The following is a 60,948-nucleotide window of genomic DNA, read 5'->3' as shown; positions in this document are numbered from 1 at the left end:
AGAGCCACCTCGGGCAGGACTCTTTCTCTATTGGCAATTAGATTTTATTAACTCCCTATATCTTATGGTTATAAATATATCCTTATCATTATTCACATGTCTCTCATTGGATCAAAGCCTTCCCATGTAAGAGGACCACCATTACTACTGTTGATGAATTTCTGTTAGAATGATTTTTCTCCACCTGGGAATTCCTCTTGCCCTGTCTGTTGAGTGTGCAAGTGGACTCTTAAATCTAAAATTGCATATTTTAAGGAAAAAAAAATTTTTAACTGGAAAAAAAGACATCTAAAACTGCAAAACTCTCAGAGGAACCTGGCTTCCATGGTCCAAGGTTTTACCTGGCTTCGATAACTCTCTATCTTCACCAACAAGGCCACATCAACTCTTCCTCTATGAGATAATTACTGGAAGACCCATGAGAATTCCATACATGTCATGGGCTGTAGAAGATTCCAATTTGGTCAGTTCAGACATTCTCTACTATTAAAATGAACTCATTAACTTATCAATTTACCCATATTTATCACTTACCAATTTATCCATACTCATCACCAGATTAATGTTGTTTTTCCTCCTGTCCTCCCATCGAAACTACTCCACATATAGAAATTGGAGATCTGGTTCTCTGGAAATGGCATTATCAAAGATTAACCTTGAACCTCATTGAAAGGGTTCATATCTGCAAGTCCAAACTCCCCCACCCGCAAACAACAGTACTGTAGATCAGATCCTCCACCCCTACACTTTTCTTGGAATATCCTCTGTCCACAGCACTCCTGTAAACTCCAAGAGAGCCCTGATTTATTTTTTATTAATAATAGACTTTATGTTTTTTAGAATTATTTTATTTTATTTTTAACGTTTATTTATTTATTTGGTTGTGCTGGGTCTTAGTTGCAGCAGGCAGGATCCTTAGTTATGGCTCCTTAGTTGTGGCATGTGAACTCTTAGTTGCAGCATGATGTGGGATCTAGTTCCCTGACCAGGGATCGAACCCAGGCCCCCTGCATTGGGAGCACGGAGTCTCAACCACTGTGCCACCAGGGACATCCCTAGAATAATTTTAGATTTACAGAAAAAAAAATGAGCAGATAGTACAGAAGTTTCCTCTATACTTCTTCCCTACACACATAACATCTTACATTATCTGGTACGTTTGTTACAATGAATGAGCCAATATTGATACATTATTGTTAACTGAAGCCTATAGTTTACTCAGATTTCCTGAGTTTTTAATCTAATGCACCTCTTATGTATCAGACTCCCATTCAGGATGCCATATTACATTTAGTTGTCATGTCTCCCTAAGCTCTTCTTAGCCATGACAGTGTCTCACTTTCCTTGTTTTTGATAACCTTGACAGTTTTGAGTAGTACTGGTCAGGTATATTGTAGGAGGTGCCTCTATGAGAATTTATCTCATGATTTTCTCATGATTAGACTGGGTTAATGGGATTTGGGGAAAAAGAGAATTGAGGTAAAATGTCATTTTCCCCACATCATATCGAATGTGCTATGGTATAACAAGAAATATATTTGGTCTTTGTCTCTGGTTCCTGAAAAAATCTCCCAAAGCCCTTGGTATTTCCTGAGTGATAGAAATGTCTTTGTTATTCATAGAGACCTTTTTTTTTTTTTTTTTTTTCCGGTACGCAGGCCTCTCACTGTTGTGGCCTCTCCCGTTGCGGAGCACAGGCTCCGGACGCGTAGCCTCAGCGGCCATGGCTCACGGGCCCAGCCGCTCTGCGGCATGTAGGATCTTCCTGGATGGGGACACGAACCCGTGTCCCCTGCATTGGCAGGCGGACTCTCAACCACTGCGCCACCAGGGAAGCCCCATAGAGACCCTTTTGAGCACACCTCAGTTTATGTTAATGAGGTGACTTAGGGTAAGGTCCCTAGATAGGCTTAGGATGGGACCATCACCAAAAAAGACCAAGTGATTTAAGGTTGGAACTTTCAGCTCCATCAGCCTCTGGGAAGGGAAAGTGGTAGTGGTTGGAGGGTACAGATTAAACTCTATAAAAACTCTTGAACAACAAGATATAATGAAATTCTAAGTTGAATTTGGTGACCTCATCCATGGGGACAGCATATCATGGGGACAGAAGCTCCTGCACTTGGGACCTTTCCAAACCTCACCCTATGTATCCCTTCAACTGGCTTTTCATCCGTATCCTAATAGCCTTTGTAATAAACTGGTACACATAAGTAAATGTCTCCTTGAGCTCTGTGAGCCAGTCTAACAGAGGATCAAATCCAAGTAGGGGGTTGTAGTAACTGCTTTTTTTTTTTTTTTTTTTTTTTTGTGGTACACGGGGCTCGCACTGTTGTGGCCTCTCCCGTTGTGGAGCACAGGCTCCAGACGTGCAGGCTCAGTGACCATGGCTCACGAGCCTAGGCGCTCTGCTGGATGTGGGATCCTCCCCGACCGGGGCACGAGCCCGTGTCCCCTGCATCGGCAGGCGGACTCTCAACCACTGCGCCACCAGGGAAGCCCGGTTGTAGTAACTTCTGATTTATAGTCAGTTGGTCAGAAGCACAGGGGACAATTTGGACACGCAAATTGGTGCCTGAAGTGGGGGCAGTCTTGTGGATCTGAACCCTTAACCTGTGGGATCTGATGCTATCTCCAGGTAGATAGTGTCAGAATTGAGTTAAATTTGTAGGACATCAAATCAGAGTCTGCTGAGAACTGGCGAATTGCTTGGTGGTGTTGGAAGACACACATCAGAATTAGAGGTACACACTATCAACTATCCTGGCTTTGCCCAACCTCAGCAACTTATAAGACTGATAATGAAATAAACCATGATAATCCTAAAAAAAAAACCATGAGTAGAGTACACATTCTTTTCAAGCTCACATACAACCAAGATAGACCACATCCTGGGCCATAAAGCAGAGCTTAAAAATTTAAAAGAATAGAAATCATACAACGTATGCCTTCAGACCACAATAGAATTAAACTAGAAGCCAATAACAGAAACATAGTTGGAAAATTCTCAAATATTTAGAGATTAAACAATGCAGTTTTAAATAACATGTAGATAGCAAGGGTATCTCAAGAGAAACTAAAATATATTTTGAACTAAATGAAAACAAAAATATAGCTTACCAAAATTTGTGGGATGCATTGAGAGCAGTGCTTAAAAGCAGTTGTTAACAATTTATAGCATTGAATTTATACATTAGACAAAAAGAAATATTTAAAAGTCAGTATAGCTTCCACCTTAGGGGGAAAAAAGAACAAATCAAATCAAAGTAAGCAGAAGAAAAAAAAATTAGAGCAGAAATCAGTAAAACTGAAAACAGAAAATTAGTAGACAAAATCAACAAAACTAAAAGCTGACGCTTTGAAAAGATTAATAAAATTGATAAAATTCTAGCCAGGCAAACTGTATTAGTCTGCTCATGTTGCCATACCAAAAGAACAGAGTAGGTGACCTAAACAACAGAAATTAATTTTCTCACAGCTCTGGAGGCTAGAAGTCCAAGATCAAAGTGCTATCAGAGTTGATTTCTGGTGAGACCTCTCTTCCTGGCTTGTAGATGGCTTCCTTCTTGCTGTTTTCTCACGTGGTATTTCTTCCCTGTGCATGTGGAAAGAAAGTTATCTCTGGTGTCTCTTTCTCTTCTAATATGAACACTGATCCTATCAGGTTAGGGCTCCACCCTTATGACCTCATTTAACCTTAATTACCTTCCTAAGGGCCCTATCTCTCAATACAGCCGCTTTGGGGTCTAGAGCGTCAACATATGAATTTTGTGTGCAAGGGAACACAATTCAGCCCATCAGAATTAACAGACTAAAAAAGAGAAAGACACAAATTACTAATATCAGAAATAAAGGAGAGACTATTCACTACTGATCCCATGGTCATTAAAAGAATAATAAAGGAATATGATGAACAACTCTATCACAGATTTGATAACCTAGATGAAATGGGCCAATTTCTTGAAAGACATAATCTTCCAAAACTCACACATGTAAATTAGATAACTCAATTAGACCTATATCCATTAAAGAAATTGAATCAATAATTAATAACTTTTCAAAACAGAAAAAACAACAATAATAAAAACCAGGTCCAGATGGGTTCACTGGTGAATTCTACCAAACATTTAAGGAAGAAATTATACCAATTCTCTAAAATTTATTCCATTAGACAGAGGTAGAGGGAATATCTCCTAAGCCATTCTAAGAGGCTAGCATTTCCTTAATGTCAAAACCAGACAAAGACATTACAAGACCAGTTGTAGACCAATACTTACTATGAACACAGATATAAAATTTCTCAAAACATTATTAAATGGAATGTAACAATATATAAAAAGAATTATACACCATGGTCAAGTGGGTCATACACTGCTGGTTCACCACTGGAAAATTAATGAAGGTAATCAATCTCATCAACAGATTAAAGAAGAAAAATCACATGATCATATCAATAGATGCAAAGAAAATGCATTTGATAAAAATCTAACATCCATTCATGATTTTAAAAATCTCAGCAATCTAGGAATAGAGGGGAACTTCCTCAATTTGATAAATAACATTTTAAAAACCTATAGCTAACATCTTACTAATAGTGAGAAACTAGATTCTTTCCCACTAAGACAGGAACAAGACAAGGATGTCCCCTCACATCATTCCTATTTAACATCGTACTGGATGTCCTAGATAATGCAGTAAGATGTGAAAAGGAAATAAAAGGTATACAGATTAAGAAGGAAGAAATAACACTTTGTTCACAGATTACATGTTTGCTTATGTAGAAATCCTAAAGAACTGACCCCAAAACCCTCTCAAAACAAACAAACAAAAAACCTCCTGGATCTAATAAGCAATATAGCAAGGCACGTGGTTAATACACAAAATATACAAAAATCAGTTGCTTTCCTATATACTAGAAATGAACAATTGGAATTTGAAATTAAAATACAATACCATTTACATTAGCACCAAGAAAATGAAATATATTAAAATATAAATCAAACAAAATATGTACAAAATCTATATGAGGAAAACTATGAAACTCTGATGAAAGAAATCAAAGAAGAAATAAACAAATGCAGAGATATTCCATGTTCATGGATGGGAAGACTCAATTTTGTCAAGATTTCAGTTCTTCCCAACTTGATATATAGATTTGAAACCACATAACTCAGATTGGGGCTTGAATCCACTGTGTTCTAATTGAGATCGCACCTGGTCTCAGGACTTAATGAAGCTCAGGTTCTTTATGTCTCATCACAGAAAGAATTCAGTGAGAGACAAGGTGATAGGTAAGAAGTGGATTTATTTAGAGAGATACATATTCCAGAGACAGAATATGGTCCATCTCAAAAGGCGAGAATGGCTTTGGGAGGAACATACTCCACAGACAGAGTGTGGGCCATCTTAGGTGAGAGGCCCTGAAATATGGGGGTGGTTAGTTTCTATGGGCTGGGTAATTTCATAGGCTAATGAGTGGGAGGATTATTCTAACTCTCTGGGAGAAGGGGCAGGGATTTCCAGGAATTGGGCCACCACCCACTTTTTGACCTCTTATGGTCAGCCTTGAAATTGTCAAGGTGCTGGTGGGTGTGTCATTTATCATGTTAATGTATTATGATGAGCATATAATTAGGCTCAATGCCCACTAGAAGTCGAATCTTCATCCATCTTGAACCTGGTGGGTTCTAACCAGTTTATGTCATACCCTCAAGGGCTATGTCATACTTTTAGAGTTTGTACCATGCCCCCTTCCCTCCTGTTTCAGATTCAAGGCAATTCCAATAAAAATTTTAAAAATCCCAGGAAGTTATTTTGTAAATATCAACAAACTGATTCTAACATTTATATGGAGAGGCAAAAGACCCAGAATAACCAACCTAATATTGAAGGAGAAAAATAAATTGGAAGACTAACACTATTTGATTTCAAGACTTACTATAAAGCTACAGTAATCAAGGCAGTGTGGCAAAAGAATAGACAAATAGGTCATGGAACAGAATAGAGAGCTCAGAAATGGACTCATACAAATTTAGTCAACTTGTCTTTGACAAATGAGCAAAGACAATTCAATAGAGCAAGGATAATCTTTTCAACAAATGGGTGCTGGAACAACTGGGCATCCACATACAAAAAAAAAGAAGTAAGGTCTTTACACCATCCACAAAAGTTCCTCAAAATGGATCCAGATATAAATTAAAAATGCAAAACTAAAAAATTCCTAGAAGATAGCACAGGAAATTTAAATGACCTTATGTTTGGCTATGACTTTTTATATACAATACCAAAGACACAATCAGTGAAAGAAAAAAACTGATAAATTGAACTTTATTAAAATTACAGAGTTATGTTACTGAGTACAAGCTTGCTAAGCTCGCCTCATGACAGGCCAATAAATCAGAGACGAGGTACTGAGGCAAGGAGTATGACTTTATTTGGAAAGCCGGCAGACTGAGAAGATGGCAGAGTAAAGTTTCAAAATAACCATCTTATCAGAGTTTGGATGCCAGGTTTTTTTTATAGCACAGAGAGGGGGAGGAGATGAGGAAGTAAAGTAAAAAGGCGGAACGTTTTGCAAATATCACCTGGAATGGCCAGCCTCCGGGAGGGGATGTGTTAATTTCTTCTTTCTTGTAGCCATCCACAGGTGGACAAGGTCCAGATGTTTCCCTGAACAGAGGCACTTTGGTTTAACATTCAGGCAGAGGGGCAGGGCTCCCTGAGGCAGGCCATTATGCACAGACAGTATCCTTTTAGTGAACAAAAGTAGTGGAAAGCAAAGGTTAAAGTAAAAGAAACAGATCTAACAGGTAGTCAGATTTGGTTCTTCCCTGTTACAGTTATAAATATTTTTACCTTCCTCCTGGACAATAAAAGGGACTTGGAATATTAATCACTTTGTCTCATTTCAATTTCTATGACTTTTCTGGTATGCATGTGTAGGGGAGCAGGATTTGCCACCCTAAATTATGTCTCTTTGGCACTTTTTTTTTTGAGCCGGGCCGGGCCAGCATGCTAGTTCGATTCTAGTTCGCTCAGGATTCTAGTTCCCTGCCAGGGATCAAACCTGTGGAAGCATGGAGTCTTAGCCACTGGACCGCCAGGGAAGTCCCAGCATATTGTTTTAAGCTGGTTATTTTCTGAGAAACAGACAGGAGAAGGGCTCTGAAGACAAAGTAGGAGTTGCCTTCGTGTAACAAACATTTCCATTTGTAAGGGAAATCTCCATTCATGTCTCCCTGGAAGAGAAGGATGAGCAAATCTCTAGAAACTCTTATCCGGTGGAGATTTAAATGTGCATCACAATCACCCTTGTTTACTTTGCTATTCCTGGTAACCTCCCATAACTGACTCTTCCTACTCTCAACATCTGCTTTGATCTTTTTTTTTTTTAATGGGATTTTTAAAAATTTATTTATTTTTGGCTGCATTTGGTATTCGTTGCTGTGCACAGGCTTCCTCTAGCTGCAGAAAGCGGGGGCTACTCTTCGTTGTGGTGGGCGGACTTCTCATTGCCATGGCTTCTCTTGTTGCGGAGCTCAGGCTTTAGGCACGTGGGCTTCAGTAGTTGTGGCACGTGGGCTCAGTAGTTGTGGCTCGTGGGCTCTAGAGCGCAGGCTCAGTAGTTGTGGCACACAGGCTTAGTTGCTCCGTGGCATGTGGGATCTTCCTAGACCAGGGCTCAAACCCATGTCCCCTGCATTGGCAGGCGGATTCTTAACCACTGCACCACCAGGGAAGCCCTCCTCTTTTGTCGTTAGCTGAAGATGTTATTTAAGGTGAGGGTTTCAGCCATTTTGGTGAGTTACTCAATTTTTTTGGGTCTCTCCCATGTATACATGATACTAAGCCTTGTTTGATTTTCTCCTGTTAATCTGTCTCATGTCAATTTAATTCTTAGATGAGTCAGAAGAACCTAAAAGAGTAGAGATAAATTTCTTCCTCTCTGACACATGGTAATCCCATCATTCTATCTCCACAAGGAAATATTATTCATGTTTCATACAGATAATGAATAGCTGTATTAATCAGATACACTCCTCTCTCAGATCCTCATTCCTAGAAATACAGAGCTTTCACCTGGAATCACTTTTCATTGTTCTTAAATACAATCTTTAGAATTGCATTTTCTGCAGATTAATTTTCCTTTTTTTTTTGGCTTGAAATAATCTTATTTCATAAAAATGGAAAATTCTTGAAAGATGCTTTGACTCTGTATAGAAATCTAGGTTGGTAGTTGTTGTGGTCTGAACACGGGTTGGAAAAGAATTTCCAGACATAAGGCAGAATGTAAAGAAGACAGAATTTATTAGAGGGAAGGGTCGCTGCCAGAACAGGCTGACTTCCTAATAGTCTGGGAGAGTCGAGCCCAAACATGTGCTATTGATCAGTTTTTATAGCCAGAAAACAAAGGAATGGTCTGAGGTGAAAATTTCGTTTACTGATTGGTCGAGGCACATATACCTTCCTTCTATAGGGTGGGAGTGGGACAGGGCAGATGCCTTTCCTTATTTGGGACAGGTCCTGCTGCCCAGGTGGGCGTCACCCAGGTGGGCTCAGGAATTTCGTAACCATCACAACATGGTGGGGAGGGCGAGTAAGAGTCCGGTAGGGGGTGTAACGCTGACACTTTTTCAGGCAGGGTCGTCCTTTTTCCTTGGAGCACCAGAGTAGTAATTCCTTCAGTGGTTTGAATAGGTCCTTTCACTGTGTCCCGGAACCACAGCTATGTATTGGGAATGAGAGATGACAGATAACTTATTTTGTTTATAATCTCCTGGCCTTAGGTTAGGTTGGGAGCGTAAATACTAAGACTGAGATTGAACCAGTGACTAGATGGGGTTTGGGTTGTCATATAAGAGAGAGGCTGAGAGTATTGACTGGGTAGGAGTAGGAAATGGGTTAACAAATTGTTCTTGAAACTGGTTATATTCTCACCAATCCTTTTTTCTCTTTCTGTTCACCAAGCTTCCCTTACATTTAATTTGTACCATGTAAATGAGCTTGGAGTGTCGACTGAAAAAAATGCACCACTTAAAATTGAAGAATTATGTTATATTTGGGGCATTACCGAGGACTATAGCCCGGGAAGGCGGCCTCTCAGAGAGCTCTGAGGAACTGTTCAGAAGAGGTAATGTTGGAGCCAAGATAGAGACAAATTTTTACAGAAAAAAAAAAAAAAAAATATATATATATATATATAGTAGTCAAACATCAAAAGATTACTGCTAATCACAAAAAAAAGACATCTTTTTTTAAAAAAAAAATTTTATTTATTTCTTTGGCTGCACCAGGCCTTAGTTGCAGCATGCAGGCTCTTTTAGAGGCGGCATGTGGGATCTAGTTCTCTGACCAGGGGTGGAACCCGGGCCCCCTGCATTGGGAGCACAGAGCCTTAGCCACTGGACCACCAGTGAAGTCCCCAGACATCTTAAGTTAATGATTTCAGTGTCTTTCTATGCATGGGAAGATGCAAGTCTGGGCTCACTGAAATTATTCCTTAGCTATGCAGAAACTGTGTGCTAGGCCCTGTTACCTACCTTGAGATATATAGTGTTATTTCTCCCTTTTTTTTTTGCGGTATGCGGGCCTCTCACTGTTGTGGCCTCTCCCGTTGCGGAGCACAGGCTCCGGACGCGCAGGCTCATCGGCCATGACTCACGGACCCAGCCGCTCCGTGGCATGTGGGATCTTCCCGGACCGGGGCACGAACCCGTGTCCCCTGAATCGGCAGGCGGACTCTCAACCACTGCGCCACCAGGGAAGCCCTTATTTCCCCCATTTTATTTACTGAATGTTAATGAGAGTCCCTTTTCCTTAAACTGGAATCCCCCGGAAGGCTTGTTGACACACAGAAGGCTGGGTCCCACCCCCAGGATGATTTCTAAGTGTCTAGGTTTAGGCTATTGCCTGAGAACTTGCATTTTAAACAAATTCCCAGGTGATGCTGACGTTACGGGTTTGAGATGCACTGAATTAGAGCAACATTTAATGTTAGTACACAAAGAACCCGTAAATTAGATATTAGCTTCATTTTTCCATGTGAATTAGGGTCCTCGGGAGCCTGAGAGGTAAAGGGGCCAGCTACGCCCACACAGGTACCAGGGGGTCTCATATTACAGACCTCTGAGGGCGGGCGGGACTTGGCCCCAGAGGCCTGGGGACAGCCCCTTAAGGAGGTGCAGCTCGCGGTGCAGCTCGGCCAATGTCAACCAGCAAGGTCCGCTCTCCTGCCCCGCCTGCCTCCCTCCCGCCTCTCCCCCGCCGCCCCCGACCAGCCTGGCCGGATGCAGGACAGAAAACACGGTCTATTAGGCTGTGCCGGTGCGTCACCGGCTGGCGCTGGGCCAATGACAGCCCCGGGGAGTGTCGTTTCTTAGGGCCGAGGAGGTGGGGGCCGGAACTTCCTGCGTTTCAGCGCAGCAAGTCATTTCCCCGGGCCGGTGCGCCCCGAGCCGTGGGCCCGGGGCTGGGCCAGTACCGCTCTTCCCAGCTGGTTTTCCGAAGCGGGCGGGGAAGGACAGGGAGGCCAGGACCCTCCTCCGCGCCTTTGAACTAGTCGTGAGCCCCTGGGACGCGGTGTCCGCCAGGGTCCCGCCGGGTCTCCGCGGCCCCAGCGGTGGCATCGGGCTCTGGGTGCCCTTGACCCCGGGGAGACTGAAGTGCCACCTCGCCCCGGGCAAGGCGAGGCGGTGCTAGGCTGAGCCCGCGATACCCGCCTCGGTCGCCCGCCTCTTAGGGCCCCTGCGTCCACGGGCTGCGATGGCGGCGGCAGCGCTGATGGACCCGGCGAAGGTGAGTGGATGGGCTTCAGGCCCTCAGCCGCTCAGCCCCCCACCCTCACGTGCCCGGCGCCGGGGTATCAAAGATGGGCGATGCCCTACGACTTCACTTCTTTTTCATCTTTCTGCTTTTGAGTCCCGGGTCTCCGAGGGTTTGAGAGGGCGAGCAGTCCCTCCCAGCCTAGGGTCCTGAATCCAGGCCACGGATTACAGAGAGCAGTTCCCATTTCTAAACTCTAGTGGGATGAGGTGGGAAAGGGTTTCCTAGGCACGGGAACCAGCACTTGCAAATGCCTGATTGACCTGGGAGTGTTCAGAGAGCAGGTGGGCTGAGGTCAGCCCTGGAATGGCGGGGTGGGGAGCTGGGGCTCTCTACTGAGAGTGTTGGGAGCCACAGAAGGTTCAGAGCAGAGGAGGAAGATGATCTGACTTCGGTCTTAGCAGGGCCCTATGGATGCTGAGTGGAAAATTGACTGCGGGCTGAGGGTGAAGGCAGGGAGAGCAAGGAGTAGGCTGTTGCGGTACTGCAGCCCACGTGACTAGGGCAGGTGGCTGGAGGCCGAAGGAGCGACTGGATTCTAGGTGTGTCTTTTACGCTAGTCTGACCAGATTTTCTGATGTGGAGGCTGACAAAGAAAATAGGTGACGTGATGGTTTTGGGTTTTAGCAGCTGGAAGGATGGATGAACCGTCAACTGAGAAGGGGAAGTTGGCTGTAGGAGGAATTTTCAGTGGAAACAGAAGAAGTTAGGTTTTGGCCACGTTGAACTCTGATGTTCCAGGGACCCCTGCGTGAAGTTGAAGGTTGAGGAGCCAGACACACAGTTATGGTGTTCTGGGGAGACTTAGTTTAGGTTATGAGACAGCAAATATACAAAGGGACAATTGAAAGACTATATATAAAATAGAACTCTGACCCACAACCTGCAGCAATCTGTCCAGGCAACCAACCCTCTCATCTACAATAAACAACCCAGGAAGCCATCCTGCTGAAAGTTAGCCTCGCAGGAAGCCAGATTGCCATCTCTAGTGACAATCCAGAAAGTTAAACAGTAACTTCTGTAACAATTGGCCCCCAAAGACCAGGGCTTAATAGCTGACAACTCCTCTGGTTTTTGTTCCTACTTCCAACAGAGGACCAACCAGGGAAAGCCAAATATGCACCCCTAACCAACCACATAGGATGCCCTGCGCCTAGTTAGCCTGCCCACAGCTTCCCCATGCCAACAGGGCGTACCTGAAGCCTTCTCTTTTTTTCCACTTCTAAAGCTTTCCCGCTCCTCTGCCTGCCTCTGAGTCTGTGCCAGCGCATAAGCGGTTGACTCTCTTTCTATAGCAAACTCAGAGTAATTAGCCTTTGCTGTTCTCATTTGGTAGGTCTTTATTTTCACAGTTAGAAACATCAAAGGACTTCCCTGGAAGTCCAGTAGTTAAGACGCCACGCTTCCACTGCAGGGGGGTGGGGGGCGGGTTTGATCCCTGGTCGGGGAACTAAGATCCCACAAGCCGTGCGGCGTGGCCAGAAAAAAAAAAGAAAGAAAACAAAAAAAGAAACAACCAAGATGTGGCATCTGGTGTGTGGGCAAGGGTGTGTCGGATTTAGGAGGGTGAAACTTCGGGTCATGGTGGCAGTGATGTTAGGGGGAAGGGGGAGGGTGGGGCCTGAGAACGGGGTATCTTGCTGGCTTGTTTGGCATCATAAAGACAGATGAGGGAGAGTTAGTGTTCATGGTGGTGGTTGGGCAGGGGGCTGTGTGTAGGGAAAGGTGGGTCTGGCAGGTGGCCAAATTTTCCTGGGGGCGTAGGTATGAGAAGGGGGGCTGAGACTTCATAGTACTGGAGGTCATTTTTCAGTGAGGCCTGGGCTGGTGCTCATTCGGCCATCTTCGTTCTCACCAGGGCTTTGTGGACCCTTGAGGGGGCCTGGGGATTTTCAGTCGGCCTGGGGAATCAACTCAGGGGCAAATGGGGCAAGATGAGAGAGCCGTTAGACCCTGGTGGGTGGTGGGTAGGAGGACCGGAGCGGTTGGCTTTTGAATGAGTGACTGATGAAGGGACAGAAGAAAAGGGCCAAGGGCATCTGATGTAGTCCTGGGTGGCTTGGATTGAAGCCAAGAACGGGGCCGAGTGGGGAGGCCTTCACATCAAGGGTGGATGTTGCCCTTGGCAGTGGGGGCCACAGAAGGTCTGGGGGCAGGATGGGATCATGGCTGTATTTGCCAAGAATTCTCCGGACTGCCAGGGAGGGGGCAGCTTCCTCCTCTACCCTTCCTTTGAGTTCTTGTGGCTGGACTAATAATAAAAGTAATATTAACAGGAGAAAAACGAATTTTAATGCACATGAAGGTCTCACAGAAATGGGACCTAAAAAGTGGCCACAGCAGGCAGCTTTTATACTTATTAGACAAGGAAACAATACATTTGTGCGGAACTGACTGGACAAAGAAACTTAGGTTTTGGGTGCCCAATTAATGAAGAAGCTAAGCAAAGTTCGGGTTTCAGGTAGTAAATTAAAGAAGTAACAGGTTTTATTTACGTAGGTTTCTTGGCCCAAATTCCCTATCTTTGGCAATAAGGGTGTTCTTTTTTTTTTTTTTAATGTTCATTTATTTATTTATTTGGCTGCGCCGGGTCTTAGTTGCTGCATGCGGGCTCTTAGTTGCTGCATGCATGCAGGATCTAGTTCCCTGACCAGGGATGGAACCCGGGCCCCCTGCATGGGGAGCGCGGAGTCCTAACCACTGGACCACCAGGGAAGTCCAAATAAGGATGTTTTTTATGTCCAGATGCAGGGAGTGCACTTTTTGCGTGAGAAATTTATTTCCTGTTTTCAGGGAGACAGAAAGGAGGGTCGGAGTGTCCCTTGCGTTGTCTGTTTCTTTGGTAACTTTAATTCAAAACAATCAATATGCCATTGAGAAACATTTAGGGGAGGCCTACCTCGGGTCTGACAGTTCCCTCCTCTGAATCGTCCTCTGTGGAGAGAGAGAATGGGTTAGTGGAGTCCTACGGTTCATTGAACCATTTTCTTAGTTCTGAGAACAGATTAGTTCAGTTCAACAGTTATACCTTATTTTAGGAGGCAGTGATGCAGGGGGAGCTCCCAAAGCTAGGCCTATGGTGCAAGCAGTCAAGTATTTAATAGGAGACATTTCTAGGGAATCAAAAGAAAAACAAAGGTTAATGATCAGAGCAGATTATCAACCAGTTTATAGACCAGGATGCAGTCAGTCAAGAAGATTTCTAGATGTCAGGGTTGAAGCAGCTTTTGCAGTTTGAAATGTCTCTGATGTCACCAGGTGTTCAGGAAAACTTTCTGAGTGGCTCATATAGTAAAAGGCACGAGGATAGTTTAAATGTGAGCCGTGGTGGCAATTTCTCTGAAGTTTATCAAGTCGTTTAGCTTCAATTTGCAGGGCTTCAGGAAAAGGGCAATTTTAGTTCTCAATGATTCCAACTCAATGATTCCACACTCAGTTTTAGTTCTCAGTGATTCCAGCTCAGAAGGGTGAGAAAAAATTGGAAACATTAAAGAATTGTAGCCAGATATTGGAGGAAACTAGAATAATTCAGGATCCAGACCAGTTTTCAGGTAGATGACAAAGCCTCAATGAAAACTAATAGCACTAGAATCATATATACAAGTGTGCATTACAGTTTCTATTGAAACATAATTTTGTTCTCTAAAATCACTCTCATTTCTACCAAAGATAGCCAAATTAAGACGAATTTGTTTGCAGAGTAAGTCTAGATTCCATGAACTCGGCCTGATTATTTATACAGGTCCAGCAAGAATAGGGCTTAGCCATATAGGCTCTTCTGAATCTGCTTTGCTGGAACTTTTCATAAGGAATTTCCAGATTGAACTCTTAATAGCCTCTCGAGGCCAGGAAGCCACGTCAGACTTATCATCAGACTTGCCTGTGATACCTGTAGAATTGGGTGAATTCCTCTCTTGAGATCCCCCAAATATCCTGAGGTTCCTGTGCCTGTCAGAAGTGACCGTCCTTACTCACGTGGTAAGGCGCTGGGAACCCTGTTAGCAAGGTACCAGGATGCTTTTCCAAAGGCTTTGATTGGCCCATAAAGTCAATTTTGGGAATTCCCCGGTGGTCCAGTGGTTAGGACTCCTCGCTTTCATTGCCTAGGGCGCGGGTTCAGTCCCTGGTCAGGGAACTAAGATCCCGCAAGCCGCACAGCCAAAAAGAAAAAAAAATAATAATAATTTTAAAGTAAAGGCAATCTTAGTTCCTTCAAGCTGTCTGGTCATATCTGAGTCTACATGTGTCTCTCTCAAATATGACTTTCCAGTCAAAGCCGTGGCAAGATAACCAGTGTTTCTAATTGTGTCCTATTATGAAGAGAACAGATTCTTATTGAACTTATGCAAGTAACTGTATTGCTAAGAAAATAATACTCACAGAGAGTTTCTGAATTCTGGAGAGATCAGGTAGGGGGAAAAAGATAAATGTTTCATTTTTGCTTACAAAGGTATAATTTACCAAATTGCTGTAAATCTTTTAAAAAAAACTTCCTTGTATTTGGAAAACAAAAGGTTAAAAAATCAGTAATATTTTAAACAAAAAGTCACAAAAATTATAATCATATTCATCAGTTCATTCAATCCCATGTAATTAATTCTTGTTCTGCTCTGAGTCCAGTTCTTCCGTTAGTTCTGTCAACTTTGCCTGATGATTGAGGATGAGAGCAACAGTGATACTTCCATGAAGTTTGTGAGGTTTTTTCTTAAGGCTCATGTGATTTGCCCCATAAGGTGGATGCCTTGATCACTGGAGATTGTGGAAGGTATACCCAAATGGAAAACACATTTTTAAAAACCGATTCTTTGCCCTTGTGAGGGCATCAGCTTTGTAGCAAGGGAGGGCTTCAATCCATCCGGAAAACATACATGTAATAATAAAAACATTCTGATAACCCATACGTAGTGGCAGTTGAATGAAGTACAGCTACAGGTGCTCAAAGAGTCCAGAGAGAAAATGTCTGAGGCTTCTGGGGACAAAAATTGTTTTTCCCCAGGGTTATGGACTTGACAGGTCAGACATTGCTGGTAGACTGCTTTTGCAATTTTATAGAAATCTTCCTGCCAATGTCTATTTAAATGCATCTTAAAGACACTATGGTGGGTGAAGGGATGCAAGAAAAAAAAAAAAATGAGGTTTGCCAGGGAGCTGGGAAGAACCAAGTAGCCATCTTGGGTTTCCCATAGCCCCGACTGTTCATTTAATTTACAGCTATTGTTTACCCATTTTAATTTCTCTTATTCAGAAGTAGACTGTTGCCATGGTACAAGGACATCAGAATGGCAAAATCTGGCAATAAGGGGTCAGGTTTTTTGCAGAAGCGGAATGGATTTTATCTTCATGTGCCACAGTCTTTACAGATTCTGTTGCTGCTGCCTTTGCATGACAGTCAGTGCATTTCCCTGATACCTGGGTTCAATCCCTTTAGTATGAGTCTCCATTCTGATGACAGATAACATTTTATGCCAGGACATATATGACTTCAGAAATTTCACATAATTTCTGGAACACTTGGAATACATACCTATACAGACACAATATAAAGGAGACTTAACATGACTTCTTATGTGACAACAGTTTCCATATAATTTAACATATTAAATACACCTAATTAGTTTAATATCTTTTTATAAGGAGAGAGAATAAATCTTTGAGGGTATTTCAGAGGGCCCCTGAAATATCTCACGTCTCAATGTTAGTTCTAAGTCAAAAAGTTTTCATTTAGAATTTGATTTGGGAGAAGTTTGTCAAAAATATCAAAAAATATTTGACTTAAATAGGTCGCTGTGAAGCAATGCTTCGTTATCCACTTAACCAAAGTAATAATTAAAGACTTCTTAGGCAAATATAGAAGGTTATATAGTTCTGAGCAAAATTCAGGTCTTTTAATAGCAATAGGACTGGGTTTACTTACTGAATCAAAGACCTGATAAAGACATAGAACATAAGTAATTACTTTGACAAGACAGAAGATCTTTGTTTTTTTCTAGGCACATTACTTAAAGGTAAAGAAAAACCTTTCATAATCTCTTATTATCAAGAGCAGACCAATAGAAAACAAAAACAAACAACCAAAAAAACTTTGTTCTTTTAACAGAGAGAAAAACAAATTCCAATTTTGTACCAGTTTACTTTGATATTAAAACTTATTTACATAATTAAATTCATTCTAATCTTGTTCCGTCATGACCACACATAAAATTCCTTTCCAAAGAATCCTTTATTCACAAACTTAAAATTGTCCATTTTAGTTTGTCCCTTGTTTTCTTTCCCATTTAGAACTAACCAGCTTTAGGACAAAATCACTTTCTTCTTCCTTAATAAAAATGTCTCCATACCTTTTCTTATCCCTTATTATATCTGCAGCTTTAATTAACATATATTAATTGGAATCCTATTGAAAACAAAGAAGTAAACAATTGTGAACTTTATTAACATTTTGTGGTGTGACAAACATAAATACGTTTTATAATTTCTAGAAACATGATATTTCATAGCACAATCTTCCAATAAAGCACAAGATATATTTACTAGAGCCGAACATACTTAGTTTCTCTGTATCAAGAGCCAACAAGTAGGTGTAAACTTAGACTTGTTTAGAAACTAATGTTTCAATACTTTATCGTATTTGGAAATGATTTAGACATCCAGTTAATTCCCATCGTTTAAGATAACGTAGCAAAACTCTAAGGGTATAAATTACCAAACAGATTTAGGAAACTATTTAAATGGACATATCATAAAACAATTATTGTCTAAAAGTTCACCTAAAAACTCATCACATTTATATCTGTTCAATTTATTTTTAACAATCAGATTACTCATGAAAATTTCATGAGACATTAAAGCAGTTACTCATTATCTTGTTTGTTTGTTTGCTGACAAACTGCAAAAGAGACAACATTATCCCGTTTGACTAGTACACCCAGGTAGAACAAAGGTTGTTTATCTACATTACATTTAATGCTAACTCTGAAGATATACCTGTATTAATTTAACCAACAAGTAGCTTTTATTTCCTTAAGATTATCTGAGGATATACCTTCAGGTAACTCTGAAGATATATCTGTATTAATTTAACCAACAAGCAGCTTTTATTTACTAAAGATTATGAGAAACGTTTGGGTTATTTTTTATTACATATTTGAGACTTTTTATATAAAAAAAGTCTTTATTTAAGCCAATTAAATAGAGCTCTTTTACAGATTAATTTTGGCAGTGCCATCCAGAGGTAACATACACATATGGACATAGAGATAAACTCAACCAGTGATCTCATAGTTCTTATTTTAAAACTTTAGTCATGAATCAGGCACAATAGAAAACTCACTAGTTTATCAGTAACAGTTGGAATGAATTAGGTTATTTGCTCAGCTAGCTAGTCTTTTATTATTTGTGTAGAAGACTTTTAAGATCTGTATTTGCCGTTGACAAGCAATTCTAGGGAGCCTGTGACTTAATAGAGATTGAGCAAGAAAGTCCTTTTAACAGTGGGTGTTTGAAAAAGCCTCTCTCTCTTTTTTCTTTTAATTTCAGGTTTTACTGATTGAATTAGTCCAGGCTCAGGGTCAGGCTCTGTGGGCTGTGTTTACATTCAAATACATGACATAACTTGAAGGGACAGAGAAAGAAAATATGTTTTGGAGTATACTTGTCTATTATCATAGGTCTTCGGGTAATTATTAGTAAATGTTTCTCTTAAGTACAGGACAAGTTTGCGCCAATATCCTGATCTACTATAATATCTGCAAGCATTTTGAGAGGACTAGGTGAGACCTTGGGACGAGTAAAGTTCGATGGGCTTTGACTTGTTTCTAGAGTTGTACTTCTGGTTTTGTAGAGCTTCATAAGACAAGCTTTGTAAGACAAAGACAGTTGTTTCTATAAACTCTTAAATATTGGCCTCCAGCCCATTTATTTTCTGATTATTTGTAGGAGAGCCTGGGAAATTGCTGAGAAGATGGGGTGATTTTTAAGAAGGAGAATTTATGTTGGATTTTTAAGTCTAATTTCTGTTTTTTTTAATCTTAATAAGGGATTCTCTAAGACTAGTCATTATACCTTTTTTTTCTTTTTATAGAGAATTTGGTCCTCCCATAAGTACCAGTATGACAGCTGTTTATTATGAGAGCTCTCAATTGTTTTTTTCCTTTTAAATATAGCCAATTTAAAGGATCTATCATCTGGCCATTGACAAGTAGGATCTTATATTTTCACATAGTGACTGAAGCCAATAAGTGTTTTATTATGGCTTAACCAAAGATGCAAGAGGCATCTCACAAGAAGAGTATATAGCCCTCACAAGATCCAAAAAGCCCACTCCCAGAATTAGTCTAAGAAGGTAGAACTCCTTTGTTGCTACAGGTGGTGAGAATGGTGTAGGGAAAATGGTGTCTCCAGTGTTCCACAGAAATCTGGGGCGCCTCCAGCCATAAAACCGATAATTTATGGTATCCGGCAGGCACTACTGGAATGGGACTTTTCCAGCACTAACAACTAATGAAGGTTGTGATGACAGAGGCCCGTTATGGACTGGGACGCCTAATGACAAAGTCCCCTGAGAGCTGGTATGGCCGGACAAAGAGCTTGGCCACCAGATGCACCCCAGTAAATGCACCTTCTGGATGGTAGAGACCAGAGACAGTATTCTCACTGGACACAAAGCCAAGCTCTGAGGACATAAAACAAGATGGAAGGAAAAAACCTCGTCTTTTTTTTTTTTTTTAATAAAGAGCCCAGAGCAGGACTTCCCTGGTGGCGCAGAGGTTAAGAATCCGCCTACCAATGTAGGGGACAAGGGTTTGATTCCTGGTCCAGGAAGATCCCACATGCCACGGAGCAACTAAGCCCGTGCACCACAACTACTGAAGCCTGTGCGCCTAGAGGCCATGCCAAGAGAAGCCACCACACACAGCAACAAAGACCCAACGCAGCAAAAAATAAGAACCCAGAGCAAAGTTTGTCTAAACAGATGCCGGTCTGGTGAGAACTGCTAATTCCCCAGTGTGTGAGGCTGGCTTGAACGGCAGGCTCATAGGGCCTATGCCTGTGTTCTGCCCTCTGGTTCTTCCTCGTGACAAACAACACGACAGACAGAGACAGAGAAAAACAGTGACCATCTCTGGGAGGTGAAGGATGAGGATTCCCAAGTCACTAATACAAGGAACTAACCAGCTCCACAAATATTTTCTCCTGCTAATCTAAATTTAGAGACAGAGAAAGGGGAGTCTCACCACTTTCCCTCCCACCAGAACTTGCAGGCAGAGACCCGGGAGGCCGACTGGGTAAGAAATCTTATTACCTTCTGCAGTCTTTGTCCGATGCCCCCGGCTCTACAGCATCCTCAGGGCGGGAAGCAGGCTCCAGCCAGCCACCTGCCTGGCTCACCAACTGTCAGGAAGAGAGAAATTTCCCCCTCTACCCCTCTTTTGAGATTTTGTGGCTGGACTAATAATCAGATTGACACAAGGCAGATTAATAGGTGAAAAGGAAACAAATTTTAATTCCTGCTCATGGAGGTCTCATAGAAATGGGACCTAAGAAGTGGCCAAAGCAGGCAGCTTTTATACTTTTTGGACAAAAAAACAATAAATTTGTGAGGAATTGACTAGACAAAGAAACTTGGGTTTTGGGTACCCAATCAGTGAAAAATCTAAACAGAGTTTGGGCTTCAGGTAGTAAATTAAAGAAGTAACAAAGTTTGTTTATATAGGCTTCTTGTCCCCAAAATCCCTATCTTTGGTGATAAGGGTGTCTTTCTACCTCCAGATTGAGGTAGAAAGACACCCTTTTACATGAGACATTCATTTACTTTTACATGAGAGATTCATTTCTTGCTTTCAGGGAGACAGAAAGGAGTGTCCCCCTTGTGCTGGCCGTTTCTTAAGTAAATTTAATTCAAAATAATCAATATGACATTGAGGCACATTTTGGGGTGGCCTACCCTGAGCCCCAGCAATACCATGTAAAGAGTGACAACGCATGGAGATGGCTATGATGTGGGCTGGGATGGGGAGGGGGTACAGCAACAATGGGGATGAAGTGGTGAGGTCCAGGGTTTGAGGAAATGTACAGTCCAAAGAGTGATATGCATGTGGGGAGGGCATGTGAGCTGTTGCCCCCAGGGCCCTGGTACTGGAGATTATGGGCCCATGTTTGTTTGTATCTGTAAGGCATGACATCGACGACACTAGGGGCCCTGCACTTCAGGCCCAGAGCATTGCTGGCATTGCTGTGGGCTGAAAAAGCAGTCATAGAAGGCATGGAACCAGGGCCTGGGATCTCCTCTGAGTTGGGAAGCTGGGGAGGAGGGTGAACAGGGGATAGACAGGGAGTCCTGAGGAGAGAAGCTGATCATGGAATGAACTGTCCCCATCATGGCAGGACTGTGTGACCTTTGAGGACGTGACCATTTACTTCTCCCAGGAGGAGTGGGGACTCCTTGATGAGGCTCAGAGACTCCTGTACTGCGATGTGATGCTGGAGAACTTTGCACTGATAGCCTCACTGGGTAAGGCTTTCACACCCACCCAGGTGTCCTCAGCTCATCTCTGCCCATCCTCTTTTCCCAAGAAGAGGCTCTTTCCGTCCCACAGCCGGACCGTGGGCACTGCTTCCTTCCCCCCCACCTTTTTTTTAAAAAAAAATTTATTTATTTTATTTATTTATTTTTGGCTGCGTTGGGTCTTCATTGCTGTGTGCGGGCTTTCTCTAGTTGCAGAGAGTGGAGGTTACTCTTCATAGAGGTGTGCAGGCTTCTCCTTGCAGTAGCTTCTCTTGTTGAGGAGCACGGGCTCTAGGCACACAGGCTTCCATAGTTGTGGCACGTGGGCTCAGTCGTTGTGGCTCACAGGCTCTAGAGCGCAGGCTCAGTTGTTGTGGCGCACTGGCTTAGTTGCTCCGTGGCATGTGGGATCTTCCTGGACCAGGGCTCAAACCCATGTCCCCTGCATTGGCAGGCGGATTCTTAACCACTGCACCACCAGGGAAGTCCCCCTTTCCCCCCTTTCTGGTATATGTGCGGTGGGTTCCAGAGCTCAGCTGTGTGCAGGGTCCCACGCTCTCCCCAAGCAGCCCCAATACGTGCTGCCCTGAAGCCTTGTGGGGAAGGGTCCCAGAAGGAAGACCAGTGGATCCCATCTGACTCAGCCACTGCCCGCCTGGGTGATCGTCCAGATCTATGACAGTTCTGTTCTGCTCTTTTCCTTTAAAACTAACATTTCCTAAGGCCTGACTGCCAGGAATTCTAGGTACTGGTGGTTACTATTTGCTATGACCACTGAGATGTTCCTGCTAGACCCCCCTTGTGTGTTCCTTTTGTAATATTTTGTTTTCTTTCCTGTGGTCTGTTGTGGGGTAGTTCACCAGGACAAGTGCTGGCCCCTTACCTGTCCTGTCTTTCCCTTAGGACTTACATCTTTCAGGTCTCATGTAGTTGCCCAGCTGGAGATGGGGGCAGAGCCCTGGGTGCCTGACCGAGTGGACATGACGTCAGCCATGGCAAGAGGGGCATATAGAGGGCCTGGCTCAGGTAAGTGAGAGATGGGGGACCATGTGACATCACTACTGTCTTCAGATCATACCTGCCACTTTTCTCGTGTTCATCGTTGTTTTGGTGCCAAAGCCTTATATCTCTTCTACCTTTCCTTTCCTGTTCTTGACACATTGCCTACTTGTCATTTCTGCTTTGACTTGGGGCCCCTGGCTGTGTCCCTCACTGTTTCCACAGCTCCCTCTGCAGCACTCTCCAATGTGGACCTGCACTTAATATGTCATGCGATGTACACATTTCCTCTTATAGTCCTTGAACACCAGCTAGCCAGTTGCAATCAGATTTTCCCGGGCCTGAACACATCCTTCTGCACAGTCCTCATGGGTTACCAGCAGCCAGGGCTCCCCTGAAAAGCCTTTGTAGAGAAGTGAGGAGGAGACTTGCCTTTCCACCTGATACTGTGCACATCTTTGTGTCCTTGCTTCTGGTAAGGCCTCCCCTATTTCGTGACCTTACCAGGCACAGCACATTAGAGAAGACCATTCCTTATCCTGACCTCAGGCCTTTCATCTTGCCAATAATCCCATGGACTCATTCCTGTATCAGACTTGCATTTGTGATTGGGTTGTCACCAGCATTTTTCTACTTTCAGATTTTTGCCATGGAACAGAGGGTGAGGAGTCACCTGCTGAGCTTAGTGTTTCTGTAGAAGTGTCACAGGACATGAATCCCAAGGTGGTTCCATCCACCCAGAAAGGCTACCCCTGTGACCTGTGTGGCCTACACCTGAAAGACATTGTGCACCCAGCTGAACACCAGGCAACACATCCCTGGCAGAAACCACATGTGTGTGAGGCATACAGGAGAGAGTTCAAGTTCAATGCCAACCTTCACCAACCACAGATGCAGCAGAACGTGGACAAGCCTATCGCAAGGAACGAAAGCAGCGCCTCGCTTGCGAAGAGCTGCAGAGATGACACATCAAAGAAACCTTTCACACTGAGGGAGAGTGGGAAGGCCTTTGTGTCCAGATGTGGTTTTCTCCAGCACCAGGTCACTCCCCGTGTAGTGGAGCCACACCACAGCTCCGAAGGCGTGGTGGATTTTCCCACTATGCAATGCCGTAAGAAGCGCAGTGAATTTCAGAACGCTCTCAGTGACAAATCCTCACTTGTTCAGCAGAGGCCCCACACTGGAGAAAGGCCTTATGAGTGCAGCAAATGTGGGATATTCTTCAGCTACGCCGCTGGCCTCTTTCAACACCAGAGAGATCACAATCGAGGAAAGCCTTATGAGTGTGGTGAATGTGGGACATTCTTTAGCCAGCAGTCCAGTCTCATCAAACATCAGAGAGTTCACAGTGGTGAAAGCCCTCATGTGTGCAGCGAATGCGGGAAATTCTTTAGCCGAAGCTCCAATCTTATTCAACATAAGAGGGTACACACTGGAGAAAAGCCTTATGAGTGCAGTGAATGTGGGAAATTCTTTAGCCAACGTTCCAATCTCATTCATCATAAGAGGGTTCATACAGGTAAAAGTGCTCATGAGTGCAGCGAGTGTGGGAAATCCTTCAACTGCAACTCCAGCCTTATTAAACATTGGAGAGTTCACACTGGAGAAAAACCTTATAAGTGCAATGAATGTGGGAAATTCTTTAGCCACTTTGATGGACTTGTTCAACATCAGGTAGTTCACACTGGTGAACGACCCTATGGGTGCAGCGTTTGTGGGAAAGCCTTCAGCCGAAGCTCCGACCTCATGAAACATCAGCGAGTTCACACTGGTGAACGGCCTTATGAGTGCAGTGAATGTGGGAAACTGTTTAGCCAAAGCTCCAGCCTCAATAGCCATCGGAGACTTCACACTGGTGAACGGCCTTATCAGTGCCCTGAATGCGGGAAATTCTTTAGCCAACGCTCCAGCTTCAATAACCATCGGAGACTTCACACTGGTGAGCGGCCTTATGCGTGCCTTGAATGTGGGAAAACCTTCAGACAAAGTTCTAATCTGAGGCAGCACCAGAAAGTTCACAAACCAGATAAGCCATATAAGTGCAATGAATGTGAAAAGGCTTTCAGCCAAAGGTCTACCCTCATCCGGCATCAGAAAATTCACACCAGAGAAAGGAGTTCAGAGAATGTGCACCCTCCTTCTTCTGCACGACAGCACCCACTAGAGATTAACTCTGAGAGTGGTCTTTATGAGGGAGCTGTCAGCCAGAAGTTGAACCTTGTTCATCCAAATATCTATGCTGGAGAGATTCCCAATGGATGCTAGATATATTGGAAGCTTTCTGGAGCAGGGTTGCATTTTCTGACCACAAACTTTGCCAGAGTTTTTCTCACTGCTAATGTCTGTGGTAGAAGTCATCTCAGTTCTACCCACTGGCAGGTCTCCAGAGTGTGCGTCAGCCACTTTCCTGTGCTCACAAAAGACAGGCCTCTGTTTCCTCTTTCCAGGAGGGAATCATGAGTAGCCTGAGGCCATGGGAAGATGTCATTCCCTCCCCCTGTGACTGGTTTAGCTGTGGACATGACCCATCTTTGGCCATGAAGACCTGAGCTGGGTCCTACTGGCAGCTTGCAGAGGTTTCCCTTTTTCAAGGACATTTGTTTATCTTGTATGATGCTCATGATGGATTCATCCAGCTTCCACCTTACCCATCTTAACAACTATTTACTTTACATTGCTCTGGTTTGGGTGATAAGAGCCTTATTGATAAAGCCACCTTTAATCTTCTGTGTTCTGATAACTGTGGATTGGGTTGAGAACAGAATTAAGGTCTACCAAACCAAAGGGGTCTCCAAATTTATTGCCTCAGGGAAGAGCAGGATGGCAGAGCGCAGTTTTCAGTCCAGACTTGGCCTCGTTTGTGTTGCTACCCAAGGCATCCTAGGGAAGCTTGTAGGGCTTTGTGGGCCTAATGTTGTGGTCTGAATGGCATGAATTTTTGTGAATCAGCGATTACTCTGAGGAAGGGGAGGTTGTGCAACCTCCAGTGCATCTGGAAGCAGCCTGAGTTGGGCCCCTTGTTTACTGGGGATGCCTCCTATTCCTTAGCACTGTTGAGTAGACACTGTTTACCTGGCCCCTGCCAAGGAGTTATATGCCCTTGATGTCTAATGTTCCAGTATGTGTCACCTACTGTAAGACTTACTGGGTCCAGTTGGCAAACAAGAGGGAATGTACCTGTTCTAAAAGTGCATCCACAAATGTTCCCTTAAATGTGACTGTGCAGGATTCAGGATTTGCAGAAGTTCTCAGGACCTCCAGACCTCTGTCCTTATGACTAAGGTCACCGGCAGAGCAAATTATCTAAAGGTTTTGTGGAATACTGCAGGCTCTCTGCATTATTCATGTCAAAGCCATTGCTGGGTTGGCAGGAAAATGGGGACTAAGAGAAGGTAGATCCTGTACGCCAGGGATGAGGCATTTGTGACATAGCCAGCCATCTCTGCTGCCAACACATGAGGAGAGAGGTAGTAGAATCAATATGGGGTTGCCAAATCTTCTAGTTTTCCAAAATGAGTAGGAGATCAGATTTTTATGTGCAACAATTTCTTTTAATGCTTTGTTGAGATATAATTTTCATGGAATAATTGGCTGTATGTATTTAATGCATACACTTTGGTAAGTTTTAAAATATGTATACACTCAGGGAACCAACACCACAATTATGCTAATGAACTTATCTATCACCCACAAAGCTACCTCATGCCCCTTTACTATCCCTCCTTGCCTTCCCCAGGGAACCATTACCTACATCCCAAGGAAACCATTGATTTACCTTTTTTTTCCACTATAGATTTGTTTGCCTTTCCTAGAATTTTATACAATTGGAATCATAAAGTATTTGTACTCTATTTTTGGTCTGTTTTCTTTCATATAGCATAATCATCTTGAGAATCATCCATTCTGTGTGTATGAGTAGTTCATTCCTTTTACTGCTGAGTAGTGCTCTGTTGAATGAATACCACAGTTTTTATGCTTTTTTTTTAATTAAAAAATATAAAATACACAACATAAAATTTACTGTCTTAACCATTGTTAGGTGCACGGTTCAGCGGTATTAAGTACAGTCATATTGTGCAACTATCACCATTATTCATCTCCAGAGTTCTTTACATTTTGCAAAACTGAAACTATACCCATTAAACAATAACTCCTTATTTCCCCCTTCCCCAAGCCCCTGAAAACCAATATTCTACTCTCTGTAATGGAATTTGACTACTCTAGTTATCGCATATAAATGGAGCTATATATTGTCTTTTTGTGACTGGCTTATTTCACTTAGCATAATGTCCTTAAGTTTCATCCATGTTATAACATGTTTCAGAATTACATTACTTTTTAAGCTGAATAATATGCCATTGTATGTATATGTCATATTTTGCTTATTCATTCATCCCTCAATGGATACTTGATTTATTTCCACCTTTTGGTTATTGTAACTAATGCTGCTGTGAACTTGGGTGTACGAATCTCTCTTTGAAACCCTGCTTTCTATTCTTTTGGGTATATACCCGAAAGTGGAATTACTGGATCATATAGTAATTATATTTTATTTTTTGAGGAAAAAAAATTGTGTTGTGTTTCCCACAGTGGCTATACCATTTTACATTTTCAGCAAGTGTTCTACTTTTTCCACATCATCACTAACACTTGTTTTTTCTGTTTTTTGTTTGTTTGTTTTGGATAGTATCTATCTTGATGACTATGAAGTGGTATCTTGTTTTGATTTGTATTTCTGTAATGATTCATGATGATAACTATTGTTTCATGTGCTTACTAGTCATTTGTATATCTTCTTTAGGAAAATGTCTATTCAGGTCCTTTCTCCATTTTTGAATTGAATTGTTTGTGTTTTGATGTTGCTGAGTTTTAGAAATTCTATATACTGGATATTAATCTCTTATTAGGTTTGTGATTTGCAGATAATTTCTCCCATTCTGTGGGTTGCCTTTTTACTATGTTGATAGTGTGTCCTTTGATACACAAAAGTTTGAAATTTTCATGAGGTCCAAGTTGTCTTTTTTCTTTTGTTGCCTGTGCCTTTGGTATCATATCCAGAAAATCATTGCCAAATCCAATGTTATGAAATTTTCCAATGTTTTCTTCTAAGAGTTTTATAGTTTTGGGTCTTACATTCAGGTCTTTGATCTATTTTGAGTTAATTTTTGTGAAAGGTAAGGGTCCAGCTTCGTTCTTTTGCAGGTGGATATTCAGTTTTCCCATTGATTGATTTTGTCAAAAATTATTTGACCGTATATGGGAGGGTTTATTTCTGGACTCTATTCTATTCCATTTATCTATACTTTTTTCTTTATGTCAATACCTCACTATTTACATTAATGTGGCTTTGTAGTAAGTTTTGAAATTGGAAAATGTGAGTCCTGCAATATTGATCTTCTTTATCAAGATTGTTTTAGCTATTCAGGGTCCCTTGAGAATCCATATGAATTTTAGCATAGATTTTTGTTTCTGCAGAAAAAAAATTACTTGGATTTTGGTAGGGATTGCATGAAATTTTTAGATTGCTTTGGGTAGAATCGACATCTTAACAACATTCAGTCATCTAATCCATGAATGTGGGATATGTTTCCATTTCTTTGTCTTCTTTAATTTTTTTCAGTAATGTTTTATGGTTTTAAAATAAAGTTTTTACCTCCTTGGTTAAGTTACTTCTTAAGTGTTTTACTCTTATTGATGCTGTTGTAAAAGGAATCGTTTTCGTAATTTTCTACTCAGATTGTTCATTGTTCGTGTATAGAAATGCAACTGATTTTTCTGTGTTGGTTTTGTATCCTACTTTGTTGAATTAATTTATTAGTTCTAATAGTAACTTTGTGGAGTCTTGAGGGTTTTTTAGATTTAAGATTATTTCATCTGTGAACAAAGGTAATTTTACTTATTCTTCTCCAATTTGGATGCCTTTTATTTCTTTTTCTTGCCTAATTGCTCTGGCTAGAACTTCCAGTACTATGTGGAATAGAAATGGTGAGAGTGGGCATTCTTTCCTTACTCCTGATTGAAAAGCTGTTAGTTCTTCACCATTGAATATGATATTAGCTGTGGGTTTTTTATACATGGCTTTTATTATGTTGAGGTAGTTTCCTTCTATTCCTAATTTGTTGAGTGTTTTTATTGTGAAAGAGTGTTGAATTTTGTCAAATGCTTTTTCTGCAGCAATTGAGACGATCAAGTTGTTGTCTCCCTTTATCCTGTTAATGTGGTGTTAGATGATTTTCATATGTTGAATGATCCTTGCATTCCAGGAATAAATCCCACTTGAACATGGTGTTTAGTCCTTTTAGTATGCTGCTGAATTCTGTCTGCTAGTATTTTGCTAAGGATATTTGCATCAGTATTCATAAGGGATATAGGTCTATACTTTCCTTGTAGTATCTTTTTCTGGCATTGATATCAAGGGAAATGAATTAATGTGTTATCCTTTAAGTTTTTGGAAAATTTTTGACAAGGATTAATGTTAATTCTTCCTTAAATGTTTGGTAAAATTCACCAATAAAGCTTTCAGGTCCATAGCTTTGTTGTTGGGAGGTTTTTGATCACTCATTCAAATGAATGAATTCATTGAATCCTCTCATTCATTTTGCTTAGTAGTTACAGTTTTATTCAGATATTCTCTTTCTTCATGGCTCTGTCCTGATAGATCTTGTGTTTCCAGGAATTTGTCTATTTCATCTAAGTTATCCACTTTTTTTCATACACTTGTTCATAGTACTTTTGTAATCCTTTTTATTTCTGTAGAATCAGTTGTAATGTTTGTACTTCTATTTTTGTTTTTAGTAATTTATGCCTTTAGTCATTCTAGCTAAAGGTTTGTCAATTTTGTTAATCTTTTTTGAAGAACCATCTTCTGGACTCGTTGACTTTTCTCTATTGTTTTTCTAGGTGTGCTGTGCGTTTTGTTTTCTTTCATCTCTGATTATTTTCTAACATTCTCTGTGATTTCTTCTTTGTTCCATTGATTGTTTAAGGGTATGTTGTTTAATTTCCACAAATTTGTGAATTTTTCAGTTTACCTCTTATTATCAATTTCTATCTTCATCTGGTTGAGGTTGGAGAAGATACTTTGTGTAATATCTATCTTTTAAAATCAATTAAGCCTTAATTTGTGGCATAACATGGTCTATTATGGAGATGTCCCATGCACACTTGAGAAGAATGTGTTTTCTTCTGTTGTCAAGTACAGTATTACATACATTTCTATTAGATCTAATTGATTTATTGTGTTGTCAAGTCTTCTGTTTCCTTATTGATTTTTTTTGTCTGGTTGTTCAATACATTATTGAGAGTAGAGTATTAAAGTCTCCAACTATTACTGTAGAACTGTCTATTTACTCTTTTAATTTAACTGTCAGTTTTTGCTTCATATAATTTCTTGGTCTGTTATTAGGTGCATAAATGTTTATAATTGTTATATCTTCTTGCTGCGTAGAACCTTTTATTGCTATATGAAATATCTTTTGGCTCTTGTAACTTTTCTTTTTTAAATAAATTCTATCTTGTCTGCTATTAGTATAGCCAACCTCACTTTCTTTAGTTATTTGCATGGAATATGTTTTTCCATCCTTTCACTCTCAACCTACTTGTGTCTTTGGATCTAAAGTTAGTCTCTGTAGTCAGCATATAGTTGGGTCATTTTTATTTTTTTAATTAATTTATTTATTTTTGGCTGTGTTGGGTCTTTGTTGCTCTGCACAGGGTTCCTCTAGTTGCGGTGAGTGGGGGCTACTCTTCGTTGTGTTGCACGGGCTTCTCATTGCAGTGGCTTCTCTTGTCACCAAGCATGGGCTCTAGGCGCGTGCACTTCAGTAGTTGTGGGTCACAGGCTCAGTAGTTTTGGCTCATGGGCTCTAGAGCTAAGGCTCTGTAGTTGTGGTGTACGGGCTCAGTTGCTCCGCCTCATGTGGGATCTTCCCGGACCAGGGCTTGAACCCGTGTCCCCTGCATTGGCAGGCAGATTCTTAACCACTGCACCACCAGTAAAGCCCTAGTTGGGTCATTTTTTAAAAATCCATTCTGTCAATCTCTGTCTTTGATTGGAGAGTTTAATCCATTTACATTTAAAGTAATTACTGATAAGAAAGGATTTACTTCTGTCATTTGCTATTTGTTTTCTATATGCCTTATAGCTTTTTTTGTCCCCTATTTCCTGTATTACTGTCTTCTTCTGTTTTTGATTTTTTAACGTGAATATTTTAATTCCCTTCCCATTTACTTTTGTGTATATTCTATAGCTATCTTCTTTGTAGTTATCATGTGGTTACCATCCTAAAATTATAACACTATAATTTGAATTTATACCAGCCTAACTTCAATAACATACAAAAACTCTGCTCCTATACAGTTCCATCTCCAACCCTTTCAGTTATTGATGTCACAAAATTACATCTTTATATACTGTATATCCAAAAACAAAGAATAATTGTTTTTTAATGCATTAGTTTCTCAAATAATGTAGAAATGAAAAAATGGAGTTATAAAGTTACAATAATAGTAGTTTTAAAAAATGCCCAACGTATGTACCTTTACCAGAGATCTTTATCCCTTCATACAGCTTTGAGTTAGTCTAATGTCCTTTTTTTTTTTTTTTTTTTTTTGTGGTACGCAGGCCTCTCACTGTTGTGGCCTCTCCCGTTGCGGAGCACAGGCTCCGGACGCACAGGCTCAGTGGCCATGGCTCACGGGCCTAGCCGCTCCGCGGCATGTGGGATCTTCCCGGACCGGGGCACGAACCCGTGTCCCCTGCATCGGCAGGCGGACTCTCAACCACTGCGCCACCAGGGAAGCCCAGTCTAATGTCCTTTTATTTCAACATGAAGGACTCCTTTCAGCATTTCTTGCTGGGCAGGTCTGGTGGTAACAAACTCCCTTAGATTTTGTTTATCTGGGAATTTCTTAATTCTTCCCTCCCATTTGAAAGACAATTTTGCCAGATATAGGATTCTTGTTTAACAGATTTTTTCCCTTCAGCACTTTGAACATAACATACCCATTGCCTTCTGGCTTCCAAGGCTTCTGGTGAAAAATCTGTGGGTAATTTTATCGAGTATCTTTTGAATGTGCCAAGTCACTGCTCCCTCATTTCTTTAAAGATTTTTTATCTCTGTTTTTTGACAGTTTGATTGTGATGTGCCTTGATTTGGGTCTCTGAGTTCATTCTTGGAGTTCATTGAGCCTCTGGGATGTTTATATTCATATCTTTCATCAAATTTGGGAAGTCTTGAGTCATCAATTCTTCAAGCTATCTCTCTTCCCCTTTCTTCTTCTTCTGGCACTCTTTGGTGATATTTCCATTTTTCATTTCCATTTCCATGTCTTTAGTTCTTTGATTATCTACAAGACAGTTGTTTTAAAGTCTTTGTCTAGTAGATCTGCCATCAGGTCTTTTTAAGAGACAGTTTCTGGTGATTTTTTTTCCCCCTTGAATGGGCTGTGCTTTCCTGTTTCTTTGTATGGCTTGTAATTTTTTGTTGAACACTAGACATTTGAATCTAATAATTTGGTAACTTTGGAAATCAGATTCTTCACCTTCCCCAAGGTTTGCCTTTTTTTTTAATTTATTTTTTTATACAGCAGGTTCTTATTAGTCATCAATTTTATACACATCAGTGTATACATGTCAATCCCAATAGCCCAATTCATCACACCACCACACCCACCCCATCCCCCCCAGCCGCTTTCCCCCCTTGGTGTCCATACGTTTGTTCTCTACATCTGTGTCTCAATTTCTGCCCTGCAAGGTTTGCCATTTTATTTAAAAATTTTTTTTAATTGTTGTAGGCTGTCTCTGCTGGTGATCAACCTGAGGTGTAAACTTAAGGTTTTCTCGGGTCTTTTCTGAGCTTGTGCCTTTACATGTGTCATGACTTTCTAAATTCCTCTGTATATGTGATTGCTTTGAAATGTCTTAGCCCTAAAAATCTGGCTTCCAAAAGGAGAAAAGAGAAAAATGAAGGGGGGAATATGTGCTGGTGCAAATCCCCTGGAAGTTGCTTCAACTGGAGAGGGAGGGGCTTTCAACAATGCAATGACGTTTACACAAATGGTTGCACACTTCTGTGTCTTCACCTCTGCAGTCAGAAGCAGCAATAGATCAGAGCACAAGTCCTCAATATTTCAAGAGCAAGGTTTCACCCAGGTTCCCATCAACTGCGTGCAAGCTGCTCCAGGGACACATGCAGAACTGCCAGCCATGGGGCAAGTGTGTGGGGGACGGGTAGCTGTTACAGTGCTACGGGCTGAAATTGACCAAACTGCAATTTACTGTCTTCAGCTTTCGTCTGGAAGTTGTAAGCCTTTGAACAGACCCCAGAGCTCCAAAATAGGTATGTGAGATACATTTTGTCAATACAGTTGTCTAGTTGGGGAGACAGGTTCCTGATGCTTCCTGCTCTACCATCCTCCCAGATTCCTTAATCAAATGCACCGCAATTTTTAAACACTTTCTTCTGTTAAATGACATACAGGTTTTTGGCTATTACAAATTAAGCTACTATGACCATGAATGTACAGGTCTTCATATGGGCCTATGCTTTTATTTCTCTTGTGTTAATATGTAGGAGTGCAATGCCTTTGTCACAGGGCAGGTGAATATTTAAAAATTTTGCAAACTGCCAAATTGTGTTCTAAAGCAGCTATACCATATGTGTTTCACCCAGCACTGAATAAAGAGTTCCAGTTCTTCCACATGTTCACCAGCAACTGCTATAATCAGTGTTTTTAATGTTTGCTATTCTAATAGGCATGTAGTAGTAGAATCTCATTGTGGTTTTACCTTGAATTTCTGTAATGACTCATAATTTTGAGCATTTTTTAATGTTTATTTGCCACCCATATATCTTCTTTGGTGAAATGTCCATTTATATCTTTTGCCTATTGTTAAAATGAACATTGGTTGATATTTCTATTTTCATTAACAGGAATACATTGAAACTGCAAAGAAATTTGTTGGAATGTCAGTCATTTATCAATGACGTCAGTAATTTATTTGCTTAATGGGGTAAAATTTTTTTTTTCTTTTTTTTTTTTTTTTGCGGTACGCGGGCCTCTCACTGTTGTGGCCCCCCCCGTTGCGGAGCACAGGCTCCGGACGCATAGGCTCAGCAGCCATGGCTCACGGGCCCAGCCGCTCCGCGGCATGTGGGATCCTCCCGGACCGGGGCACAAACCCGTGTCCCCTGCATCGGCAGGCGGACTCTCCACCACTGCGCCACCAGGGAAGCCCTGGGGTAAAATTTTTTGAGTACTGAAAGAATATTTCCTTGCAATTCTGTGCTGTACCCAATGGAAAATGACAGACACAATACACCTTTAAGTTTAATCTGAATTATTAACATACTCTCTACTTTCTTAAATCTTCACATGAAACAATAAATCAAGCTCTGAGTTGTAGTGTTTACCACACAGTCAATTTCAAGATACAACATGATGTCTGTGAATGTGAAATTAGGGCAAGGTGTGTAGTAGCACAGCATCATATTCTGTTTCTACCATATGGGGATACATTAAATATAAATAACCTTAAAGCATGGATAATAGTAAAACGTAGTAAAATAATGAATGATGAGTTTTAAGTATCTCTTAGCTTAAAAAATCCAGCCTTACTCAAGTCTAAACTACGCATATTTAACATGTAAAATTTGATACATGTTTCTACCTATGAAATTAAAGGTTTTTCTTGAGCCCTTTGTAATCTCCCTCTGTACTCATCCATCTGCTGGAAACCACTGATCTGCTGTCTGTCACTACATATTTGTTTACATTTTTTTCAGAAAAATTACATTAATCTGGGAGCAGTTTAGGTAGGCAGTTAGAGTTCAATATCCGCTATGAAATTGCAGGCAAGCTGTCTACTGGGGTTGTAGTCTCTGAAGACTTGCCTGAGGCTACAAGATTCAATTCCAAGGTTTTTTCTGTTGACAGGAGGCTTCAGTTCCTTGCCACATGGGTCTCCATAGGAATGATCATGATGGATACTCTCAAATAAAGCAAGTGATCCAGGAGCAAGAGAATGCACTAAGAAGGAAACCAGTGTCTTTTATAACCTAAAATGGAGGTGATTTGCCCTCACTTTTGCTATATTATGATTCATATAGGTCAACTCTAGTAAAATGTAAGAGGGCTACACAAGAGTGAGAATACTGGAAAGTAGGAATTTGGGGGACCATCTTAGATCCCCCAACTACAATTGTATGTTTTATCTTTTTTACATTAATTTTCATATACCAAACCCTGCATTTCTTGTATAAATTACTTTTTCTTGATATGTTACTTTTTTAATATTGTTGGATTTGATTTGCTAAAATTTTGTTCAGGTTCTGCATCTATGTTAATGAAGGATATTGGTCTATGGTCTACAGCATTGGTCTATGGTCTACAGCATTCCTGTAATGCTTTTGTCTGGTTTTGGTATGTTACCTTCACAGAGTAAGTTGGAAAGCATGTCTTTCCAATTTTTTGGAATAGTCTGTGTAGAATTGGTATGTTTTTTTCTCTAAATGTTTAGTAGAATTCATCACTGAAGCATTTATGCCTGAAGTTTGCTTTGTGTGAAGGTTTCTAATTCCAAATTTAATTTCATAAATAGGTGTAGGGCTATACGGGTTATCTTATATGATGACATCTGTATTGGTGTCTCTTCTCTCATTCCTGATATTGTAATTTGTGTATTTACTCTTTTTAATTTGATAAACTCTTGGCTAGAGGTTTGTCTATTTTATTATTATTATTTAAAGATTTGTTGTTGATAGCTTTTAAAAATAGATATTTATTTATTTATTTTGGCTGCACCAGGTCTTTGTTGCGGCATGTGGGATCTTCATTGTGGCATGTGGGATCTTTAGTTGCTGCATGCGAACTCTTAGTTGCAGCATGCATGCAGGATCTAGTTCCCTGACCAGGGATCGAACCCAGGACCCCTGCGTTGGGAGCATGGAGTCTTACCCACTGGACCACCAGGGAAGTCCCTATTTTATTATTCTTTAAGGCTTTGGGTTTCACTGACTTTCTCTGCAGTTTATTTTGTTTACTTCATTGATTTCCATTTAGATCTTTAGTATATTATTTCTTCTCCTTTCTTTGCTTTTCTCTTTTCCTAGTTTTTAAATATGGAAACCAAGATCCTTTTTCTGATACCTTTTCTTTTGTTTAATGTGTTTAAAAAAAACAAACCACCTTCACCTAGCCATCAGTTCTGACAATTTTATTCTGTTTCCTACTAAATTATTCATACATTTATATTTTATATTTCAGTCATGATCCACCTTGAGTTCATTTTTGTTTAAGGCATGAGGTTAGATTGATGTTAATTTCTTTTGCCTATGGATGTTCAATTGCTCCAGTATTATTTGTTGAAAAGACTTCCCTGCCTTCATTTACTTGATTTAGTTGGTTTGTCAAAAATCACTTGGTAAGTTTGGGTCTATTTCTGGATTCTCAGAATGGTTCAGAACAGAATAGTTCTATTGACCTATTTTTTTAAATTAATTAATTTATTTATTTATTTATGGCTGCGTTGGGTCTTCATTGCTGGGCACAGGCTTTCTCTAGTTGTGGCGAGTGGGGGCTACTCTTCGTTGCAGTGCGTGGGCTTCTCATTGTGGTGGCTTCTCTTGTGGAGCACAGGTTCTAGGTGCATGGGCTTCAGTAGCTGTGGCACACAGGCTCTAGAGTGTGAGTAGTGTGGTAAATGGGCTTAGTTGCTCCACGGCATGTGGGATCTTCCCAGACCAGGGCTCGAACCTGTGTCCCCTGCATTGGCAGGCAGATTCTTAACCACTGTGCCACCAGGGAAGTCCTTGACCTATGTTTTTAATCCCTGCATCAATATCATGTTATCCTATTTACTGTAGCTATATAACCCTTATCATCATGTAACCCTTAACACTAGGTAGGATGATTCCCCTCAAATGGGACCCCCTCCAACAAAGGCTCTAAAATATGTCAAATTTAAATCAACAGGCATATCTGTTAGTGCCCTCCAAGATTATTTCACTGTTGATGCCACGGCAACCTCTTCTCGTGTGTCCTGGAGTTTCTGGACCACCTATAATGGCCATAAGTTGGTCAAGAGCTTCTGAAGCAAGATGCCCCTCTTGGCCTCTGCTATACAGCATTGAAACAAAATGACTGACTACATACTGAGCTCTCCTGGAAACAGAGGTTCTCACAGACCTTGAGCCTGTGACCCTTCATACCCAGCTGCCAATTAGGCATTAGGTCATGGGAACAGTACCCCACAAGGTTGGCATGGCTACTGAGACCTCCTTAAGACAAGATGGAGCCAAACCTGGAATCTCTGGTATATTTTACCTCCAGGAGGGGGTGGTATCACCTTTCCTCAGTCCCTTGCCAGATGCCATAGTGCTGGAAGAGGTCACTCTTGCTCCAGACCCTTTGGCTACCTGGAGAGCCCCTTGGGATTAACTGAATGAACAGCAATGTGATTTCATAAACTGTACAAATGACACTATGAACCATCATAAAAATCGACGGTTTTAATTGTTTTTTTTAATCAGTGGAATGTTGCTACTTTCATTCCTTAGTCAGGATGACCCTGATAAAGGTTAGGACCTATGGATCAATACAATTGACTGAACTTCAGGCAGTCATTTTAGCACTAAATGTCCCAGCCAACAAATGGCCCAGTCATTTCATTTATTACAAACTGTTGGGCCATTGCCCCCATCAGGGTAAAAAAACTCTGGGAATCTCTTGCCTCAGAGATATCCAAAATATAAATCAAAATCACGTGTCTCTACATATACTAAGACCACGTGCAACCTTGCCAGGACACACCTTATTCCCTTTATTCCCTTTGGAGTTATAGACATTACTGATAAAAATCAAGGTACACATTTGAGTTCCCAGAATACACAATACTGGGTGTCCGGTAAAGCTTTTCAATAGGACTTTCATGTTTCTGATAAGTCTCACATAGCCAGCTTGACTGAGAGACATAATGGTCTGCTTGAGACAATTCAAATTCTAGTCCAGAAAATTGAGCCTAATGGGTTTCTCTTTTGCCCCAGACCTTAATCTGTCTTTACAAATTGTCACTATTGTCCCCATTCTGTAAGGGCTAGAGGCCAGATTGAGGGTGCATATTCTCTGGGGACCCATTTGAACCTAAACTTCCACCAGAAAAGAAAATAAAAACAGCACATCAATTGCAGCTGTACAGACTTTTGACTGTCAAATAGAGAATATTTTTCTCTATTTTCTCTAACAGTCAAATAGAGAATATTTTCTATTTTATATTCAAAAGTTTCTCACCAGCACAAATTCTCTGATGCTGAACAATGTTTAAGCCATACAAAAAGGACTTCCTAAATTCCTTAAATTCTTAGGGCTTTACACCCATATGGTTTCTCTGATGTGCTTTAAGGGCTGAACTATATCTAAAGGTCTTTCCACATTCCTTACATTCAAAGGGTTTCTCACCTGTATGAACGCTCTGATGCCCAATAAGTTGTCCATGCACAATAAAGGCTTTCCCACATTCCTTACATTCATAGGATTTCTCACCAGTATGAATTCTTTGATGCTGAATGAGGTAAGAGCCAGAACTAAAGGCCTTCCCACATTCCTTACACTTACAGCGTTTCTCACCAGTATGGATTCTCCCATGTTGTACAAGGTATGAGGCACGACTAAAAGTTTTTCCACATTCCTTACATTCATAGGGTTTCTCATCACTATGAACCCTCTGATGCACAGTAAGTTGATGGCGACTAATAAAAGCCTTGCCACATACCTGACATTCATAGGATTTCTCACCAGTATGAATTCTCTGATGCTGAACCAGGTATAAGCCAGTACTAAAGGCCTTGCTACACTTCTTACACTCATAGGGTTTCTCACCCGTATGAAGCCTTTCATGTTGAACAAGGTATGAGGCACAACTAAAGGCTTTCCCACATTTCTTGCATCCATAGGGCTTAACCCCTGCATGAATTCTCTGATGTGCATTAAGAAATGAACTAAGGGCTTCCCTGGTGGCGCAGTGGTTGAAAGTCCGCCTGCCGATGCAGGGGACACGGGTTCATGCCCCGGTCCGGGAAGGTCCCACATGCCGCGGAGCGGCTGGGCCCGTGAGCCATGGCCGCTGAGCCTGCGCGTCCGGAGCCTGTGCTCTGCAACGGGAGAGTTCACAACAGTGAGAGGCCCGTGTACCGCAAAAAAAAAAAAAAAAAACAAACAAACAAAACTTGATGTTCAAGGACCATCCCAGGCCCCATGAATCAGAATACACAGGGGACGTTCCTGGGCACTAATATTGTCAACATTTCTAACAAATGCTTCTGGTATAGATGAAATTTCATCCCCCTCCTCCCACCCCGCCACCCACCCCCAGTCGTTTCTCTTTACACTTAGGATAGAATCCATGTATCTTTCCATGAATAATATGGTCTCTGCTTACCTATCAGGCCTCATATCAAGTCATAATTCCTTTCTTTTGTTCCCTATTTACCTCACTTCCCCCCTTCAGCACCTAGAATGTGTCACAAATTTTCTCATCTTTTGGTTCCATCTGCAGGTGGCGTCAACTCCCAAAAATCCTTTGGCACGTGTCGTTTGCAGACTGTAACTCTCTCATCCTGTATATGTTTAAGGTAAAATGTCACTTATCAGGAATACTGGAAACTGCTGAACTTGTCTAACGATGTCCATGCCTTTATTTTCTGTCCTAACGCTTCATTCCTGCCATTCCGACCTGTTTTCAATTGCATAATTATTTCTCTTTGTTAGATTTTTATTTCTCCCAAACCTCCCTGTGGTAGACAGCATTTTGGCCTTCATGTCCTTTGCCCTCACCACGCCTATGAAGATGATACATCACATGGAAAATGGTATATAATCAAGTTTACTAACTAGTTGATTTACTATAAGGAGATTATCCTGGATTCTCTGGAAAGGCCCTTCAAAGAGCTCTCCTCTTGGCTCAGGGCAGAAGGGGAATCAGAGACGTTCAAAGTGTGAGAAGGACAAGACTTGCCAGCTGCTGGCTTGAAGACAGAGGGGGGCCACATGCAAAGTGTAAGAAGAAAATAAATTCTGCCAATAACCAGGGAGCTGGGAAGAGGACCCCATGCCCTAAAGAACTGCAGTCATAGCTGGTACCTCAACTTAGCCATCACATGCTGAACTTCTGATCTATAGAACTATGTGATAATAAATAAGTGTAGTTTTAAGCTACTAAGTTTGTGGTAGTTTATCATACAGCAGTAGACAACTAATACACTCCCCAAGAGCAAGCCCAACCCCTGTTTCATTCAGCACAGAGCTATAACCCTCTGGCACACAGTAGGAACCGATTTCAAAAACAAAAAACAGAAAAAAAATCCCTAGACAAGAGAAATGAACTAAGATATTATTAAAAGACACTATTACAAAAAGAATTCACTGATAATGAAACTGAGGACCCTGTGGGGCTCCTGAACACAGAAGCCTTTTTATCCCCCATTTCTTGTAGGCAAGACTCCAGCCGCCATGACCTTCCCTGAGTTCCAAAGGGCAGATTCTGAGTGAAGAGGAATGTGAACATTCTTTGTATAATTTGCAACTTTTCTGTAAGCCTGAAATTATTTAAAAAAAAATGTTTTATTCTGCTCAGGGCGATGGTTATGTGGATATCTGCCTTATAATAACTCATTAAGCTGTATATTTTAATGTGGTTCTTTGGTTTCTATCTTGTATTTAATAGACATTTAAAAAAATTAAAGTTGGAAAAACATAAATTAGATCATGCTTTCTAGTCACTTTCAGAAAATAATCCAAATTCCTGATAATTAACAAATATATAAACTGGCCCTTTCTAACGTTCTACCTTTTTTCTTGTTACTCGCTCCTCATTAGTTATGTTTTACTCTGCTATTGCTTCTGAAGCACACAAAGCTCACTTCCACCTCAAGGAATTTACATTTGCTGTTCACTCTGCCTGGAATGTTCTACATAATCAGATGGCCTAAGCCCTTACTTCTTGTTCTTATCTCTGTCCAGTTACCACCACCTCAGAAAATATAAATAAATCTAAATGCAAAAGAGGAGGTGAACGCAGTCAAATTAAAAACACAGCTGAAACCGGTTTGCAGGGCAGAAATAGAGACACGGATGTAGAGAACAAATGTATGGACACCAAGGCGGGAAAGTGGCCGGGGTGGTGGTGGTGGTGGGATGAACTGGGAGGCTGGGATTGACATATATACACTAATATGTATAAAATGGATAACTAATAAGAACCTGCTGTATAAAAAAATAAACAAAATAAAACTCAAAAATTAAAAAAAAACACAGCTGAAGTATTATACTGGGAAAGAGAATAAGCCTAATAAAGTGACTGGGAAATTTGATGAGAGTGAATGTTAAAATTGGTAAAGAGTTGGAAAATTTGGTGAGATATTCATCTTTCCCCCAAGTCTCAGGCCTTTGAAGGGTCTTCCAAACAACCTCTCAGAGATGTGCCTACTCCCTAACCACATGGGCTGTTTCCAGCAGTGATGGCTTCTCTACCCAACATACTCTTACTCACCTGTGTATTGTCTCCCTTGATCTTTCTTCACTATCATCCAGGGCTCTTTCCATTGTTCCAATAAGGTAATCACATGTGGTTTAGAACAGGAATGACGTGCTTACAAGATAAGAATGCCATATAATGAGAAATAAAAGATGAATTCAAAAATACTTTAAGCTTGTGTTAAATTTGTAATAAACTAAAGGTCAAAATGATTGCTAAGCACTACAGAGAAGAGAATGGCAAGAGGATTCAAGAATCCAGATAGGAGGGGAAAGGTCTTATTTTAAGTGAAATCTATGTACTTACCTACCTACCTACCTTCTGTGTCTTGACAGAAAGCATGACATTGTAACTGAGAACAAAGACTGTGGACCCAGAGCACCTGGGTTCAAATTCCTGGTTCTGCCATGTACTAGCTGTGCGACCTTGGATAACTCAAACTCACTGTGCTTCAGCATTCTCATCTAAAATGATTACTTATATTTGTATTTGATTTGTATCAACTGATTTTTTCCCCCCACAATCACCTTATGAAGTACTATGTTTATAAAGAGCTTAAAATAGTGACTGGTACACAGTTAGAACAATGCAAGTTATCAACATTATTATTATTTTTCTAAGAGAAAAAAGAAAGTTTCCTGAGACATCTATATTTATAATTCATTTAATCCTAAATGCAAAGCTCATGGATTATAAATTTTAACTACAAAATCAGGTAAATTGTTTTGGAAGAAATAAAATGATGTAATTTCAGCTTTAAATAATTTATGTTTATCTAATGCACCACTAAATAAATTGCACAGGCTCTTCAGATGGAACAAATCAGAACCTTTGTCTAGCTGTTTTGCCTGCAGGTGGGCTCACCATTTTGGGCATAAACACAACAGGAAATCTGACCTTTGTCAATATTTATAGAACACCCCAGGATTCTAATCCTGCCATTTCATCAGTTCCAACCTAACAAAGCTCAAACTACTTTGAGAACAGGGAGAAGAAATTACATTCACTTCTTAAGACAGCCCTAAAATGTACAACGAAGAAAGTATTTCAGGGAGCAGATTCTAATTTATTTGAGAGATGTAAACTTACCCAGAGAGACCAAGTTCCTATAGTTCTCCAACATCATATCTCTGTCCAAGTCCCTCTGAGTAGAATCCAGACTCTCCCACTCCTGCTGAGCGAAGGCTATGGCCACATCCCTGAATGTCACTGATCCCTGAAACTGCAAACCCACATATTTCTGGTGAAATTAAAGGAAATGTAGCCATAGCTAAGACCCGAGGCAGGCAAAAATTAAAAAAAAAAGAAAGAAAGAAAGAAAGAAAGAAAATGTTTTCAAGATGAAAGGAGAGGAAATAAAGAGTTCCAATGTAACAAAGTAGCAATAATACAGCAATCAAGTAGGCTGGTGGCTCATGATATAAGAAGTAAAGGAAGCAGATGCAAACTATTATATATAGGATGGATAAACAACAAGGTCCTACCGTATAGCACAGGGAACTATAAATATCCTGTGATAAATCATAATGGAAAAGAATATGAAAAGAATATATGTATAACTGAGTCACTTTGCTGTATAGCAGAAATTAACACAACACTGTAAATCAACTATACTTCAATAAAATTTTTAACAAAAGTAAATGAAGCAGAATATCTTCATGTTCTAGAAGAATCCTGTGCTATGGACAAAATTTCCTGTTACATTGTGGCATACCACAATACTCCAGAGCTATTGGGAAATGGATAAAATAATCCAAGTTTCTTTGTTAAATAAGAGTATACACAAAGACACTGCCTGCTAGGTGCCCCAATACATTCTCAAGAACTATTAGTCTCTACGTTATTTTCCCTTTAAGAGAAAAGGTTTGGGGTTTTTTTCAAGCATAAAAATCTCTATTTTAGAAAATAGATATTATACAACTTTGTTAATTCCTCAAGCTTCAAGATCATTATGTCGGATCATATCATAAGCATTTTTCCTTGTATTGATAAATATATTTTTCATGATGGCATAAAAGTACATCTCAGGGATACAAATATCAGAGTTTGTAATTATTTTATATTTATATGAGATTGGACCAAATGCCCCAGGTTTCCCCGGTTCTGGTAATCTATGTTAACCTACTACTTATGATAATATGCTTATTAGTATATTGTCATGCAACATTCCTCACTCCACACTTTGTCTGTTCTTCAGTTAGTGGATAATGATGCAGATGATTCAGAATCAAAAGTAAGTCACCCAAGTCCAGCAGGTCCCATTCCACAACAAAACTGACCTAGTACCACTCTCTCAGGCATCACCTGGCAAGAACCATGCTATCAATGTTTCCATGTCACAATCACATCTCTAATGTGTCCCTAAAAGCCTTACAGAGCATGTGAGCTCATCATATTAAGACTGAGACCAATCAATACAAAATCCCATCTTATCAGGTCTGTGAAAAATGTTTAATTTTCTGATGTATGGTAAAAATGAGGCCAGTATCTCGAACTCACCAAACCAGAGACTGACATAAGAAGCTCAAATAATTTTCTCGTGGGACTTCATATTTTCACTGCTCCATCACAGCCCTTCAGCAAAGACATATCACATAGGACCTGTTCAGTAATTTGCTCAGTGAATTCATGAACACCAATTAGAAAAGGACATCTCATAAGGAGGAAGCAGTTATTTGGCACTGTTTCACTAGGAGGAATCAGGAAGCGGGTAATTAGATGGCACTCTATTAGGAAGAACACTGTAGGTTAATGAATGACAATTATCTATGTAATCTAAAAATTCCAATATTTCAAGGAGAAACAACAACTTACTTGGGCCATGTTATCAGAAATGTAAGAACTGATCAGTCTTCCTTGGGCTTCTTCTATTCGAAGGGTTCAAATTCTAGAAAATTCAGAGCTGAGAGACGAAAAGGAGGCTTTAGTGTTCCCCATAACTTCGGCCAATAAAACTTGTCCCCCCATTTCAGCTTCCAAACTATGACACAACCGCCCTCACATAACATTTTGTGGAAGAACAGAGGGATTCCGGATAAATCTAAACCCAGTGAACCAAGCTGTAAACAGCTGGTTGCAGAACGACAGCACTTCTTCAGTGAAGCCAGAATCAGACACTTCTGTAGGTTTTCTGGCTAAGTCTCCATTTTGGGAAGGCTCATGTGGATGGTAAGATTGGGCTGCACAGTTCTGTTGTGAACAGATTCTCCTCCCTCCATTCCTACATTCTAACCAAAAAAGAGACCATATCACCCAAACCAGAACTTCCTTTGTGGCTTCAGGATAAGATCAAACCACCTGAGAGGGAAAATATAGATGATATTGATCTGACATTTACAAACATCTCAGTGGCTCAGTTTTCTCATCATTAAAATAGGGATAAGAATATCAGCGACTACATATGGTTATCTTGCAGAATAATAAGAAAATTCAGTTAAAACACGTACTAGAATAGAATAATTGCTTAACACGGGTTAGCTATTTAAGAACATTACATGCCTCTTATTTCATTTTTATTTTTATTTTTAATGAACATTCTGTATTTTTATTTGCTCAGTCTGACAACTAACTTGGAAGTATCGCCTTTTTTGTTTGTTTTGGCCGCGCAGCACAGCCTGCGGGATCCTAGTTCCCCGACCAAGGATTGAACTTAGGCCTTGCCAGCGAAAGGGCTGAGTCCTAACCACTGGAGTGCCAGGGAACTCCCTCAGTTTTATAAAAGTAAAACTTTGTTTCCAATTTTTGCTTATCTCTGGCATGCTTTTTTTTTTTTTTTTAATTGATTGGAATCAGCTTTTCTTTAGGAAATCTTCTAGGGACAATTCTGACATATTTAAAATAACTGTTCACAGAGATGCAATCCACATGCGCATTCCGACAAATCCATGAATCAGCAATCAGAATGACAAGCTGTCTTGTATTCTATCTAAAACATTTAGAGGCTGGCCTTAGGAATGCAACTCTTCTTTTAAAAAATAGCAGAAACTATTCTCTGACATTTAAATTTCCCCTTTAATTTCTTCGTAGAAATTACAGAGAGAGGCACCATTCTGCAATAAGATGCAAAACTACAATAATTCACAAAGGTTGAATCTCGTTCTTTCTGAGCAATACGGAGACTGATGTAAATGTTTAGAGCCAATATCATCTTATTCTCTTTTCTTATATAAAATTATCACTGGAAAAGTAATTTGAACAACAGATCCTTGAAAGTCATTTTTCCTGCTCTAAAATTCCAATCTCCAGATCAATTATGTGCCTTCCTGCCGGGAAACTTCATACAGGGGCTCAATAACCGACCTCCTTCTGGGGACCAGCTGTCTGGGGCAGACCCTTGTGGCTGGGAGGGGAATGGGGCAGGTGGCAGCAGGCACCTGCAACACGGGTCCCAGTGGCACACCTCTCAGCTGAGAATCCAAGTTCACAGGGAGGTCCTGGCTCCAATCTTCGCGGACTCACACCCGCACTCTCTCTCACAAATTACCCTCCTTCCCCTGACCGGAGCAGCCCTGCCTCCAAGCCAGGAGCGCCTCGTCCACCCTCCCACTGCCCGCCTGGCAGGGTCCGGGGGCCGCACCGGCCCGCACGCCCCGCACTCACTGCTTCCCTTCCCGGAACCCAGTTACCCGGTGGTGCTGGTCCGAGTCTGCAGAGCTCTCCCCCGAGGCCGGGCTCTGACTTTTTCCTTACAGAAGTCCACAGCTCGCTGCCGCGCCGACAATCACAAACGACAGGGGGAAAGGCAGAGGTCTAGATTGCCCCGGCGGCCTGTGGAAAATGTAGTCCGGAGTGGTGAAACCTGAGTACGTGCGCGGCCCGCCGCCTAGACAACCGCTAATCCCGCGCCCCATCGGCAGTGGGAGTTCGCAGGCACAGGCTGACACCAGGCCCTGACTCTGCCCACCTTAGAGGCTGGGTTTAATGGGTTGGTCCTCCCGGAGTGAAGAAGGAGAATTGTACTCCAGGGAAGGCGGAGTTGAGGACACAGGAGTTGACGATCGCTTGAAGCCTAAAGAAGAGAGCCAACCCAGGACATTACCATACCAGACCCCCCAAACCATAATAATATATACTAAAATGTGTTATTACTTTAACATAAAAATATGAAAAAAAAGGTATTTGAAATTACTTATCGTTCTGTATTGTTTACTTTTCCGTTACAGAAATGCTATTATTAAATAGAACATCAGTAGAACTAATAGTGGCAATTAGTAATAATAGTAAGACAGATTAAACAGGTGTGTGAGACAAATGGTTCTGTCCTCTGATACAGCATTTTAACTTTTTATTAGATATTAGATATTTAAATTTTGTACACTGTATTATGTGTGTGTATATATATATTTATTTACTTATTGGCTGCACGGCTTGCAGGATCTCAGTTCCCCAACCAGGGACTGAACCTGGGTCACAGCAGTGAAAGTCCAGAATCCTAAACACTAGGCCACTATGGAACTCCCTATGTATTCTTTAGACTCATAAATGTAAGAAAATTTAAGTGTTGGGCTAATTAAACAGATGTCATCTTTATTTAAAAGAAATGTTTCTTTCTGTTCCATGGTACATTAAGATATTTTTACTCTTTCTGTTTCTTTTTCCAGTGCAACTTCTCTGAACTACCTGTAGCCTTTATGACACTCTTCTTTCCTTTTATGCAGTGGTAAAACTGAGTGCAGTCAAACATAAACCTCACTTTGACTTGCAGATTTGGTCTTATCAAGCCCGCGTGACACTCATTCTTGCCGTCAACCCAATGTTATGACATCAAGCAAAATATCATCTCAACAAAGTATTTGCATATGGAATACTTAGGATTTTACTTAGTTTCCAGTGCTCCAAAAGTGTCCTTCCACTCTGTATCTACAGGCTTTTTTGGTCAAGTAACTGTTTGCTGGCCAGAGCCTTTACATCAGCAGTCCCCAACCCCTGGGCCACTGACCAGTAGGGTCCGTGGCCTGTTAGGCACCGGGCCACACAGCAGGAGGTGAGCAGCATGCTAGGGAGCAAAGCTTCATCTGTATTTACAACTCCCCAACAACTCCCCATCGCTCACGTTACCGCCTGAGCTCCGCCTCCTCTCAGCATTATGGTGAGTTGTATAATTATTTCATTATATACTACAATGTAATAATGATAGAAATAAAGTGCACAATAAATGTAATGCACTTGAATCATCCTGAAACCACACCCCCCACCCCGGTCCGTGGAAAAATTGTCTTCCATGAAAACAGTCCCTGGTGCCAAAAAAGTTGGGGACCACTGCTTTACATTTGTAAGTTAACTGTATATGCTACTCATGTCTGAAATGCCCATCATTTTCAAACACTCTGAAGCATACTGGATGTCAATGGAAGTTAAGCCTCTTTTTCTCAGGGAAAATGGCATTAAATCACGGAGGCAGTATGAACTTGTGAAATCGAAGTTGGAGTCCACATAGGTAGCGTCATGCATTCATCAACCACTTATTGAACCTCTGCTGTGGGCCTGCCTGTTCTAGTCTTGCAGACAGAGTGGTGAAGAGTAGCTCATGTTCCAGGGTTGAAGACAGAGCCACAAAAAGGAACTAAATAAATGACCAAGATAATATCAGATGAACATAAAGGTTCTGAAGACAACCAAATAGAGTGAAGAGATTAAAGAGACCTGGAGTGACTCTGCATGGGGCAACCAGGGAAGGCCTCTTTGAGGATGGGATGCTAGAACAAGGCAGGGATTAAAGTGAGGGAGCCAAATGGAAGATAAATAAACAAAAAGAAAAGGTCTTGATGATGATCATGGCTATGATGAATATCAACAGGGCTTTGTGCTAGAGGGTAACCCAGGTCCTGTTATGTGTTTATACTCTATGGGACAGAATACTTCTACATACTATCATTATGGAGTATTTTAAAAGGCTAACTTTTCAAATGTAAATAAATGTCTTATAATAAAATAAATGTGGATTCTCCGTCAGTGGGAAGCCATATCCATTTGCCATAAATAGATGGCAACTACAAAGATAAATCCAGTAAATTTCTTGACTTCCAGACTACCCAGGGGCCCTCCTGCTGCAGCAGAGATGCAACAGTTCTAAAGATGCTGCTTCTCCTACTGTGCCTTTGCCCTTGAGGGTTTTGCCAATTCTCCCAGCCCAAGAAGGCCCCAGGACAGGATTCTTCCCCAGATGAGCCCTGAAGTTCATTGAAGTCCTCCGAGAAGCTGTTCCCTTGGAAAAGCATGAAGACCGATGCTCCCTGGGATTCACTGGGCACTGGGAACATAAATCACACGTGTAATTTTATCAGGTCCCCTCAACCCAGGAGAAGGAATTGTCACTATTTCCTTGTTAGACCGAAGAAAATGGAGTCTAAAGGCAGCAAGAGGACTTAAGATTAGAACCAGCAATAGGGACCTCTCCATACACCCCCTGGATTCAGGACCCTGGGAGGGAGTGATGCCCTTCCCAGATCTCCAGACTCATCAAATGTTTCTGAGTGCCCACTTCTTATCTTCTGCTTTGTCTGGACCAAGCTTTAATCAGGCTTTTCTCCACCCACTGGCCTTTAAACTCTGGTTCAACCTCCAGCCATCAGCAAGCACTAGAAGGCTGAATATGTACCCCTGCACTTGCCCCCACCCCCATCAGCTTATCCTGAGAATCAACTGAGAAGAGCAAGACAACTTTCTTATCAAACTGCTGCTGACCATGCTCCCCCTTGCTTGCCCAATGTCCCTTTAAATTTTCTGCTTTTGCGTACTCCTCCCTATAAAAGAAAAGCTTTTATTCTGTTCAGATGCTTGCAGACTTCTATATGTATATTTATTTATTTATTTATTTGTGTTTGGTTGTGCCGGGTCTTAGTTGCGGCAGGCAGGCTCCTTAGTTGTGGCATGCACGTGGGATCTACTTCCCTGACCAGGGATCAGACCCAGGCCCCCTGCATTGGGAGCACAGAGTCCTAACCACTGCACCACCAGGGAAGTCCCTGCTTGCAGATTTCTGAAATCGAGTTCTCTCTATCACTGGGCAATCTTTTTGAATAGTCTCTCCTTATTGAAGTCTGTATTTGTTTCTATTCAACAAGAACAGGGAGAGGGGAAGTCTCAGACAGCATAAATCCCTATACTGTGCACCAGGACCAAGAAAGTGGGAGCTCAAGAGTGTGAGGGACCTTGTGGGCAGAATGAGGTAGTGAGAGGCAGGCGAATGGAGCAGGTCCTTCAACTCAACAGACCACTTCATCCCTGCTCTGGATGGGAGTCTCAGTGCCCCTGCTCCACTAAGATTAAGTTTCACACAAGAGGGGCTTCCCTGGTGGTGCAGTGGTTAAGAATCCGCCTGCCAATGCAGCGGACACGGGTTCAAGCCCTGGTCTGGGAAGATCCCACATGCTGCAGAGCAACTAAGCCCGTGAGCCACAACTACTGAGCCCACGTGCCACAACTACTGAAGCCCACGTGCCTAGAGCCTGTGCTCTGCAACAAGAGAAGCCACCGCAATGAGAAGCCTGTGCACTGCAATGAAGAGTAGCCCCCGCTCGCCACAACTAGAGAAAGCCTGGGCGCAGCAACGAAGACCCAACACAGCCAAAAATAAATAAATAAGATAAATTTATTTAAAAAAAAAAAAAGATTCACACAAGACTCAGGGCGCCACCCAGGGGCGGGGGTGGGGGACAGGGGGGAGGGGGAGGAGGAAGAAGGGAGCTCAACCCAGTCAGGGGTCAAGAGTCTCAGGAAACTGAAGACGTCACTGGGGGATATTGCTTGTACGGGGGCGTAGTGATGGGTCTCATCTTCGTTACCCAGCCCAGCTCTCCTGTCCCCACAGCAGGTGTAGACCCACCAGTCCCCAGCTAAATGACCTAAATGCCAGAAGTCCCATCCCCACCCCTACAGGCTACAAAAATACACTCCCCATCTGGGCTATGATTGGTCCACACCCAGGTCGATGCCCAGGATTCTTAGGAATGCAGTTTTTGCGGGGCATCCTACCAAGCTATGTGTTGCCAGACGCAGTGAGGCCAAACAAAAGGCTAGAATTTGGGGCAGAGAAAGGTTCATTAGTCGAGGAGGTGCCAACTCCGAAGATGGGAGACCTACACTCGTCTCAAATCCATCTTGCTGGCTGGCCAGGGCGCAAGGTTTCTTTCCCGTTGCGGAGCGCAGGCTCCGGACGCGCAGGCTCCGGACGCGCAGGCTCCGGACGCGCAGGCTCGGCGGCCATGGCTCACGGGCCCAGCTGCTCCGCGGCATGTGGGATCTTCCCGGACCGGGGCACGAACCTGTGTCCCCTACATCATCAGGCGGACTCTCAACCACTGCGCCACCAGGGAAGCCCAAGGGTACAACATTTTTAAAGGCAAAAAGGTAAAGGGCAGGGAGTCTTTGTGAGTTCAGCTTCCTGATAAGACCTCATCTGCAGACTTCCCAGGACTGTCTTGTGACTCCATGTGTTACTGGTGAATATAATTGATCTATGTGCTCCTGCAAAGCAAACTAGTAAATCATGGTCTTGTGATCCCTTAACTTCTTTCTAGGCGAGAGCAAAAGCAATGGTTGAGGCATTTTATTATTCACTTAGAGCCTTCCTGATGGTTCAGGAGTTTTCAGTTCTTGATTGACACTCCTGGTGTCATCAATTTTAAGTCCACTTGGGGGCAGCTGGTTAAAGCCACAGGATGTTATCTTAGCAGTTTGGGGTCATAAATCAAGGCATTTGTTTCAGCTAACAATCATGGAAAGACTATGTTGGGCTTGCTTTTCCTTTGTTTCTGCATTGTCTCACTTCCCTGGTTAGTAACAGTTTGACTTTGTTCTTTGGAATTCAGGGAAGGCCTAGGAGACTAAAGCCTTTTTCTACAAACAAGAAATTGGGAAAAAAAAGAAATTGGGATGTGGAAAGGCTTTTGTACCCCGGGGTCCTGTACAGTTTCACTAGGGGAGAACTTGTAGTTTCTGGAAAAGGCCAGCAGGCACCAGGAGGGTCCCTGGGGAAAATGTCTCTAGATTACATCTAGAGTGAGGCTTTGCTTCCCCTTAAAGGGTCATACCCAGATTTTCCGGGCCACTGCGGGCCACACCGGGCCTCCAGATCTCCACCAGTGACCTGCACCTTGGACACACAAGTCCTGATGGGTTTTGGGTGGTCACGGTCTCTACATCAAGCCTCTGTCCTTCCAGTCTGTGTGGTCCTGGACAAGAAAATGAACTTCTCTGAGACTCTGGAGACTGACTTGTAAAGATAATACCTCACTCCAGGGCATTAGTATGACAGCAAATTTTCCTCCAGTTCAGGAGTTCTTAAATGTAGTACCTGAAAGAGCAGCATCAACCTTACCTGGCAACTTGTAAGAAATGCAAGTTCTTGGGCTCCACCCCACACCAACTGAGTCAAAACTCTGGGGGAGCCCAGCACTCTGCTTTATGCCCTTAAGGGCTTTCTGATGTTCACTCAAGTTTTAGAACTGACTCTAAGATTCCAGTGGCTAAAATGGGAAACTTACTTCATGGGAGGTGATGTGAAAAGCCCAGGGTCTGGCCCACACTTAGTGCTGTTATTTAACTGTTATTATCAGTACTATAACCACAAGGGTGTTGAATATCCTCCTGTCACAGTGTGGGGCAGAAATAAGTGTTTGCAGTGTCGCTGGTGATATTTGTCAAAACATAAAATACCACTCCTGCCTCAGCAAGCGGCTTCATAGGTAATGTTTAAAATTTTTACAAAATGTACACTTTTGTACCACTTGACACGTTAACTTTTTAAAACAGCACATGCAGGAAGTTTCATAAATTAAAGATAGACCAATTACGCAAGGATGTATTCTCATAGGCCACGTGCCTCAACCCTTGAGAGCATCTGGAATTAGTGGCCTCAGGCCAAAGTGGAGAGTGCAGTTGATATGGTTTCAAGTTTGTGACATAAGCTGACATGCTGTCATTCATGTCTGATTCTCAGGAACCAGTTGCCCCTGCTTCCCTTCCAGTCTTTATGGCAGCCAGACCCAGGCACAAATGTGTGAACATGAGATGACCAGCCTGATGTCCAGTGGCTCAGGGTCTCTAAGTCCCATCCTAACCAAAACACTTTCTGCCCATCACTGGAACCTGCAACCTCCAAGAGAGTACTAAATCCAGGGAAGGTGGGAAAACTGGAACCACTGAGGAATAAGAAGGCCACCCTGGGAAGAAGCACAAATGAGAAAGCCTAATGAAGACAGAATTTCATAATTACCTCTGCCCATTTCCCATTGGCACCAAGTCATTTGCATGGTCCAAGTTAAGTGTAAGAGAATCTGAGATGTGCTGTCCTCCCAGGGATCTAAAAACAGAAAAGAAATTGATGAACATCTAGCCAGTTACTAGTACAATCCATTAATCTTGTTACCGGTTAACACATTTTATTTTTCCTCCTATACATTCAGCACTCTGTTCTCTGCTCTCTGACCTCATGTCTCTGGTGAATTACCAACTTTAAGGGAGTCTTTTCTCCACCTCTTAATAGCAAAAGGATTTAAGTAAGGAAAACACTCAGTATCCTACGTAGCCCACATAAATGAAATACAAATTGGAGTGTTCACCTTTTTCCAAATAGCAGTTATGGAATGAATGCATCTTTCTAAGATGGAGAATAATATACAATAACGGAACAAACACTTTTTCTAAGAAAAAATTCCAACTACAGTTGAACCAGTTACATTTACATTTTGCTATTTCCCATCCTGCCTTTGTTCACAAACTTACATAAAATCATATCACAGTTTCCCACTGAAATGACAGTGTAGACTGTAGCATTATGCTTTTTTCACAAACTTTATCTTAGTTTGAACTATATGAAATTGCCATTCCTCTAAGTCAAAACTGGTCAAATATTTGCAATTTAATTTTGTCCAATCTAATAAAATAAGCACTCTCCAATTTAATTCAGTCACCACAATTATGATATTTGGATGGTGGTGAGTTATTCTATTCTGTCAATAAAATAATGTTTTACTTTACTTATTTTCCTTTTTAGAGTCAGATTATCTCAGGAGCTTTTTTTTTTAACTTTTTATTTTATATTGGAGTATAGCCAATTAACGATGTTGTGATGGTTTCAGGTGCACAGCAAAGGGACTCAGCCATACATATACATGTACCCATTCTCCCCCAAACTCTCCTCCTATCCAGGCTGCATAACATAACATTGAGCAGAGTTCCCTGTGCTATACAGTAAGTCCTTGCTGTTATCCATTTTAAATACAGCAGTGTGTACATGTCGATCCCAAACTCCCTAACTATCCCTTCCCCCCCATCCTTCTCCCCTGGTAACCATAAGTTCGTTCTCTAAGTTAGCTCAGGAGCTTCTGATTATTATATGCTCTAGAATGTAAATATAATAAATTACCTGCACACACAAAACATTTTTTTTCCTTGGATTTTTTTCATTGAAGTATACAATATTATACTAGTTTCAAGTACACAACATAGTGATTTAATATTTTTATAGATTATCATCTTTTTTTTTTTTTTGGCCATGTTGTGCGGCTTGCAGGATCTTAGCTCCCTGACCAGGGGTAGGATCGGTACCCCCTGCAGTGGAAGCAAGGAGTCTTAACCATTGGACCGCCAGGGAAGTCCCTATCCTCCATTTAAAGTTATTATAAAATATTGGCTATATTCCCTGTTCTATACAATATACCCTTGTAGCTTATTTATTTTATACACAGTAATTCATACCTCTTAATCCCCTCCCCCTACTCTGCCCCTCCCCCTTCCCTCTCCCTACAAGTAACCACTAGTTTGATTTCTATAAGTCTGTTTGTTTTGTTATATTCATTCTTTTTTTTTATTGCTTAGATTCCACATAACTGATAACATACAGTATTTGACTTTCTCTGTCTGACATTTCACTAAGCATAAAACCCTCCATGCCCATCCATGTTGTCACAAATGGTAGAATTTCATCCTTTTTTATGGCTGAGTAATATTATATTATATATATATATATATCACATCTTCATTATCCATTCATCTGTTGATGGACACTTAGGTTACTTCCATATCTTTCCTGTTATAAATAATGCTATGAACATTAGAGTGCATGTATCTTTTTGAACTAATGTTTTTGTTTTCTTTGGATACATTCCCAGGAGTGGAATTGCTGGATCATATAGTAATTCTAATTTTAGGTTTTTGAGAAACCTCCATACTGTTTATCATAGTGGCTGCACCAATTCTCATCACTAGTGTACAAGGGTACCCTTTTCTCCACATCTTCATCTACATTTATTATTTTTGGTCTTTTTGTTGATAGCGATTCTGACAGCTGTGAGGTGATCTCTTCTTGTGTGTGTGTGTGTGTGTGTGTGTGTGTGTGGTTTTTTTAAAATAAAATGTATTTATTTATTTAATTTTATTTTTGGCTGCGTTGGGTCTTTGTTGGTGTGCGTGGGCTTTTCTCTGGTTGCGGTGAGTGGGGGCTACTCTTCGTGGCGGTGCACGGGCTTCTCATTGCACTGGCTTCTCTTGTCGCGGAGCACGGGCTCTAGGGGCATGGCCTTCAGTAGTTGCGGCACGTGGTCTCAGTAGTTGTGACTCGCGGGCTCTAGAGTGCAGGCTCAGTGGTTGTGGCACACGGGCTTAGTTGCTCCGTGGCAAGTGGAATCTTCCCCAACCAGGGCTCAAACCTGTGTCCCCTGCATTGGCAGGCGGATTCTTAACCACTGCACCACCAGGGAAGCCCAACTTCTTGTGATTTTGATTTGCATTTCTCTGATGTTTAGCGATGTTGAGCATTTTTTCATGTGCCTATTGGCCATCTGTGTGTTTTATTTGGAAAAATGTCTACTCAGGTTTTCTGTCCATTTTTTAATCAGGTTGTTTTTTGGATATTGAGTTGTATGAGCTGTTTATATATTTTGTATATTAACACCTCATTGGACATATCATTTGCAATATTTTTCCCATTCTGTAAGTTGTCTTTTCATTTTGTTGATGGTTTCTTTTTTTCAAATATTTATTTATTTGGTTGCACTGGGTCTTAGTTGTGGCAGGTGGGCTCCTTAGTTGTGGCATGTGAACTCTTAGTTGTGGCATGCATGTGGGATCTAGTTCTCTGACCAGGGTTCAAACCCGAGCCTCTTGCATTGGGAGCATGGAGTCTTAACCACTGTGCCACCAGGGTTAACTCTTCTAAGAGTTTTATGGTTTCTGGTCTTAAATTTAGGTCTTTGATCCATTTTGAGTTTATTTTGCTATATGATCTTAGAGAATGTTCTAAATTCATTCTTTTACATGTAACTGTCTAGTTTTCCCACCACCACTTATTGAAGAGACTTTTTTCCCATTGTGTATTCTTTGTTATAGATTAACTATCCATAAGTGTGTGAGTTTATTTCTGGTTCTCTATTCTGTTCCATTGACCTATGTGTCTGTTTCTGTGCCAGTACTATACTGTTTTGATTACTGTAGCTTTTGTTAATGTGGTGTGTCACATTGATTGACTTCCAGGTATTGAACCATCCTTGCATCTCTGGAATAAATCCAGTTGATCATGGTGTGTGAACCTTTTTTTTTTTTTACGGTACGTGGGCCTCTCACTGTTGTGGCCTCTCCCGTTGCGGAGCACAGGCTCCAGACGCGCAGGCCCAGCGGCCATGCGCTCACGGGCCCAGCCGCTCCGTGGCATGTGGGATCTTCCCGGACCGGGGCACGAACCCGTGTCCCCTGCATCGGCAGGCGGACTCTCAACCACTGCGCCACCAGGGAAGCCCCCTGAACCTTTTTATATATTGTTGAATATGGTTTACTAATATTTTGTTGAGGATTTTTGTTCCTATATTCATCAGAGATATTGTCCTGTAGTTTTCTTTTTTTTGTAGTGTCTTTGTCTGGTTTGGTATAGGGTCATGCTGGCCTCGTAGAATGAGTTTGGAAGTGTTCCCTCCTTTACAGTTTTTAAAAGTAGTTTGAAAAGGATAGGTATTAACTCTTCTCTAGGTGTTTGGTAGAATTCCCCTGTGAAACTGTATGGTTCTGGTCTTTTATTTGTTGTGAGTATTTGATTACTGATTCAATTTCATTGCTAGTATTGATCTGTTCAGATTATCTATTTCTTTTACTTCCTCTGCCTCCCACAGCTACCATTCCAAATAAATGTCTTGTGTGGCCATTGCCATCTCAGTGTCTGCTTCCCTGAGAACCCAGACAGTTAGATTAATTTGATATTACCGCATACTTGGTTGAATTAAATCAAACAATCTATGTAAAGGAAGAGAGTAAGAGAATACAGGAATAAGCTATCAGAAACGGAGATAGCAGAAAATTGTATATACTGGAGGTTCAGAGGTAGACCCATAAATTGAATTTTAGAGCATTCATACAATAGAACTATAACATAGTGCCTTTCATCTGAGAGAAGAGTTCCTGAATTAATCATTTAAGAAATAGATCGATTTAGACTAAGGAGATGAGATCGTCTGGGCTCTTTCAGATAGTGAAGTGAGGGCTGCCACTGGTGGCAGGTAGTAAATCTAACTGTAGATTTCCATATGCAAATTTTTTGGAGGAAATCAGAAATGTTTTAAAAGCTAATAGTAGATAACAAGAGCATTGATGGTTTATCTATGAAAACATTTTAGATCTAGAAGTTCACTTTCTAAAACTGTCAGCTTGCCACTGATGCTGTTCAGTTTCCAAGTGGAAGTGGGCAGGTACTTTAAAAATATGAAGAAAGGATTTTTCTTCAAATGCTATGGTGGTAGTAAAGTATGTATAAGCACCATAACTAGAAATAATATTTTGTCCAAAACCATCATATAACATGCTACATCAGTGCAAGTGTCCCCCAAGGAGAAGATACCACGACAGGATGAGACTTGCAAGAGATTTGTGGGGGCAACACATCTTCAAAGGATAAAGGGGAACAAGAGGAACACAGAGCTTTCAGAACTCAATGCATGTGGAACACATGAGAAAGGAGAGAGAGAAGGAAGGATTGGGTAGAAAATACCTCACACCTCAGCACAGTTAGGAGAAATTCTTGACCAAGACAATAGGGGATCCTGGGGCCATATTTACCCTCTAGAAGATTATTCCACTGGGCAGGAAGGACAAGGTTCTCATACCTCTGTGATGCATATCATTAGATGGGAACATCCCAGGGGAAGTTAGACCTAGAACAAATTCTGGTGGATCTAAGAGCACAGCACCTGGAGGCTGTCAATCAGTTGTGCTCCAGCCCCAAGAGGATCTCTTGAAGGGATATCTGAGCAGGGCACTTGCATGGCTACGCTGGTGCTGCACAGATCCACTTGTCCATGTACATTCATGAGCAGTTCCTCCATTGTTCCTGAGGACCTCTATTCCTGAGTTGATGAAAAGAACCACAAACACCATTACTGTTATATGTCTGGGGGTCACAAGTGGTACTCACTCTTCTAATATCCACTTTACATTTTGTTCACCCTCTGCTATCACCTCAGCAGGGCTTGGTGGCAAACTTAGTGGTGGGTGTGACCCAACTTTTTATTCTAAAGGGGAATGAGCCCTTAGTAATCATACGCTTCACAGGCTGAGGTTTCTTCACATGTCCATTCACAGTAACATTTGGGCAAGGTGTATCAAGAGCTACCTAAGTGATCCCTGGAGTTACACACATTCTTTTCCCCCCTTCATTGTAAAAAAGAAGTCCTACCTTCCTCTGCTCATCAAGATCAATTACCTCTGCTGAGTTAATCACTACTATTCCTGCTTGCTATTCCTTGGACACAAGGAATCCAAAGTTCCCTGGGTGCAGCCATAACTCATAGTTCAAAGGGATCCATGCTGTATCCCAGTCAATAGTGACCTCTTTTAGAATTAGGACAACTAACGAAAAAGATCCTAAACGTGTGGGTACTGTAAGCAAAAAGCTCCCAAGTGGACCATTGGGATTGATGATAGTAAGTAGGGTCACTTCTGCTTCTAGTCCTTGGTTCCCAGACCTATGTATTATTCCTGATAGGGACATGGAACCACATAGAAATATCACTGAGTTAATGCATATATTGTATCCCAAAGTATGGCCTCTGAGCTGGTGCTTCAGCTGTGATTTCAGTAGACCATTCCAGTAACTTAGGGACAGCTTCTTCTTAAAGGTATAGTATGTGAAATGACCAGTAAGTTCCACAGTACTGGGTCTACTTCCTCAACCCCTGCACTGTAAGAGGTCTTTGGTCAGATGTTATGTGGTGTAGGATTCCATACCTGTAGATGAGACATTCCACGTGCCACAGATAGTGGTGCCGGCAGACGGTCTGTGAGCAGGAAAACAAACCCATCCCTGGGATAGGTACATATTCTTTTTTTGTTGTTGTTAACATTTTAATTGGAGTATAATTGCTTTACAATGGTGTGTTAGTTTCTGCTTTATAACAAAGTGAATCAGCTCTACATGTATATATATCCCGATATCTCCTCCCTCTTGCATCTCCCTCCCACCCTCCCCATACCACCCCTCTAGGTGGTCACAAAGCACCAAGCTGATCTCCCTGTGCTATGTGGCTGCTTCCCACTAGCTAACTATTTTACATTTGGTAATGTATATATGTCCATGTCACTCTCTCACTTCATCCCAGCTTACCCTTCCCCCTCCCTGTGTCCTCAAGTCCATTCTCTACGTCTGTGTCTTTATTCCTGTCCTGCCCCTAGTTTCTTCAGAACATTTTTCTTTTTAGATTTCATATATATGTGTTAGCATATGGTATTTATTTTTCTCTTTCTGACTTACTTCACTCTGTATGACAGACTCTAGGTCCATCCACCTCACTACAAATAACTCAATTTTGCTTCTTTTTATGGCTGAGTAATAGTCCATTGTACATATGTGCTACATCTTCTTTATCCATTTATCTGTCGATGGACACTTACATTGCTTCCATGTCCTGGCTATTGTAAATAGTGCTGCAACGAACATTGTGGTACATGACTCTTTTTGAATTATGGTTTTCTCAGGGTACATGTCCAGTAGTGGGATTGCTGTGTTGTATGGTAGTTCTATTTTTAGATTTTTAAGGAACCTCCATACTGTTCTCCATAGTGGTTGTATCAATTTACATTCCCACCAACAGTGCAAGAGTGTTCCTTTTTCTCCACACTCTCTCCAGCATTTATTGTTTCTAGATTTTTTGGTGATGGCCATTCTGACTGGTGTGAGGTGATACCTCATTGTAGTTTTGATTGCATTTCTCTAATGATTAGTGATGTTGAGCATCCTTTCATGTGTTTGTTGGCAATCTATATATCTTCTTTGGAGAAATGTCTATTTAGGTCTTCTGCCCATTTTTGGATTGGGTTGTTTATTGTTTTGATATTGAGCTGCATAAGCTGCTTGTAAACTTTGGAGATTAATCCTTTGTCAGTTGCTTCATTTGCAAATATTTTCTCCCATTCTGAGGGTTGTCTTTTCGTCTTGTTTATGTTTTCCTTTGCTGTGCAAAAGCTTTTAAGTTTAATTAGGTCCCATTTGTTTATTTTTGTTCTTAATTTCCATTTCTCTAGGAGGTGGGTCAAAAAGGATCTTGCTGTGATTTATGTCATAGAGTGTTCTGCCTAGGTACATATTCTTTTGAGGATGAAGTGGTCACTCTTCCAGAATGGAAGGGGTCACATATAGACAACTTTCCACAAAGTGGCCATTTTGCCTCCTCAAGGACTTGTCTTGAGTTGGCCATTAACAGTAGTAGCTAACTTGATACGTATATGTTGATGTTATTGGGCTGATGGGCTAGACTCCATCTCTACTGTGTTGGGCACTTCATTCATGTGCCCATTGTGCTAGTTACAGAGCTGCAGATGATGTAGATTACTGTCACTGACTGAGTCATTTTATCTATTTGTTTGTTCATTGTCTGCTCCGTAGTGGATGCTTTCAATGGATGTTAAACTGTGATACAAAAATCTTTACATTTCATACTCACTTCCATATTTCAGCTGTATGACTCTATCCAAAACTTCCAGTCTCCAGTCATCCAGTTCTTTTCTTTCAAGGTTTCTGACCAGACATCCAGGCCATTAGCCACTGCCCAGGAATCTATATACATCCTTACTTCAGGCCACTTCTTCCTCATAAAGTGGATGACCAGGTGCTCTGTTTACAGCTCAACTAAATGGGATTTTTTTCTCTTCACTGTCTTTCAGTGCTGTTTCAGAATATGGCTGTAATGCATCTACACATGGAAATGTCCCATTCACTTTCTTCAGCTGGTCATAGAGGCCCCTTCTAAGGCTATAGGAGTGAACTGAGTTAGGGATGCAAATGTGGTGGCTTTTGTGGACATGTGTTATATATGCTACCTGCTTATGTAACTTATTTTTGAACTCTGATCTTGCTCAGGCTCAATCCTGGATGTGCCATTTCCATTTTATGATGAACACCTGCTGGGTCTCTTCACGTTTGTTGAACAGAACGCTAGTTCACAAAAGGCAGTTCCAGATGCATGGTCAATTAGTGCCCCATGGTCAGGCAATACATTTTACTAGGGCTTAGTAATACACCAGAAGCTGTTTCTAAAAAGGTTTCTAATTCTCTGCTATAGAAGGCATGGCCTTGCTCCAGAGTCAGGGATCTGCATTGTGATTCTTCCACTGGGTCCTGGCATCAAAACCAGAATGTATTTTTTCCCAACTCTGATATTTCCAACAAAATAGGATCTGCTGGATCTGCTGCTAAGCTCTAGGTCCCATTCAGATCTGGCAACCTTCTGTGCCACCCAGCATATAAGCCAATATAGTATTCCTTGGTGTGCCCCCACATGCTAAGGACCCTTTGAGATATCAAGAGGAGCATCCTCAGAATTTTCCCACCAAGGGGTGGGAAGGCTAGGCTATTTCTCCACTGGTTCCTATCCCCACTAATTGAGACATATCTCTGCACAGATTATTCCCTACAGTCTGGTTAGTGCCTATGGGTGGAAGAAGATCTCAGGTCCAGTGTGTGTGTGTATGTGTGTGTGTGTGTGTGTGCGCATGCACATACTTTCTTTTTATTAAAGTATGTCTAGCTATTATATTTCGTTGTCTATATATTTTGTATACTCTTTATAATGTTGCCTCTCCTTTATATTGTCCAGTTATTATAACCATTTCAATTCAT

At 41.5% G+C, this 60,948-nt stretch overlaps 1 protein-coding gene across 17 annotated transcripts; it reads left to right on the top strand.

The window, feature by feature from the left end:
* The first annotated feature begins 10,412 nt into the window (after positions 1-10,412).
* Positions 10,413-42,503, top strand: ZNF792 (zinc finger protein 792). Of its 17 annotated transcripts, none has more exons than XR_012328158.1 (9): positions 10,414-10,794; positions 21,205-21,331; positions 22,229-22,351; positions 22,965-24,263; positions 32,416-32,664; positions 38,877-38,952; positions 39,230-39,376; positions 39,813-39,909; positions 41,189-41,210. XR_012328158.1 is itself a non-coding variant. In XM_073796466.1 (9 exons), the coding sequence occupies exons 1-8, from the start codon at positions 10,762-10,764 to the stop codon at positions 39,866-39,868; spliced, it is 2,064 nt and encodes a 687-aa protein (XP_073652567.1). In that variant the 5' UTR covers positions 10,414-10,761; the 3' UTR covers positions 39,869-39,909; positions 41,189-41,326. The 17 variants fall into 17 exon arrangements, 13 of the variants coding, with proteins under 13 accessions (XP_073652571.1, XP_073652567.1, XP_073652573.1 ...); XM_073796466.1 differs by lacking the exon at positions 39,230-39,376 and adding an exon at positions 39,089-39,189 and having other exon boundaries at positions 41,189-41,326; XM_073796472.1 differs by lacking the exons at positions 39,230-39,376; positions 41,189-41,210 and adding exons at positions 19,283-20,105; positions 39,089-39,189 and having other exon boundaries at positions 39,813-41,175.
* Positions 42,504-60,948: the final 18,445 nt, after the last annotated feature.

Source organism: Tursiops truncatus, chromosome 19 (genome assembly GCF_011762595.2).
Source record: "Tursiops truncatus isolate mTurTru1 chromosome 19, mTurTru1.mat.Y, whole genome shotgun sequence".
In the NCBI taxonomy this organism is placed as follows: Eukaryota; Metazoa; Chordata; class Mammalia; order Artiodactyla; family Delphinidae; genus Tursiops; species Tursiops truncatus.
This window is presented reverse-complemented; position numbering and strand designations above follow the sequence as displayed.

Coding starts and splice junctions, on each gene's coding strand:
- ZNF792 (XM_073796466.1), top strand. CDS start 10,762: ATGGCGGCGGCAGCGCTGATGGACCCGGCGAAG. Junction 32,665..38,876: donor ACCCCAGAGCTCCAAAATAG/GTATGTGAGATA, acceptor TTCCATCTGCAG/GTGGCGTCAACTCCCAAAAA. Junction 39,190..39,812: donor GATACATCACATGGAAAATG/GTATATAATCAA, acceptor CATTTCTTGTAG/GCAAGACTCCAGCCGCCATG.